Raw genomic sequence first — 72,089 nt, forward strand, 5'->3', positions numbered from 1 at the left:
AACCAATCCTTTAAATTGTTAGCCATCTGAGCAATGGCTTCAACTTGGGCACCAGCAAAAGTAGAGGAGGCACTGCCACCAGCATCGCCACCAAGAATCTCCCTAGGGCTAGAAACAGCCCCAGCGAGGAGGCCTTTGCAAGCTTCAGAGTTGAATCAGCCACCTTTACTAATAGAACCCCAAGGCATACAATTGGAATGGGGGACCTGGTGTAGGCCAAGTCAACCTCAATTACGTGAGCATTTTACTGTAAAAGGTTGCCCCATTCCTCTTTGAAGAGGGAGTCGGTATCTCCCTCAAAGGATGAGGCGTGGAAGGGAGGAAGAGAAAGGCCTTCGCCATTGTTAACTAGCGAAGGGGTAATTCCCTCAGAGACAGTGATTGGTGGGGTCTCTAGGGCAATTTTTGTTGGCCCCGCCTCATCACGGGCATCCTCGCGGCAATGGGGTGTGCGCCTGGTTGCATTGGCCTGATCTGCAGCCTTGTTGCCTAGGTCTTCAATATGGGCGAAAGCTCTGTCCACCCCATCGATGAGAAGGCACATTCCACCACTTTATGAACATCCCCAGTCGGGGAAGGTGGGCAAGCCCTTGCACCCGTGATAGAGTCTAGGTTAAGGGCGGCCACCACTTCAGCATCCAACTCACCTTTCCTCACCGAACCCTCTAAAACAGGAAATTCAAATACAGTATTAGACACCTAAGGGTACGCCTGCTGAGGGGGCACAACTCAAACGGTAGTAGCCAGATCAAAGAGGGCCATGATGGTTAAACCCTCAATGTCTCTTAGACTGGAGGAATGTGGCCGGGTGAAAGCCTTGCAAAAATCGGCCGGGTGAACGGTTGGGCCTGATCGCCCCCTGAGGCACAGGGAACATATTGGTGGCTGGCTACACGGGTATTTGAGTCTGGGTGCCCTCCAAGGGGGCCAAGATTTCCATACGCATCTAAGTCTAGGCACCCACCAAGGGCACCAAAGCTTCCATAGGTGATGACATGGGAAGCATGGCTGAGGATGGTAGGCGTTTGGGCACGACTGCAGTTAGAGTTTTCTTTTATGAAGGTGCCAGAGTTTTCTTTTGTGAAGGTAAAGAGGGAAAAGAGCTGTCAGAGTCAGTTCTTTTTCTCTGGCTTTCATTTTCATTCTTTTTCTTACTTCTTTTTTCCCTCCTCTCTTAATTTTCCTTCTCTTCAGACCGCCTCTTTTTCTCTTTCTTTTCTTGTATGGCATGGCTATGCCTCTTACATTTCTCAGAGGGTTTCGGTAAAGGAGGAGGAATTGTATCGAAAATCATGAACGAACGCTCTTGAACATAGGATTGGTTGGGGGACATTAGGAACCAATCAATATAAATGGGCGTCAACAAAAAGTTGATTCAAAGATCTTCAGGATGAGCTTTAGCCCAGGAACATATGGTTTGAATTCGGGCCAGCTCCCTACGCGACAAATGTTCCTTGGTAGCCCACAAGCTTTTATTGTCTGGTAGGAGGCGTCAGATTGCCCTAAATGGGAAATCTCTGAAAATATCTTCTTGGGTGTGGGAAACTCCCAGCCTTGGCTTGTAATAAAGAAAAGCTTGGTTGTCTAAGCTTTGGTGTTGAAGTACTGAGTCTCAAATCAAGCCAAGGTCTGCTCCCTATCTTTGTTGTGAAAGCTGGCGATGTTGTCCTTAGTAGCAACCCTCACATTATAAAAGGTCAAAAGTTTCAGAGCAATCAGATCGGGATAGGGATCGCCAAGAGGCTCCAGGACAGACAAAAAACAATGCAAGTACAAAGATAAGCCCTTAGTGCAAAGGGGTGTAGCTGAGCCGGTGCTAGACCAAGAAGGTCCAAGATGTCGCAAAGAGGATGACAGAGGGGGAGCCTCAACCCATGTAACAAAAGGGACACAATCACAGCAACTTTACCAGAAAAACCCTCTTCATCACAATATCCAGACGAGGGGGCCTCCATCACTATTGTTTCAGGGTTGCGATATTCCTCCCGAACCCCCAGTAAAAGTTTCTCTCGAAGGCCTGAACGCCACAAGTACCCGTCAAAGGTCGTGCCCTCTAGGACTTGAAAAGGTTATACGGAGTTGTCACCATGTTCGACCATAAAAAATGGAAGGGAGAAAAGAAGCAGGAAGACTAAGAAGACAAAACAGGCAAGAAACAAAAACAAGAAAGGATGCACAAGGAGGAAAAGCGAGCAGAGGAAAAGTAAAGGAGATAGGTAGGGGCATTTAAATAAGGGTGAATATGGAACACCAATAGCCATAGACATCACGGCTTGACATTGAAGCAGAAGAGTAATCGTTGCACGAAAGCCCCCCTCCCCTTTCGCCATGACAGCGGGAAATCTTGGGGGCAAGTGAAATAGCGCAGGAAGAAGAGTATGAAAGGTTGGAAAGTGCTCAATAGTTCATAGATGGGCAAGGCTTGTCCCAACAGCCATTTGCTTTCTGGGCGCCCAAGCCAAGGTAGGCCATTGAAAGACTTAGGGCTGGAAACAAAAAGGGGGCCCATAATGAGGTTCAAGATACCTATGAGGTAGCAAGATTAATCAACATAAATTTCCTATGCCTTGGGGCGAAAAGAATTAGTTGGGTAGCTGGAGGGCCTATTTTAGCCGAGGGCCCATTCCATCTTAAAAGCCCAATATGAAAGAAGCCTACTAGGAGAGGCCCTAGGCTGATTGAAGGGGATTAGAAAGTTCAAAGCTCAACAAATTTACACACATAGCATGCCATCTTTCACGAAAAGATAGATATTTCATGAAGATACGTGATCATTTCAGTTACCGGGTGATGATCCACACCTATAAACTCTAAACAAGATAAGAGTCACGTATGAGCCTATATATACCAGGTAACCCTTGATATTAAGGGATCGAACTCTCTTTTGAATTCTGAATCGTTTGATTACACTTTACTTACTTAAGCATTGGACTTTTTCCTAGGCGGATTACACCGGAGATTCTTGACATCACTTAGGTGAATGGTTGCAAAGGGGAAGTGGGACACATCTTTAACAGATTTGATACGGATGCATGGCCAATATTGCTGCTACGATTAATATGAAAAATGTTATGAAATGGAAGAAGGAATTTAGACCCATCGATCTCAATAGATCAAACTCTGACAACTTGCAGTGCGAGCTAGTCTTGATTCTTGCCTATCCTTGGCTCATATAAGTTAATTTATAGTGCTACATGGCTACAAAAGTCATCACTTTCATTCACTTTGAAAAAACTTAACCTCCCATGACATGTATAGTCAATCTCTCTCTCCATAGAATGTTTGACTAAAACCTTTTCATAAACTGATATAAATCAAGGATTAGATTGATAATATCAAAATTAAAAGGCACCATTCTAAAGCCTACAAATTTTTAGAACTATATTGAGATTAATAATTTTCATAAGTTTTCAATCTAGATACTACAGCTTTATACATTTGGGCATGTTTGGGTAACACCAAACATTATCAAAATTCTCAAAATTGCTCATAACTTCATTCCTAAATATTACTTAAACACAAAATACTTCTCTATTTTGAAATTTTAAACTTTTCATATAATCATTACTCAAACCCAAAAATCAATACAACTTTAATTATAAACTTTAATACAAAAATAATATTCAAACAATTTTTTAAAATTATCTATTCTTTTTTTGTTTTTTGAAAGGATCAAATGCATTTCATTAGAGTAAATGCTGGATACATGGAGGGTAATCCTCCAGAAGGATACAATCCTCTGAACAAGTCAGAGCATACTTTGCTAGAGTATGGGCAACTACATTTAACTCCCTAGGAATATGATGAATTGACCACTCTTGAACCCTTGACAACAAGGACTTGACATCTCTAATTACCATACCATCAGCGCTCCAATTTTCTTCTTCACTTTGGACAGCCTAAACTACATTGAGAGCATCACCTTCTAGGACAATATGAGTTAAACCCAGTTCAGCACACAAGGTAGTGGCTCTCAGGGCTGCTGCCGCTTCCCCAAGCAAAGGATTAGGATTTAGAGTAACTGAAGAACATAGAGAGGCCATGACTAAACCCTCTGAATCTCTTACAATCACACCAATCCCAACTTTAGAATTATCTTTATGAATGGCTGCATCCCAGTTGGCTTTGGAGAAAGCTGGTGGAGGAGCAGACCATTTAGAACTAGGTGCCACCTGGTGCTGAACCTGCTTTCCCCCACTTTCTAACCAAGAAACAAAGGCTACCATCTCAGCATGAACATGCTTTGACACCTGAGAAGGGGATTGAAACTTTTTCTCAAAGATCCAGGTATTCCTCCTCTGCCAAATAGCCTTAGCAGTTACTGCAACTTCTGTGAGTTCTCTCTTGGATAGCTGGTTCCATAATGGCATTATGATTGTTTTGAAGGAGCCATTTAGGATGTCCAGTTTCTGAACCCTTCTTGAGCTTTTTGACCACACATCTTGAGCTGCTGCACAGGTCCAGAGAGCATGTGAGACTGATTCAGGATACCTGAGACATATTGGGCATGATGGAGACTCCAACACCCTTCTCTTATGTAGATTCAAATTCGTAGCAAGGGACTCCTTAGCAGCCCTCCACAGGAATGCCCTGGTGGCTTAAGGAGCTTGGATGCCCCACATCTTGTTCTAGAAGCTTGAAGAGCACTATTTTTCTGAGGATTGGCCCTTGCTATCTTCTCTGATGGAGCCTTCTAAGTGATAAGTGCTTCTCACTGTGAATCTACCATTGTTTGAGCACCTTCAGGTCAATACATCTTGGGTCCTGCACGGGCTAAGGGTCATCTTGCAGATTGAACTTGCCTTAGTTTCTAAAAAAATAGCTTAGATGAGGGGTAGATCCCATTGCATTGTGTCTCAATTAATAAGTTCAGAAACTGTTGCATCAGCATTAAGGATGGTAACAGGAGATTGCACTCTGTAGGTGGAAGGGCACAGCAGCCACCTATCTTATCAAATCTTCACTTTCTGTCCATCTCCTAGTCTCCACATAAGTCCCTCCTTTAGAACAGTTATTGCTGAAAGGAAGATCCTCCAAACAAATGAATCACTAGCCTTTGGTTTGACTGAGCGGAACTTTGAATTCAGAAAGTACTTAGCCTTTAGGATTTGAGCTACAAGGGATGATGGATTTTGATAATCCTCCACCCTTGTTTGGCCAATAATGCAAGGTTAAAATACTCAAAATCTCTAAAGCCCAGACCCTCTTCTTTCTTTGGTTTTCCAAGGGCCTGCCAACTCAGCCAGTGTATTTTCAACCTGTTATCTTTCTTACCCCACCAAAAGGACTGCAACAACTGGTTAGGAAATCTTATAATAGACTTGGGAAGTTTAAAAATCCTCATGCTATAGGTTGGGATTGACTGCAATATAGATTTTAGCAAGGTCTCGTTCCCGCCTTTGGACAGCACACTAGTCTTCCAATTTTGCCATTTTAGACTTGACTCTATCCAGCAATGAACTGAAGGTTTTAGTTTTTTGTCTTCCAATATAGGATGGTAAACCCAAGTACTTATCAAACGGACCAGAGGCTTTAATCTTTGCTTGTTGGAAGATGGTTTGTTGCACCTCTATCTTGGTGTTGTTGCTGAAGAATATAGAGGTTTTGTCCAGGTTCAATCTTTGACCAGAGGCTTGTTCATACTTGCTAAGGACTTGTTGTAGCCTACTCCACTCAGCTGGGTTTGACTTGCAGAAAACCAGACTATCATCTGCAAATAGTAGGTGAGTAACATGCAGGCCCCCTCTAATAGCTGGGATACCAGAAACAAGGCCCTGCTTGATTCAGCTTGGTTCAGGCTAATGGCTTAGGAATTCCAAGCAAATTATAAAGAGGTGGGGAGATAGAGGATCTCCCTGCTTGATTCCTCTAGAAGGTGAGAAAGGTTCTTTAGGGCTTCCATTGACTAGCAGTGAGTAACTAACAGTAGATACACACTCCAACACTAAACTTATCCATCTGTCAGCAAACCCCATCTTCTCCATGATTCTTTGCAAAAAAATCCACTCCAAACGGTCATAGGCCTTACTCATGTCAAGTTTTAAGGCCATAAAACCATTCATTTTCCCTTTTAGTCTAGTTTGCATAGTGTGCAACAGTTCATATGCAACAACTACATTATCTGAGATTAATCTCCCTCGAACAAAAGCACTCTGAGTTGGGGAGATAATGTTGGGTAGGATGAGTTTGAGCCTATTAGCAATTGCTTTAGAGATGATCTTGTATAGAACATTGCATAGGCTGATGGGTTTATAATCTGTCACAGCTTGAGGGGATTTCTTTTTTGGGATCAAAGTTATATAGGTCTGATTGAGCTCACTAATACCCTTTCTGTGGTTGAGGGCTCCAAGAGCCGCTTCTGTAACCTTCTTACCAATAGTGTCCCAGTGATGTTGGTAAAAGGCAGCTGGGAAGCCATTTGGGCTAGGAGATCCCAGTGGGTTCATGCCTTTAATAGCTGTAATCACTTCCTTTTCTGTAAACTCCTGAGCTAATAAAGCATTCATTTCTTCACTGACTGAACGCTGGAAAGACTACAGAGCTGCTTCTATACTCGATGGTTTTGAGGTGGTAAAAAGGTTCTGGTAGAAGAGATGGAAAGTTTTGGCAACCTGTCCCTGATTATATGCTAACACACCTTCCTCACTGGCAACCTTCTTTATAAAGTTTACTTGTTTTCTTTGAGTAGCACATTTATGGAAAAATTTGGTATTCCATATCCATAACCTTCTTTAGAAGAGTGGAAAAATTATCTATTCAACTCTACTACAATACTTATTTTGAGAAATATTTTTATTAAAGATTTTTCTCTCATTTCCAAAAATCCAATAAAACATATTCACTTAAACCATTTTACTAATATTCACAAACGTTTGAGATATTTTAACCATCCAAATATGCATTTAATCTTTATGAATTATATTGTCTATGCAACATTGAATCTTAATGCAAGATTTACAAATTTTTTCTTTCTTTTTTTGAGTTATAAAAATATTGTCTAGGTCAATAAAGAAATTTCATATGATTCCAATGCAATTTTTGTGGCACCCTATTTCTTAGTAAAAGCCTGGCGAGGATCCGTAGTGTCTACCTGTCAGGGATGCCAGCTAGTCGACAACACCCCGATGTTACTATCTATTCTAGGTGTGTAATTATGGATCGAATACGCAATAAGTTGAATAAGTTACAATAAGTAAAGGTTTGGTCAAAGAGAAAATGCTAATTGTACTAGTGGTCTAAACCGATAAAAGGTTCATTCAATAATAATAATATCCACATGTCACTATTGTTTCCCAAATAATATTATACAACACCATTTGTTTACCACTGACGTCCAGGTACGATAAACCAAATGGTTTATCATTTGACTAAATAATACATCTTAACGAAATATAAAGAACAATGACAAATACAAGCCTCCATTCCTATAACTTGGGCATGATCGATCCTTCATCCCTAGGAAACTCTTCTTGGGCTACATCTGCATTAAGGTCTATGATCCCAATAAATGAAACCATAGGTAGGTTAATCACCTAAGACTATACTACTAATGAGAGACAATTTACATGAATATGCATGCATTGTTTCATGTAAATGATCTGTGAACACATATATCTATGCGTGGCGATAATTCACCATTAGGGCAAAAGTACATGTATTCATAGTTATGGTGAGGAAACATCATCTGAATAAAACACAATATATAAGCATGGAGATGAATCACCTCTGAGCAAAATCCCAAGCATATGTAATTATTATCGAGGCAAGGAAGCACCCACTTATTAAACACATAAAATTCATCCTATCTCATCATATAATACCAAGCAAGGAATCACTCCATCGTTCAACTCAGGGAATCACTCTACTTGGTCAACATGTGCTCTGATTCAACGGTTTCAAATCATCTAACATGGGAAATCACTCAAGCCGATCAACTCACTCGAAAAAAATACACATGATCAACCCAGAGAATCACTCTACCCGGTCAGTCAACTCGAAAAAACCATACATGATTAACCCGATGAGCTCTCTAACCATTTATCAAGTGAGGCTCATACGAAAACATTTCAACCTAAACATCACAAGGACTCTCTCTACCCGTATGAAACTCATGGCAACATGCCGTGGGAATAGCATTGGGACTCCTCAACCCGTCCATAATATGACTAACACACAGTAAGACTCACACATTCGAAAATCACAATCATCACCACCCACACCATTCAAACTCATTATCTTAAAATCACATTATAAAAGTGGTCCATGAACATAATGGAGAAGATATGTATTATTTTAATTTAGAAATTGGGGAAGTTACAGAATATAAAAAGCCTAATCTTACAACCATACTCATAAACATTTACCCCAAATTCCCAATAGTCTTAGGAGCTAACCTACCTGACCAATATTAAAATACTATCGAAGTCACTTTCTTTCTTTGAATATTCTGGCTTCAAAGAAAATCCAACAGTTAACGATCTCAAAAGTGGGATTTTGTCCCTTATGCAAAGCCTTTTATAGGATGGGAATGTCAGGTGTCTTTCTTATTACTGATATGCTTGAATAAGAGACCTTTGATCTTAGTCATCCATTCACCCTTTGAACTTGAAGATTTATTGAGGCAAAGTGACTGATGAGACAAGGCACGCACATTCCTACGACTTGCCTTGGGTCCAATCCCATAGTCCTTTCCCTAATAATGGTCTCCCACATGGCCTTAGACTATCCTCTAAGATTAGACAATATAGCTTACGGGTCCATAATCTTTTTTCTGCAGACTCACTGAAGACGTGAAGTCTTAGAGGGAGTATGAGCCTTTGCATACGACACCTACTGCCTTTAAGCATCTCCACAGTATTCCTTAAAACCCTCACATCCTTATCAGTCTTACCCATTACTGTTATCTTCCTTTTTTCATTACGCGCCTTCACCTGTAGCTCACCCTTTACTGCAGGTGGTCCTTTTCTAGAACTACCAACCTCTTTAGCTCTTCATTCTCGCCCGAGTATGGTCATCAAAGTCCTTGCTTCCCTATCACAGGGTGAAAAGTCCTTTATGACCTAGTGTTGGGAAGTGTATACCAAGCTTTCTACATAATGTTGCTCACCCTACTTTAGAATAGTTGGACTTTGCCTAATCATAGTCAAATGTTCCGTAGCAGCTTATCTGCAAGAAAGGGTCTATTCCCTTACTTATGTGAGGTCCTCACATCCTTCCCTCCTTAACAAGCAATTTCGTACTCCAAATTCGATGAGAATTATTCCTCAACATGTAGGGTCTCTCACTCTTGACCGCAACAAGGATGGGGTCATTGTCAAGATGCTTGAGGGCCAAACTCCCACTCCTTTACAGGGGAGGTTGGGATGGCCCGGAGCCAATCCTACCTGTTGACCCGTAAGAAGAGGGACTCTGTTTATGCAATTTGCTAATGGACCCACTCCCATCCATTGGCACCATAGGGAAGGTTAGGTAGGACTGAGTTGGGGCCAAGACCACTTCTAGTCATGATTGAACAGGGTATGTATAGGTTGCCTTAAGGCTGGACTAGCTCTCCTCCGTAGGGGAGGCGGTCTAACTCAGGGTTAGTTCTTCCAGTTGACCGATATGGGGAGGAAGTCTATTCAAGGAGTCCCTAACTAGACCCACTCTCGTTGGTCGACACCCATGATGAGGGTTGCCTCATGCATTGGCTGTTGCGAACAGGCCCTTCTCTGTTGTGGGAAAGAAATAACAGCCCTTTGGCATTACACCCGTTCCTTTAGTCCCCCATAGGGAGGTAAGTCGAGAGGCCTAGGGGCTCCCTGCTCTTCGGTGCAACGGGGATAAGGTCGTCGAGTTGCCTCAAGGCCAAACTCATACTCATTCGCAGGGGACGTCGAGATGGCCTAGAGCTAATCCTGCTTGTTGACCTGTATTAGGAGGGACTTTGTTCGGGCAGTTTGTGACTGGACCCACTCCCATCTGTTGGCACTACAGGGAAGGTCAGGTAGGACCTAGTTGGGGCCGCGTCCACTCCTCTTTATGACAGAATGGGGTATCTTCGGGTCACCTCAGGGCATGACCCACTCTCCTCCACAGAGGAGGTGGTCTAACTCGGTGATAGTTTCGCCTGTTGACCAATACGGGCAGGAAGCCTGTTCGGGTAGTCCCTGACTGGATCCACTCCCATTTATCAATGCCCAGAATGAGGGTCACCTCATGCATCAACTGTTAAGAACAGGCTACTCTCCATTGTGGGAGGGATCAAGCATCCATTTGGCATTACACCTGTCCCTTTGGTCCCTCACCAAGAGGTAGGTTGGAAGGCCTAAGGGCCCCTTGCCCTTCTATCTTCGGGGATGAGGTCAATGTTGAGTTGCCTTAGGGCCAAACTCTTGCTCCTTCGTAGGGTAGGTTAGGATAGCCTTGGGCCGACCCTACCTATTGACCCATATGAGGAGGGATTCTGTTTGAAGGAGGTTCGTCATTCCCTCAGGGGAGCCCTCGTTGCTTGACTAAGAGTTGTGGTCATTTGTAGTTTGGGACTAGTTTTGTAGGTTTCCTGAAAGAGATTCAGTATTTTTATTAATCTACCACAAGTTCATATTTATAAAGCAAGCAGACAAAAAAAAAAAGAAAGTAAAAATGTGAGAGAACGGGAAGGACCCCTACTGTCCTTTCTTTTCAGCATGCGCCCCTCCTCCTCACTCCTAGTCGAGATAGATTCCGTCTCGATGAGAACCTGTCATGAGTGCAATATTGGCGCATGCTCGCATTTCATGTCACTTCCCCCTTGGTGGACTTCAGCTCTTGCATATAGCATTCCCGCGCCAAGGATTGCACTCCCCGGATCTCACCGATTCCCTAAACCGTAGGGAACTTGATTTTCAAGTGGTAGGTAGAGGTGAAGGCTCACAGCTAGTTCAGTGTCAACCATAAAGGAGGCCATGCAGAGCAAGTTGCCCATCAAAACTGATAGGGCGATGGTCCCCGCTAGCTGGAACATTTCCCCCCAAAAAGCCTTCGAATGGCATTGGGCTTGGCTGGAGCCTTGCTGTGTCTATCCCCATGAGGATGAATGTGTCCCAAAATAAGATGTCAACCTAAACTACCGTTGTCAATGAGGATTCTTTTGGTTGTGAAATTGGCGATCTGCATGGTGACCACCAGTGTGTCGTCATGCGCGTAGAACACCCCTTCCTCATCAGCTTCCCCAAAGGAGATTACCGGAGTGGGCTAGGTTCGGGGGAGCTTCACCAGCCAATAGGAGGTTGAATAAACATCTCGGTATTGAGCCTTTCCTGGCATGGGCTTTTCTCCCGGACGAAGTTGCCCCTCTGCTAACGAAACCTCCCGCGATGATGGGAATCTTCTCTGTAGGGTGACAACCTAGTATGCCTATTGAGGGGATGAGGGTGGTTTGCACTGCGCATCTCTCCATCTCAGACTATCTCGCCTCCTCTGCTGGTACTCTAGGGCAGGACTCCTTTATCATGAGTGTCCCCTCCATGGTTGCTCCCTTCACTGGTAGGGTGGATATCATGGTGGAAGGTAACCCATTGGAGGTGAGCGATACTCCCCGGGTGTTGTGGGATGTGGTTCGATGTTGGGTGCAATAACGATGTTCCACCTAGGTGTGCTACTTCTTCTTCTTAGCGATGGTGAATGTCGAACGGTCGGACCTATATTGCATGCTTGTTGCTTGGGTTCCTTCTTTCTTGATTCCCACTATTTTCATTCCATCTTCTCCTAGGTGGAGCCTTTGGTCAAGATCTTTTCCTTTTTGCATGCTCCCTTCATCTCCTTCCCCTGGGGCTTAATCAGGGGGTGGAGGGTGAACTATGCGTTGATGAAGTTTTTGGCTTGATCTATGAACTCCCAGAGAGTGTCAGGGGTCTTCTTCACCAGTCTTGCCATGAACATTGATCAGGGCCAGACCTCTCCAAGAAACATCGCCAACATGATTTTCTCATCCTGGTCCTCTGCAGTCATCCGCTTCCTATTGAACCTGGCAAGGTAAGCCTTCAAGCTCTCATTTTCCCTCTGCTTGATAGTGAGAAGGTAAGCAACTTGGCATCTTTGTCTTTAGCTAGCCATGAAGTGAGCGAGGAATAGGTGGGCCAGCTTGTCAAAACTTTCTATGGACCCAGGCGCCAAGGAACGGAACACATTCTTGCATATCCCTTCATGGTCAGCGGGAAGGCACTGCATGCTACTTTCCTGGGGAACCTATGCAGTGTCATATGGGCCTTGAAGGTCTGAAAGTGCTTCACTGGGTGTCGAGTCCCATCATATGCTTCCATGGTTGGGACTCGAAACTTTGGTGGCAATGGGACCGCCATTACCTGTGCGCTATATGGCAGGCCTGTGCTGACCAGTAGTTGGTCTCTTGAGGACAAGCTTCCCATTTTCCTCAATACTTCTTCATACTTTCCCTGGAGGTTGCGTAGGTCCTATTGCATGCATTTTCTTTTGTCCTAGGCATTGTTGCCCCCTTCCTCTTTCCTCGAGTGGTGTTCGCTAACACTAGGCTCGTCCAAGTGTACTGAGTTGCAAAAGTTATCCCTGAGGGCCTGCTTTTCTTCCCGAAGGTCCTTTACTTTGTTATTGGGCCTCTCGATGAGTTGCTCCATAGCGGTCAACCTTGCGTCTGTGCCATTTGCCATGTCTTCGTCTTGCTCTCGAGCCAACTAAGAACAGGTCCTTGCATGCATATGAAAGACATGCTAGACTGTAAGATTAGTCGAATTCCACAGACAACGCCAAATATTAACGTCGTGTTGAGGTTTGCACTTGCGCTGGGCTGCTTAGTGGCGCAGCTTCACTCAGGGCGAATCTTGAGGTTAGAGAGGGGTGGCCTTACGGTGGCCTGGGGATACTCAGATGCCAAAGTTACTATAGAATAGAAAACAGAAAAACTCTTTAGAGAAGACAATAAACTTAAGTTCATCTCCTTTACCCACAGTTCTGGGCAAACTTTATACATGGTCTTTCAGGTTAGGAGGGTCATGCCTTGTGTCTTGGGGCAGTGGGATGCCTCTCCTTGGGGTCTCTACTGCCATACTGCATTTAATGCTACGCGGGTCTCTAGCAGAATTTCCTCTTGCTGTCTCTTCCCTTTTCCTGCATCATAGTTTCCTGCACCCTTCTATAACGTCTCATCTCATTGTTGATGATTACCTTTGTACTGCAAGAGTTAAGGGTCCACCCCAGGCCACTAGGGTGGCCTTTCCAAACTCGGATCGACATTATTGGCGCTCAAGGGGCCTGGCAAAGTTATGGGCCTGGGGTAGCATGATGGGCTTTAAGCCTTGACAAAAATACCCCCTAACAGATGCATATGTAATTTTAATTGTTATTATATAATTGTTATTATATATATTTTATTATAAAATATAACTTTTTTATTTCTTATTATTTATATTATAACTTAGTATAGTTGATTTATTTTAATTACTTATTAGTTATAATTAGTTATCATGTCTAAAATCTTTACTAATATTTATATACTTAATTCAGTGAGTTATTCATTTATATAGACAATAAGTATATATAAATTTATAATTAAGCATTTATTTGATCCTGAGTTATTTACTCTCTATTTTATATTAAATAGAGACTAATTTATTCCTTCTAATTCTCAACTTAATTATTTGGTGGGTTCAAGACTTCTTTTTTGAAGAGTATTTTACTTTTTTTTTTTTTATCTTTATATTATATTTAATAATATAATGATTTGGAAAGTCACAAGGGTAGGGATATTTATTGTGTTATTATTAATTATTGTTTTTATATGTATATTATACTTTATATATAGTTAAGTTATTTACTTTTAAGTTGCATAATAATCATATTCCAATTAAACTAGTATTCCTATATTATATATGCTTATTACATATTAAATATTTATTCCTATATTAAATTTATGTTAAATGTTAATATTTTAACTTTAGTGAATAATAAGTTTATCTTTAGTCTTAAATTAAGTTCATAAAGCTCATCTGGTTCCTAAGAAAGAACAAATTCAAAAAAAGGTCACAAATTTTTTCACAAACAAGAATCACAATAATTTCACTATATTCACAAACAATAATCACAACAATTTCATATATTCACAACATATTTAATAAATATTCACACATAATAATCACAATAATTTCACATATTCACAACATATTTAATAAATATTCACACACAATAATCACAACAATATAAACATATTCCCAACATATTCACAACAATATTCAATAAAATTTCACAAACAATAATCACAATATATAAACATGATATTCCTAACATATTCAATAAAAGTTCACATATTTATTCAGAATGATATCACATACTTGTGCATATATTAACATATTCACAAACAAATTCACAATAAACTCACAACAAATTTTAGAAATATACATACCTAGCCCAACAAATACTAGTATCAAATCAAATGTTTCAACAAACTTCATCAAATAATCCTTCAAAAAATATACAAACAAAATTAGTTATAATCTCACAACACATCCTTACAATAAAATAATTAACAAATAACACAAAAAATTTGAAAGTAAAAGTAATCTCACCTTATCCCTCTTGAAGTACAAACCAATTAATGCTAAGGAGCAATTACCTTCTAACTCTCTCTCACTCAAGCTCTCTCTCACTCTAATCCTCTCTCATCGAAACTCTCTCTCTCTAAATCACGAACCCCTCTCACCCTCTCTATCTCTCTTTCACGCACAAGATGAAGCAAAAATGACTTTGCTCTTTATCCCATGCATGTTTTCATTGAAAATACATTTCATTAGTTTTGACATTCGAACGTTTAACTTATACATTCGAATGCTTCATTAACGTTTGAACATTAAATTGGAATGTTTGGACATTTAATCTCATCACCCGGGTGAGGAAATGAGTGGAAAATTTTATAATTTCACATTCAAACGTTGATATTTTATAACTAATATTGTGATGTTAATATATTAATATTAATATGTTATAACCAATATATAATTAATATAATATATTATATTAAAATATTAAATGTATTATATTAATATATAAAAAATTAATATTAATATATAAAATATTATTATAATATTTACATTAATGGAAGGACAAGTGGTTGCATAGAGTTTCTACATGTATGATTTAGTCCCCTGTGTCTATACGTCCTGAGAATGTGGTTATAGCTGAACTTATTGATCTTCTTTCGAGATGGTGGAATGTGGATCTTCTCAAAGCAGTGTTTCATGATATCAAAGAGATTATGCAGTTGCCTGTTTGTACTTTCCCTACTCCTGATAAGCTTTTATGGAAAGGGAATGGTAATGGGCAATTCTCTGTGAGAAGTGCCTATCACTTGCACCAACAGATTCTTTCATGGTTTAAGTGTGAATCTTCATGTACTGGGGCCCGTCATTTGCTTTGGAAAAGACTTTGGTCCTTGCCAACAACAAATGTTATCAAACAGTTCATTTGGAATGCATGTACAGGTTCCTTACCTACTCGAGTTAATTTGTGGAAGAGGCGAGTTATTATTAATTCATCATGTCCCATTTGCCTACTTGAAGAGGAACCAGTAGCTCATATTTTATGGCACTGCCCATCTGCTCAAGATGTTTGGCTTTTGTGCTCTAAGTCAATTCAAAAGGCAACTTGTCTGGCACCTAACTTCATTTCTATCTTTCAGCAACTACTAGATAGATTATCAAGTCAGGACCTTGTGTTGTTTGCTACTCTAGCTCGTCTTATTTGGTTTAGAAGGAATTCCCCTATACATGATGGCCTCTTTTGACCACCCAAAGTGCTTTATGATAATGCTACCAAAGCTGTAGCAAATTACAATTATGCCAGAATTAAGTAAGTAGGTTCAACACCTCCACAAGCAATGATTGGTTCTCAATGGGAACCACCCCCTTCTTCTTGGGTGAAAGTGAATTGGGACGTGGTTGTTGAGATGCATCTAACAGAATTGGCATAGGTGTGATGATAAGGGATGCCAATGGTTATGTTTTAGCTAGTTTGATGCAGCCGAAGGTTTTCTGCACTGATCTTGTGTTAGCAGAGGCTAAAGGCTTAATAACTACTGCATCTTTTTGTCTTGAGTTAGGACTCGATTACTTAATTTATGAGGGTGATTCCAGCCAAGTGATTCAAGCTATTAAGGGTGGTGTTTCCCAAGCTGTGAAGCTACAATACTTAACTTTGATTTCTTCACACTTATTGGCCATACTCAGTGGACAATTCAGCATGTCAAGCGGGACTTGAGTGGTGTTGCCCATCAACTTGCCCAAAGTGCAGTGGATTTAGATGCTGAACTAGTGGATATTGATTGTGTACCTAATTGTGTTCAATCTCTTGTACTAGCTGAGTGCCATGTTTCAGCTTAATAAAATGACGCCTATGTTGTCTTTCATAAAAATAAAAAACATTAATAATTAATATTATTAACCATAAAATATATAACGTTCAGACGTTACATATTTTATAACTAATATTAATAATTATCTCTTGCTTAATTTGTATTATCTCTTGTGCAACAAGATAAACAAAGAAAATGGTGGCTTCCATCCTACTTTTTCAGGACCCATCCTCTCCTTCTCCATGCATACTATGTGTGGTTGTCAATGTTGGATTTTGTGGAGTAGTATATTATATAAGTATATATAAGTATCTAGTATATTATATAAGTTTATATGAGTATATATATAGTCTAATACTATTAGTATTAACATATATAGTCTATAATTATGCTAGTAAAGTATATAATTTATATTATATATATAGTCTAGTATTATATATTTCTATATATATAGTATATTATATAAGTTTCTATAAGTATATATATAGTCTAATACTATATAGTATAAACATATATAGTCAATAATTATACTAGTAAAGTATAGAATATATATTATATATATAGTCTAGTACTATATAACATATATAATATATAATAATTGTAATATTCAATCGCTAAACATTTAGACGTAATATTTTCTAACGTTCGAAGGTAATATTTCACGATGTTTCCCGTTTCTCTCCACCTTTAACGCCGCCACTAAACTGCCGCAGCCATCAAACTCTGCCACAACCATCACAAAAAGGTAGGAATCCTTCTTTTGTCCTTTTACATGTTTTTTTTTTAAGTTTTATGTTAAAAATGGAAATTAGACTAATTTAGTGGTGGCAGGATTTTCAACTCCATTTTCTGGCCACCACGGGTTGCCATTGGCCAAATGGATACCGTAGAAAGGTTTCTTGAAGTATATACTTCATTTTTCTGGTAACGTCTGGACATTTAGACCAAAATGTAGTGATTTTCAAGAATGGCAAAGTTGACTCATCCATTCTATGTTGTAACATTCGAATGTTTCAACAAAACTTTCGAACGTACGACGTTTCAAATGCAAAGCCGTTAGTATTTCACATTCGGACGTACATTTTAGTACATTTGAATGTTAGTTTTATTGGTATTTATGTTTGAACATTTAATATAAACATTCGAACGTAGTACTTTGAACGTTTATTCATCGTTTTGCCTTTTATGTTCAAATGTGTATATTTTATGTTCGCACGTAAATCTTTACGTTCGAGCATCCAAACTCATACGTTTGAATGTGGAAGGAATAACATTCGAATGCATACATTTCAAAATTTTTAGCCGTTATGAAATTAACTTTCAAACATATATGTTATATGTTCGAATGAATAGTAATTATGTTTCAATGTTAAACACATACGTCCGAACGTTCAATTTGAACGTTCGGACGTATATTATATTATGTTCAAATGTTAATGCAAAGTAGTTTAAAATTAATACTACTCTCCCATCAATAATGCTAATAATTTCTTTTTTCCTTTTCTTCTTTTAGGATATGGCTCATCCTTTGCATACCAGGAAATACGGGAGAGAAGTAGCCACTAAGGAAATTGTTCGGATCGGGGCTTGCACTATTATGGTGGAACGAGAGAAGGTGATTTATGAGGTCAATGAGCTCAGACGGGAGCAGACAAGCCTCAGAGATGTCTTCCTCAATAGAGGTTGGGGAAATATCTGCACATTGAGGGGGAAGGTATACCCCTCAATGGTTCGGGAGTTCTATATGGGGATGTGCTCCATGCCTCAGGACGCATTCTCTCACACTGTGACTGTACACAGTGTGTCATTTGAGATTTCAAGAGATGTCACCATGGACCTCCTCGGGATTCGTCGAGTAGTTAAGACATCGACTACAGCTAACTCTCATACTAGAACCACAGCCGTCATTCGCACATCTACATCTGCACACGGCACACTCAAGGTAGGTGAAGACACTTTTACTAGCCTAGTTGAGCCATCATTAGCAGGAGGTGCAAACCAGTCAAAGGCCGAGGGTACTGACCATGAGGCTTGGGATGATGGCTGAGACAAGGATTTTTGCATCCTCACTGGGAGAGACTGCACGCATATCGAGAGGAAGAACGCCTTCAAACAAATACATCTACTACCTTTCTTCCACATGTTGCAACTTATTGTTGCAACAAACATGGATCATGTGGCACATAAGACCACATTTAGTTGGACTCAAGCACAGTTTTTTATCCAAGTGGCACATGGAAATCGCCTCGATTTGCCATTGGGCATCTTTGAGAGGATCCGTTACGAGACGAGCATCGTCTCTACGGACAACCTCCCATACAGTGTCATCATCAACTGGCTAGTACTTGATCGAAGCATGCCACTCCAGCTAGGGGAGTGGATCACAGATTAGATGAGCCCCCTCAACCTGACCACTCATCGATGTAGCATTAGATAGGTGAGGGGGCATCCTCGACGTCAACCACTCCCTATAGCGAATCTAGTTCATCCAACGTGGCCTAGGCTAGATGTGGGGAGCAGTAGTCAGCAACCGATGAGTACATCTATGGGAGATGCGTAGCCTGCTTGGGTGGATGCGATGATCTCACAACTAACTGCACATATCGATTGATCGATCGTGGCTGTAGAGAAGTCTATCGCCATGATAGCCCATCGTGTAGATATCCTCAACGAGAAGGTTAAATCATTGACTGAGGGGATACGGAGTACGAGTTTCATGAACAACACGTCTGTCTGAGTGTTGTTTATGAAATTCTATCATATTTTGTATTTTGCTTTTAATATATGTAAGAAACAATATTATTTACTATATCTATTATTTTTTAATTTCAATTCTCAATCTTCTTTAATGTAAGATTTTCCAACTATAATACTAAATCATTGCACTTCAAATATACACTTCAAATATATATAAACATAAATATATATTTATATATAAATATATAATTATATTTTACAAATTGTGTATACATAAATATATATTACAATTTTTTTAGACTTGTTTACAAATGATGCACTATAAAAACTACATAATTTTTAAATTAGAGTCATATTTAACTTAAAGTTACAATTAACGTTCGAACGTTAATTACTAACGTTCTAATGTTGGCACCAAAACACTTCACAATCGCACGCCAGTAGCCTTAATGTTCAAACATACATGTAACGTTCAAACATATATGTAATGTTCGAACATAAATTTCATCTTCAATCGAATGTAAAAAAATCTCATCTATCTTTAGTGACAGTTTCCGGAAGCCGTCAAAGAAAATACATTTTAGTGACAGTTTGGGGACTGTCACAATTCCCCAACTGTCACTAAAAACTAAATATGTTGTAGTGCATGGTGAAATCCATCGTCAATGTAGAAATTAAGAAATTTTATCCATATATGATGCTAAAAATATGGGTCCCTCTATGGGGACTATGGTGTGCACCGATAGATGTATTTTATATATATTTTTTAAATATTAAAAAAATACACGAAATACACAATCTTTGTACGCCATCGGACCACTTAACTTAATTTTCCCTAAAACTAAGGTTGAAGTCTTCTTTGACTCTCGATTCAACAGCTTGATTCAATAGCTATGATTCATCTTATTTGCTTGCACCAAGAACCTAATTATATCCAACCAATTATATTGAACAAAGAATTACCAAGTCAAAATCACAAATCATTTTCTCTTGTAATGAAAAATAAATTTTCAAAGCATTAGTACTAGAAAGATGCCACGCATTGATCAAAATATTGATCCCGTCAAAACCTGAGACTACGGACTTATATTCTGAAATTACCTAAGAATTAACAATTTTTTATTTATCTCTTAGTACAAAAACAACTTACGCAAGGTAACATTTGAAGATCATTTGCTCAAGTATGATGCATGCCTATTCAAGTTATTTGAAGATCATTTGCTCAAGTATGATGCATGCCTATTCAAGTTACAATATCATGTCAATTGTTTTTGTTAAGGAAGTGCTGTCAATACTTTTATGATTTGGAAAAAACACGAATTAAGTACCTATCAATTGAACAAATATATAATTTCATGGTGACACTACAAATCGAGCATTAATATATGTATTGGATCATATAAGATATATATCTCGCTTAATTATTATCACTTACATCCACTAATACACTTATAAATCTATGGGAAACCCCAAATGAGAGGAGAATTACTGCCATTAGTACGGCCATGTGCAACGCGTCCAAAGATGACTACCAGAGACCCAAGGATCCCACAAACTGCCGTATCACTGCCATGTCCAGTTAAGTTTTTTTTTTTCCCCCTTGCCAGCCCCAATCCCTCTTTTCCCTTCCTCTCCCCCTCCCCCTCCCCATTCCTTCCCTGTCCCAAACCCACATTGTTGTCACCAACAAAGAGCCAGTGCGTTTGTCAAAGGCTATCTAGCAGGGGTCTTAGCATGTTGTTGAACCCTTCTACGTTGGGTGGGTGTAGTCGGTTATAAAAAGCAATCCTAGGCCGCTCTTCCATTACACAAAAATATAGATCTATTTGAGTATTGGATAGTTCAATCATCGGACAAATAGATTGCCTCCTTCTGCTTTGAATCTAAAAAATAAAAAAAAAAATTAAAAAAAAACTTTTTATTATAAAAATTGAGTTTTCAAGAAAGGAGTAAAAGTTAAAAGAAAAAAAAGAAAAGACTTTTGTTGGAGCGCTCTGAAATACGTGGGTTTCCTTTTTTGGTAGGGTTATGTCGTTTTTCATTAGGGGGTGCCTATGGCAGCGCCCACCCCCCCCCCCCCCCCCATGGCTACGTCATTGATGGGGATGACTATTGCGGGTGAAATGGGGAAGATCTCATACGTTCAAGTAGTGGTTACACATGCACTGCTCTCGTTCAAACTCCCAATGAGGTATCCTGTGGACATTGATGGTGAACCAGGTTTTGTGTTTAATGAGGTAGAGATGACTAAAGCGGCAAAGGATTTTCAATTTGCCCTCATTCTGAAGTTTTTGCGTTCCCGCCCTCCCATTGATCATATACATCTTTATATCGTCAAAACATGGGGTTTTCTTGAGGTTCCAACTATTAGTGTTATGGACGGGTATCATATTCTAGTGCAATTGAGGGATGAGCATGAACTAGTGCATGGATTGGCACGTGAAGGTCGTGTGATTGAAGGTTGTGTTTTTTTATCATTCTGATGTAACAAGGATTTTGATCTTATGAAGGAGTCACCGCTTGCATCTCAATGGATTTTCCTGCCTGGCCTGGCGTTACACATGTATCGCACTAATTGCCTTCAGATCTTGGCACCACGATTTGAACGGTCTTTGGGAACTATATTGCTACGATTAATAGAAGACGTGCGTCAGGGGCAAGAAGGTGTGTTGAGGTTGATCTATCTGTGGAACCAGTTCAAGGATTTCCCATTGTAGTTGTGCCTAAGAAGAAGATTTGGTAGGAGGCCAAATATGAAAGGCTGCGGTACTATTGTACAAAGTGCTATTGTCAAGGACACACTAGTGATGTCTGTCTGGCAGGGATGAAACCTCAGGAAGGAGGACAGGAGAAGACAAGGCCGAATGTGAAAAAGATATGGAGAGGAAAAAATCAAAAAGACAAGGAGGTTGATGTGGATCTTGTGTTGGAGAATGTTGAGACTGAGGGAATGGTTGATTAGCCATCAGTACAAGCGATTTAGTTAGCAGAGGGTCAACCATCAAAGATCAATACAGGGGAAGGTGGAGAGATGGTAGGGAAAAAGTGGAGGAAGAATTGGGGGTGGAGATGACACATGGGGATGCAATGTTGGGTATGGATGTGCAGACACATATGGAATATGAGAATGTTCGGTGTAGCGAAGGACCCCAGAATGATATGGCTGGACCGTCTAGTATGAGTGAGAAAGAATTTGACAATGTGCAATTTGCATAGAATGAAAAGGCCCTTGTGATTGAAGCTAACCCATTGAAAAAGATGTGCTAGGTCGACGTGTATAATGGCTAGTGGGATACAGAGTTACTGGAATTAGAGAGTAGGTCATAGCGTACCTATGTCACTAAGGAAGGTCAAACTGATGTCTTAACTGAATGTGTTTCAGATAAAGAGGATGAGGGTAGCCTTGCTGATTTAATCAAGGAAAAAGTGTATGAATCAGATTCAACATTGTTGCAAACAAAAGTTATTTCGAATACTAGAGTGCGTCAATCCTAGCAGGTGTCGAGCCGATCTTAAAAACTGAATCTATGATTGAAACAAACCTTGTATGGAACATTAGGGGGTTAGGCAAGTCTCGGAAAATGTTAAAGAGTCTGGTGAGGAAAAATCAGGTGGCAATAGTGGCAATCTTGGAACCATTTGCAGTGGAAAACCAAATGTTGAAGCTGGCAAGGTTTTTAGATTTAAGCATTTTTGTTGTAATGAAGCAATGAGGGGTCTGGGAGGATTTGGTTATTGAAATTCCCAATGTACCCCTGTAAAACCATGAAATTGTCTACCAATTTCCTTGAACAAATTTATTAGATCTCAATTATTAGGATTATATAACAAATCAGATACTTAAAATAAATGATCAAACTTGCAAGACACAACAATTGTTTATGAAGGGAAACCCTTTAAAAAACTCTTTAAAGGTAAAATCTTACGGGGTAGCCAAACTCAGGAAAGTCAATCTTATTGTTTAAAAATCAATTACAAGTAATTCTCAATTACAAAACTTTTGTAACATAACTCTCTTACTTGTCCAAAAAAATGACTCATTTGTCTTCTACTGCAGTAGCAGCCAGAATTTCTAACAATTTTCAAACTATTGACTTCCCTCTTGGAACTCCAGTGGTTGAAATCCAATCAACGATCCTTCACACTTGAAGCAATCACACTCAAAGAGAGATCACAAATATGAAAATTCACTAAGGAATTTTCTCACCAAAATATGCACTAGAAAGTGCTATAGAAAATATGTAGATCTGGATCTCTACATATCTTAACCAATAAGATCTCTTAAATAAACAATCTAAAAAGAGTTCCAATTGAAGTAGGATTTTGCTGACGGATAGAATCTGTCGCGAGAATGTCTCCTGACGAATTGCTGACATTTCGCAATAACACTCTTCTATAGTGACTGATCTCTATTCAACTTTCATTCTGGATAAATACAGATCCTTCTAGAATCAATTTTTACCTTAATGACTTATCTAAACAACCTCTAAGACTTCTAGATAGATCAACATTGTTTAGAGATAAATCAATAATTATTTTACATTTATCCAACAATTTCAAATATAATGATAATATAAGCCTTATCATATAGCCATCTAATCGTAACCAATTTTTGCCTCTACAGTTATTTTGGAGATAAGAAGTAAGCTTTGAGATGGTGAATATGTTTGACCAGTTTTTAACGGGCTAGTTTACTTTGGATAACAAAAGAGTACTTGTCACTTTTGTGTATGTCAAGTTGAGCATAAGGAGTTATGGAAAAATAGTGAAGAATCCTGAATTCAAGAAATGCCATGGTTAGTTGTTGGGGATTTTAATGCTGTCTAGGAGGATGGGGAAAGGATTGGAGGGAATCCTAGGCCTTTATTGGCAATGAAGGATTTTAATACATGCTTAAATACTTGTGGTTTGGTAGAGATGGCGTCCCAAGGGAGAAGCATTTCATGGTGCAATGGCCAAGAGGGACATTCTAGGAGCTGGGCACAACTGGATCAAGCAGTTAACAATGTGGACCAGGCACTTTGGTTACTAGGTAATCAGTTTCCACCTCATATGTATATTTCAGTGTATTGCCATTGGGCAATGATCTGAAGTTTTCCACACTAAAGTTGAACTAGGTGTATGGGAAAAGAGGGAGGAGATGCATTTGGCTCAAAAGGCAAAGAAGAAATGGTTACGAGAAGGGGATAATAACTCCAAATTCTTCCACGCGATAGTCAATCAAAGAGGAAAGGTGACTACCATTTCCTCCATGCAGCTGGAAGATGGGACGGTTTTGATTTCTCCTGAAGAAGTTCATCAAGGTGCGACAAACTATTTTCAAGAATTTTTGTTGAGCTCACCTAATATAGAACTAGCTGATTTATCACCTTTGGTGTAGAAAATGGTCACAGATGCTAAAAATACAATTCTTTGCCAAGTATCTACAAAGGCGGAAGTTAAGGAGATTGTCTTCTCAATACCAAAGATAGTGCTCCGGGTCTAGACGACTTCGGATTAGAATTCTATATGCATTGCTGTTAGTTGATAAAGGGAGATGTGGTAGAGGCAACTAGGGATTTTTTCAATGGTGCTTCTTTACCAAGATTTTATACCTCCTCTTTCATTGTACTTATTCCAAAAGTTAAAGATACAAGGAGTTTTGAAAAATTTTAACCAATTAGTCTTTGTTCAGTTGCCTATAAGATTTTCTCTAAAATATTGGTTAAGAGTGTGACCAAGATTCTCTCTTCCTTGATATCACCAGAATAAGGGGCTTTCATCCCTAGTAGTATTTTTGAAAATATCACGTTGGCACAAGAAATGGTGTATTCTTTAAATAGGAAAGCCATCGGGGGAAATGTGATGCTAAAAATTGACATGTCAAAGACGTATGATAGGGTGAATTGGGTTTTTCTTTTGAAAGTGCTAGATGGTTTTGGCTTTGTGCTGAAGTTTTGTAGTTTGGTGGCGGAGTGTGTGAAATCACCATGGTTTTTGGTCATGATGAATGGAACCTATAAGGGTTTTTTCCAACCATCCCGGGATTTACGGCAAGGGGATCCTTTATCCCCGTGTTTATTTATTGTGATGGACGAAATTTTATCTTGCCTTTTGAGAAGGTAGTTTGAAGAAAGGAAGATTGGCCAGTTTTATCATCCGAGGGGGGCCCCATTGATTTCTCACTTACTATACACAGATGAATTGTTGGTTTTTGCTAACGGAGGGAAAAGGTCTATGAAAATGTTGGGAATTTATGAAAAATGGTCTGGCCAAATTATTGGCAAAGAGAAGTCAGCGATTTTTCCTTCTAAGCATATTAGTTTGGCAAGGAAGCGTGGGCTTTTGAGACAATCGGCTTTTGTGGAAGGAAGTTTTCAGGTGATTTATTTGGGTGTGCATTTAGTAATTGGTAGACTCACTACTAATATTCTAGAGCCTCTTGTTGCAAAAGTTTGAAATAAAGTGGGGGGTTGGAAACACAAGCTATTATCACAAGGGGGTAGGCTCATCCTTTTGAAGCATGTCCTTAATTACTTGCATGTCTACTCACTTACTAGCAGTCCTTGATCTATTGAAGGTGATATTTAAGAAAGCAAATTCTCTCCTCTTCAATTTTTTTGGGGGCAACATAAATGGTCAGAGTAAAATGGAATGGTATGCTTGGTCAAAGATTTGTAAGCCTGTGCGAGTGGGAGGTTTGGGATTATGTGTCATTACTGAGATACAATGGGCTTTGCATATGAAATTTTCACGGTGTCTTATGTCGATTGATAACCTTTGAACGCGGTATTTCAGAGCTAAGTATGTGAAGAAAGGGCATCTCATGTTAGCTTCAATGTCAGCAGCGTTCTGTTTTGGAAGTCGATTATCAAGGTTTTTCCAAAAGTTTAGGACAACATGCAGTTGCATGTAAATGAGGGTAAAGCTTCTTTCTGGTATGATTGATGGTTGATGGAGGGTCGTCTTTGTAGCCAAGTCTACATTGTTCCTTTTCATTCTCTTCAGATTAGGGATTTTTGGATTGATAATGCATGGAACTATGATTTATTAGAGGAACTAGTGGGCATGAATATTGCAAAGGTTATCATACGAAAGATCAGTGTTGGGAGAGAGGGACCTGATGTGTTTATATGGAAAGCAACCACAAATGGACTCTTCTTCACGGCTAGTGCATGGGACCTCATTCAGGTTAAGGGTGATGTGCTTCAGGGGATGGACTAGCTTTGGCATCCAGTTTTGCCAAAGAAGATCATGGTTTGTATGTGGAAGGCAAGGTTTCGATGCTTACCTGTGGATAGCAGAGTGCAAGACCGTGGGATCCTCTTAGCGTCAAAATGTGATTGCTGTCAACAACCTCAGGTAGAAACAATGGACCATGTACTTAGCATGGGGGAGTTTGCCAAGAATGTTTGGTTGAAAGCGACGACAGCTCTGGGAGTTCCATGCATGTAGATTGGGGATGTGGTGGGCACATGTTCTAGACTGGCAAGCTTGTGCTAGGAAATCATCGAAACAGGGCATTATCATAGGCCTCATCCCATCCTTGATCGCATGGAGACTGTGGTATAGACGGTGCAAGGCTCACATGGAGGGACAAATGGAAACGGTAGAAGGAGTTTGGCTCTCCATTAAATTCTAGATTCAATGACTGGCAGAGGAGTTAAATAAAACAAAGAATGTGCTTTCAGTGGATGTGCAGTTCCTTCAAGAAATTCAAGTTCCTCTGATCTCAGCCAAAAGAGGATGTCACAAGCTTGTAAGGTGGGGCAAACCAGTGGAAGGATGGATGGAGCTTAATGTCGATGGTAGCTACCGAGGTAATCCAGGGAACTGTGGAGGCGGAGGACTGGTTCGGGATCATACTGGAAGTGTACAAGGGGCTTTCTCAAAATATGTTGGACATGACACTAACAATGAAGCTGAATTGAGAGCGCTTAAGGAGGGTGTGAGCTTGTGTAAGGAGATAGGAGTTAAGCATGTGATTATTGAGTGTGATTCGAAAGTAATATTTTATTGGTTAATCAACTACAAGTGTACGGTGTGGTATCTATGGGATTTTTGGGAGGAACTACTTCGAGAGCTTCAAGGTATTAATTTTCGAATAGTGCACCAATTTAGGGAAGGGAATCAAGCTAAAAAATTTTTGGCACACAGGGGAGAAGTGGGGGAAACTATTACATATATGTGGGTGGCGCTGCCTTGCCTCATCTATTGAGAGGTATTATTGGACTGGATAAATTGGGTTTGCCTTCTTTAAGGTCTTAACTTGGATGAATATATATTTGGGTGTTTATTGTTCGCAGTTCGTTTGTTATTGGTTATTTGCTATTTTAGAGATGGGAGTTTCATGGTGTATTTCTCTGCTATAAGTAAGAATTTTTTTTTAAAAAAATTAGGAAGGATCACTATTAAACATGTGACCTAATTTTCTCTCTTATTCAAAAAAAAAAAAAAATCTAAGCATGGACGCATTGGATTCAGCTGGTCCATGCAAAAAAAAACTGATGTACGTACGTAGGCTCATCCCATTGCTTGAAATTTTCAACATCGTGCACTTCCGGGCTTGAAATGCTAAAAGTTGCTTGAAATTTTCAACATCGTGCACTTCGGGGCTTGAAATGCTAAAAGTCATGCAGAAACAGGTACACTTTTCTCGTTCATCTTTCTCTAATAATCAAAGTTAGATTAAAATAGAATAAAATCAGATATACGTACGAGACGGTTAGATTTTAAAGTACTGAAAGGGGATTGTCTTTGGTTCCAGAGATCGAGAATATTGGAGGAGAATATATTTTATGGTACAACTGAGGGCACCAGTACTCAACACCTCATTTGAGATCTTTAATGACGCAAAGTAATTCACCACTCATCGTGTTAAGGTTTGGTTTGTATCCAGGTCAGTTGAAATGAAGCTTATCGATTAAAGTATACTCTACCTTAAAAAAATATTTTTTATTAATGAGATTTATTTTTTAAAAAGGGATTGCATGAAGTTTATTGATTTACAACTTGTACCTAGTATTACGCTAAATATATTAAGGTTATATTTTGTTACATAAATGAGATGAGATGAAAATTAAATATAAAATTATAAAAATATTATATAAGTTTGATAAAAGATCTTTTTATAAATTAAATTTATTTTTAATTAAATTATAAGATTATTTTGGTTGATTAAATTTATTTTCTTTTAGATTATGTAAGAATGTTATGTTTTGAAATTTTTAATCCAGATTTAAAGATCAGTGTAAAAAAAAAGAATAATTGTGTAGTGAAATATTAATAAAGAAAGAATAAGGATATCATTACCCTTATTAAAGTAATACTTTATAATGCATTTTTGTTTTATTTTCATCTCACTATATAAAATATTATATTTTTATCATCTTTAATTTATTTTTAATTAAAAAAACTTAAGATTAAAAGTTGATGGCTAATACCATTAGCATTTCATTAGATACGTTATTAGTTGGAAGGGTAATTACTAATGTCAATGAACGTGGTATGACCACAGACTTGGAAATTTCAACATCTAATTGCCCGCAGTGCACGTACGTATGTTACAAATACAGAAGCAACACGTACAAATTTCCAGATTGGTATCTTTAACGTACTGCGCAAGTCCATCCTTCCTATTCTTCATAAAACCTAATCATATAGGTTCCTTGATTTGCAGGCCAAAGAGAGACGCACAAAGAAGATCATGTGTTATTCAGAACGACTTTTATTGCTCGGTATCCTTCTGATCTTACTTCCTGTTGCTCCCACGGCTTGGCCCCAATGCTATGAAACTGGTAACTACTCCAGCAACAGTCCCTACAGGGCAAATCTCGTTGGCCTCCTGGCCTCCATGTCTTCCAACACGAAGATCGATTATGGATTTTATAATTTCACCGCCGGGGAAAATTCCAACAAAGTGAACGCGATTGCATTTTGTAGAGGGCACCTTACGCCGGATTTTTGTCGTGGTTGTATCAAATTTGGAAGTAATGACCTCTTACAGAATTGTCCCCACCAGAAGGAGGCAATCTATTGGTCCGCTGATTGTACTGTCCGATACTCAAACAGATCTATATTTGGCGTAATGGAAGAGTGGCCTACGACTGCTTTTTATAACCGACTAAACCCACCCGACGTAGAAGGGTTCAACAACGTGCTAAGACCCCTGCTAGATAGGCTAACACAACGCACCGCACTTGGAAATTCTACTCTCAAGTTCGCTGTCGGAAGCGTGGAAGCCCCATACTTCCAAAGAATCTATTCACTTTTGCAGTGTACTCCTGATTTGAACTCGCTAGACTGCAAAATCTGCCTGGAGGGGTTGGTTGGATATACGTCATATTGTTGTGATGGCCGAAAGGTGGGAGGAGTATTCTTAGCACCAAGTTGTTATTTAAGGTATGAGATATACAGTTTCTATCCCCTTGCAGAGCAGTCACCACCTCCGTCGTCTCTGCCACCGCCTATAGCGCAGCCAGTTCCCCCCCCACCACTACAATTGCCTCCACCAGCACAAGGTACGTATGGTGAGCGACCTTTCCGTTCGGTTTTGGTTCTACAAGGTATATAAATCCTACTGTGCCAATGTTTTATCATTTATGGGACCGTAAGGGATTTTGGAGAAGAATTATTTCATATAAATTAGAATTTCGATAGGAGATTAGACAATTAATTTTTGTAATAGTAGGTATATATATATCTTTAACTTTACCATATTCACCTCCCGAAATGATCTGTGTTTATGCACCACTGTATTTCTTGTCTAAATAAACTTTATTCCATAAAGAGAGAGGCATATTTCTGGGTGTTCCATGCACTTGCAAACGAATGGTCCCCTGGGCGGTGCCGTCTCGGCGTCTCCCCCAGCTGAAATTTTGAAACTATCTTTCATGTACCCTATAAGTGGGAACAGCAACGTATTGGTTTCTCTATTTACATCCTTAAAATTATATCTTTCGAAAAGGAATTTTGCATATCAAGGAAAACTCACACATTTGGATTATGCATCTTTGAAACAAATAATAAAAAAATATTATTATTTTATATTTTTTAATTTTTTTCTTAAAACTATTATTATTTTTTTTATATTTTATAATTAGCATCATGTATTTAAAAATACCAATTTCATATATCAAAATGATCAATTTTATCAATAAATATTAATATGTACTAAAAAATACTTTATATCATCAACTTAATACAAATTTCATATATTAAAATCATCTTAATATAAATTCTACAAAATTGATTTTAATGAATATGAAAAAGAAAAAAACATTAAAAATAAAATTTGGAGAGTAAAATTAATTATTCAAACTTGAAAAATCACTATTTATAATTGTACAAAAATTTAGAGATATATAATCAATATACATAAATTTAAAGATATTATTTAAATTTAAAGATAAAAATAAAGATAAATAAGTCAATATTATACTCTCAAGAAGTAAGCTCATGAAGTGACTCTTATAAAGTGCCTCTGGCATGCCGAGATGTCGTGTGGTCCACGTTTGGTCTGGTAGAAATATGCATATTGTTGGAATATAAAATCGATAGTCATACGCTGGTTACTCTTTTACCATTCATTTAATTTTACTAGTTACTACTTTCTTATCATCTATTTATTATTTTATAGTATATTTAAAATTTTTATTCTTTATTATTTTTTGAACATTTTTAATCATTAAAAAAAATTAAAAAAAATTTATAACTCATTGAAAGTCATTTCATTAATTATTAAGTAAATAAATTAAAAATATACTAAAATAGTAGTAAAAGGATAATAACTCTATTATTATTTATATAAAATTATAAAATTCAGTTCATCGATCTCTTTTTATTAATTTATTTTTAACACCACATTTCATCGTACTAAAATAAAATAAAATAAAATCATTTATAAAAATTTTTAGTTTAAGCCTCTGGTAAATCTTTTGAAAAATAGTAGAACTACTCAAATGCAAAAAAACAAATCTCTTTATTAGGGTAGTTAGTTTTATATGTATATATATATAGGATTTGCATCAAAATTGCATGCCTTGAACCTATATTTAATATTATTATTTAAGTATTGAACGCGCGCATTGCTTTAATAAATTAAATGAGAGTTTGATAAAAAATATTGAATCAGATCGTTACATGGAAATTATCCTTCTTTCTATGTGGTATCTAGAAAACGTATCAGACATAGATGGGTACACTCGATCAAGTGCTTAAGAACCAGTTAGATGGCATGATAAGGGAAACTGCATCAGGTCTTTCTATCAAGTTTGCCACGAGAACCTCCATTGCCCTCGACTTCGGCAGAATATATGTGCTCTCGCAAAATTGCCTTGATTGGCAGAATTTATGTGCTGTCCGTTACAAGTATGACACGGCAATTGGGAACGTTGTGGGATGTCCTACGTACGGAGTAGATTGGTTAATCCTTTTTATTCGAATTGTGATTTTCTTTATTAATTCTTATCAATCAAGTCCAGTCATATGTTTTCTTCTTTCATTTCTGCTTTGGAGTTATTTCTTTATTATGTTGTACGTGATAAGTTGTGATTTGTGAGACAAATTTGACTGTTTCAAGTTTTGTAGTTGGCTTGCCTTTTAAAAATAGCATGCTTTATTGGTTTTCACAGGAACTAAGAGAAACACAACTCGGACTGCCATCATCATTGTTGCACCCACTCTTGTTGGTATCATACTGGTCGTCAGTATTATTTATTCATTTTTAAGAGTGAGGAAGCGCAAGGATCATTTCGAAAGTAAGTACAAAATAGTTCTTGACATCTTGTATTTCTCGTTACTTTTGAGATTTTGAAGGCTATATTTGTATATTATATATATAACAGTTCCAAAAATTCATGACTTTCTTTTTGCATTTGGATAACTCGTACAAAGGGTTTTAGGAAAAAGAAAATGTTTTTTTCTTATAAATAGTTGCATTCTCTGTGATTAGTTACTAGGGATACGAATCCACAAATCAAAGTAGATGCCATACCTTGTTGTATGCTTTCATATTGAGCAAATTAATAAATCATTTGAGCATATATCAACCTAGCGGCCATTTCTTTTCTGAAGCCATGGATGAAATTGGAAACGTGGAATCCTTGCAATTCGATTTTGACATTATTAGAGCTGCCACATGTGACTTTTCTGATGCAAATAAGGTTGGAAAAGGTGGATTTGGGCCCGTTTATGAGGTATGAAAGATGTACGGTATTTCATACCATTGTATTAATTAGTTCCTGAAAATTGATTCGAATTCTTCTATTTGTGCCTTATTCTCTCACATATTCAGGGTAAGCTTCCCAATGGACAAGAGATAGCAGTAAAAAGACTATCGAGAAACTCTGGACAAGGAAATTTAGAATTCAAGAATGAGGTTGTATTAGTGGCCAAGCTCCAACACCGAAATCTAGTAAGGCTCCTTGGATTTTGCTTGGAAGGGAATGAACGACTTCTTGTGTATGAGTTCGTACCTAACAGCAGCCTTGATCACTACATATTTGGTACCATTGCATTCTATGTTTACATTGGGATGAAGATATTTTCATTCAATTCCTTAAAATGTTATAAATTTTAAATATTTGACTCAGTACATATGATTCAATGTATATGTAGATCCCCAGAAGAGAGCAAATCTAGATTGGGAAAGTAGATATAAAATTATAAAAGGCATTGCTCGAGGGCTTTTATACCTTCATGAGGATTCTCGACTTCGGATTATTCATCGTGATCTCAAAGCTGCTAACGTTCTATTAGATATAGAAATGAATCCTAAGATTTCAGATTTTGGCATGGCAAGGATGTGTGTACTGGATCAGACTGAAGGCCGTACAAACAGAATTGTGGGGACCTAGTAAGTATAGAAACATATCCAAATAGGCTAGAGCTAATGACTACAATTTTGCATTTTCTATATGATTGATTTATGTTGGTTATTTGCATCAAGAAAGGCACATGAAGAGATGGAAATCAAATCAACTAAAAATAATAATCAAAGCTCTACTGCCTTCAAATTGAAGTTAAGTTTATTAATATTGATATGCAGTGGATATATGGCACCGGAATATGCAATGCTTGGGGAATTCTCTGTCAAGTCAGATGTCTTTAGTTTTGGTGTGCTAATGTTGGAGATTATAAGTGGTCAAAAAATTACATCTTTCCCTGAAGGAGAGAATAGAGAGTACCTTCTAAGCTATGTGAGTGTATACATAAATTATTAGACCCCTATTCTTTGTTAACATGAAAATCAACAATATTCTACACTATTTTCTTTGATATGTATGCATGAATTAATGTATATCTTCAGGCTTGGAAAAACTGGAGAGAGGGGACAACTGCGAATCTCATAGATCTCACATTGAGGAGTGGTCCACCAAGCGAAATGATACGATGTATTCACATTGGATTGCTGTGTGTTCAAGCAAATGTTGCCGACAGACTAGACATGGCTTCAGTTGTCTTCATGCTTAATAGCAATTTCATTACTCTCCCTTTGCCCACACAACCAGCAAGTTTTATGCAAAATGGGGTCCCATTAGCCACATTAATGAAACTGGACACTGATTGCAGGCCAATGAGTCAGTACGAGGTTTCGATTACCGAGTTAGATCCTAGGTAGTGTTTTGTGGGTGTGGCCACGGTGTACATGTTTTTGTGCATATTTCATGGCTTACTTTTGTATATTATTCATTTGATGCTTTAAGGTTGTAGTCTTCTCTAACTCTTTATTCAATAGCTATGATTCATGTTACGTCGTTGCACCAAGAACCTAAATCCAACCAATATACAAAATTAACAAGTCAAAATCACAAATCATTTTCTCTTCCAACGAAAAGGAAATTTTCATAGCATTAGTACAAGAAAGACAGCGTGCACTGATCATGATGTTGATCCATATCAAAGCCTGGGACTACAGACTTTATACATTTTAAAAGGAAGTCATAGGCTGCTCTTCCATTATGCCAACTATAGACCTATTTGAGTATGGTACAGTACATTTTTTGGACCATCTGATTGCCTCCTATTGGTTGGGACAATACTGTAAGAGTTCTTGACTTGTCGAATTGATTCAACTATGACATGCATCCAGCATAACGTCTCGACCTCTACAAAATGCAATCGCGTTCACTTTGTCAGAATTTTCCCTGGTAGTGAAATTTTAAAACCCATAATCGATCTTCATGTTGGAAGACATGGAGGCTAGGAGGCGAATGAGGTTTGCCCTGTAGGTATTGTTGCTGGTGTAGTTACCAGTGTCATAACAGCAGTTCTCAGGTGTGGGACTAACAAAAAGTAAGAGAAGAATGCTGAGCAATAAAAGCCATTTTAAATAACGCATGTTCTAACGGCTGTAGTTCTCCTCTCATTTGAGGCTTCCCATACATGTATAAGTGGATGCAAGTGATAACAATTAAGTGAACTATATATCTTATATTTTCCTATACTTATATTCATGCTCGATTTGCAGTGTCACCATCAAATTATAAATTTGTTCGATCAATAGGTACTTTATTCGTGTTTTTCCCAAATCACAAAAGTACTGACAGCACTCCCTCCCTTCACAAAAACAATTGACATGATGTTGTAACTTGGATAGGTGTGTATCATACTGGAGCAAATGCTCTTCAAATATTACCTTGCATAATTTGTTTTCCTACTAAGAGATAGATAAAAGGTTGTTAATTACTAGGTAATTTCAACGTGCAAAACGTATCCAATGTAGAAGGGTTCAACAACGTGCTAAGTATAATTATAAGGGGTGTGATAATCAAATGGTGTACCCCTTTGAATGACACTCTTTCCATGGTGATGGTTCTCATGGGGGGTGTGGTTAAGGAAGTGTCAAAAGACACAAACTTTTAATTTAGTCAAAAGGTTGTGTCACTTATTTAGGGTTGTGTCATTTACCAACCATTGTATTACCAATGGTTGTGAGCCTTGCCAACTAGTGTCTCTTGGCCTAGGCCTATAAGTAGGGGTCATTGGTGCACATTGATGGGACTCAATTCCCTTTGTCCATCACCAACTTGTGGGATAAATACCCTAACGGAAGTGTCACCATATTGTCAATTTTATGTTCAATTTTCGTCCATTGTGTTCTTCATTTTTTTACGGTGGTATCAAGAGCTTGGTCATGATAGAGGGATTGATTTCGCACATTGAGAAGATGATCAATATGCAAGTGCTTGCTTTAGCAACCACACTTGTATATTACAATCATCTTTAGAAACTTTCGAATCCATGGGCAAAGCTTTTTCAAATCATAGTGGGTGGTCTAGAGTACACTAGGAATCTTCAAAATCTTGTACATTATTATTATTTTGAAGAAAATTATTGGCATGATTTTACACAAAGGGAGTGTCAGAGACACATTGGATTCTTGGTCATTGTCATCAAAGATGCCGGATGGAAGCCATGACCAGTCATTTATAGAGACTAGTTTTGGTCTGGGTGAGGAAGAAGAAGGTGGATGAAATGTCGAACCATCAAGAAATTTCAAATAATTCTTGGCTAAACGACATTGTCATTTTGGACTCTGCTGAGGAATCGATTCCTATAGAGAACGATGCGATTTCAAGCAAGGCACCAAATGACATCATTCCAAGGACTTTGGAAGTTGCCCGTAAGAAGTAACACGATATCATTTTGGATAAACTAAACGATACCGTTTCATTTGGATAGGGCACACTTCAAACAGCTTGCATACCGGCCAAGCCTCCAGCCTATTTTGCAAAAGCCCATAGGCTCATCAAAAGTTGGACCCAAGCCCAATGTGCTAGCCTGCAAGCCGATCCAACTCTTGCATACTCAAACCGAGCCACAAACCGATCTCTAAGCCAAGCCGCGAGCAAAGCCGCTAATCGCACCGTTGCCCAAGCTGTTGACCACCAATTTTCTTCTTCTGAACACGGTTTGAACTGATGGACTTGGCTTTCCAAACTAGTTCGGGCCAAATTTGGTACTTTGGGTCATTCAGGGTCATTTCAAGCCTGATTGGTTCATTCAAAAGCCATTGTGCTCCAAATTTCATGTCAAATCATTATAAAGCACCAGTTGGTTGAGATTATCGCCATAAATTCTTTGAAAAGGAGAAACATTAAGAAAAGTTCGTGGGAATACTTGATCGGGACAACACTTCCATTATTATCCTTATTTAACTAGGAGAATTTCAAGGTTGCCACCTTGGATTAAATCCAAGGATTATTACTACTCTTTAGTTTGTAATAATTTTAATTTTTCACAGCTGAACTATTGTATATAATTTATTTACAACAGAACACATTTATTATTTCTACATTTTATTTGTTGTTAATTTTGAAGGTTTAATATTTATGGCACTAAAGAAAAGTATTGATCCATCGAGGATAGAAAAACTGAATGGAAGAAATTTTCAAACCTGGAAAAGGCATATAACTTTTCTTTTAACCCATAAAAAAACCTTATATACATTAACAACACCAAAGCCATCATCAAGTGGAGTTTATTGCAAAAGAATTATATGATGCTGGTAGTTAACATCATGTTTCTTACGCCTTTGGGCCGGGTAGCTCAACGGTCCAGGCCTTCATTCAGTCTGTGTCCTGCAATGAGAAAGGGGTCACCAAGGGAACCTTCGATGTCAAAGTCAATCATTTTCGTATTCAAAATGTGTTAAGGAAATCACATAAAGTGAATAGCAGTTAGTTGAATTCTTTACCTCTCAATTTCGGGCGTCTTATAAACTTAGCCCTGTAGTCAGGAGGCCATACCTTGCATTCTGGGGAAACGGGAGGCCCCTCCATGAGTCTCATCCACCATACTGTCTTTAATGTGGTGTGGTCTTCTATTATCAGTCATTTAATGCGACGTGGCTGTCTGGCATAGTCATTTAATATGGCGTGGACCTCTGGCATTGCTGCTCAGTTCCGTCTCTTGCCCTTGGCTTGTTTCTCTCCCTTTCCATCTCGAACTGAATGCTGGAGGGCTCATGGGGCCAGGTAAGGTCATGGGACTGAGGACTGTCAACATGGTCTTTTGGCCCCTGACAAAATTTTTCCCTAACAGTTAGCCCATCAATTCTCATCAAGCTGACTCGATGGGAATTTCCACTATCTATTGTTTTCTACTATCAATCACCCGCCTCGCTTCTGAGTGGTGGCAGGGGTAGTCATTCGACATGTTTGATGCTAATTCCGCCATTACTATTCCCAGTGTGTTGATATGGTGCTCGTCGCTTTACATACCTAGCAAGGTAGGCTGTCAGAAGCTACCTCCCTTCTGTGACTGTCCGACCATGTTGTGCCTTTAAATCCAACTCCCCTTTTTCCACCTGTGACGCTGCCTCCCTTTCATCTTTGCATCATTGTTGTGCCTATAGTCTCCTTTCCTCTTAACTTCAAGTCTTCCTCGCTTAACTTAGTTCTTGTCGTGTCGATGGCTTTCCAGAAATCCACCTACTTTGCTAGCTCTAAGCGCAGCTCCGAGGCCAGCTTGTCAGTGCTCAGGTACGTTGGTCCCTTCTGGCACTCTGAGCCCACCCTGGCCTTCGTTTAGCCACTGGGACTGACCTACCACATTCTAGACTCGGTTACCTTGCAGGTTCCCTAGCCGCGTGAAGGGGCCATGGATGCTAATGGCTCAGTGGCATTGGTTGCCCTTTTTCCCAATGTGTTTTCCTGCAGGCTGAAATTATCCTTTCCCCGCCCTATCTGTGAAATTTTGTACCGCTTGGGACTGGCGCCCACACAGCTTCATCCTAACGCTTGGGATTTTGATGTGTTGCTGTGTACTATGGCAGCAAGCCTTGTCAAAGTCAGACCTAGAGAGAGGCGACATCACTTACTATGAGTTCCTCTTGACTCACAATGTGAAAAGGGGCATGAGAGAAATCTACAGTTTTAGGGGGATGGCCCTCACGTTGGTTATGTTGGAGCCGAGATACCACAAGGTCTTTGATTGGACCAGCAAATTCTTTTTCGTGGCCAATCGAGGGTGGGAATTCCCGGTGAGACAAATTTTTCAGGCTGAATTCCCAACAAAAGCATCCTTGGGAGTTGTGCCGAGTGACAAGACGGAGTGCCCCACTCCTAGTTCATTCTGAAGTCCTTCTTGGGGAAGATAGTTTGGTTGCTTTCCTTCCTCCGCTAGGCCTTATCACCCCATCTACCTGAGGTGTTGCCATCAGCCTGTCGCCATACTCTTCGATAAAGAGAGCTGTTGATTCCTCTCTCGAAGATAAAGGGAGGAGGACCTGTTCAGAGCCAAGGGGGGAAGTCCTGACATTTCCGAAGGCCTTGGCTCCTCAAACAGCAAGTGTGGTCCATCCCAGTTCTGATGAAATGGTTGGCCCTTCTTCTTCTCCTATAATGCCCAGCAAGTGTCGAGGGGTCGGGGAGTTGCTGGGCCCAAGTACAACCTCTACATCCCTTCCCCTTGCGGCCCCCGTGAAGGACCCTAGCTGTAAGGGCCCATGTATCTGGTGGAGGCATCTGACATCTTGCAGAGGGTGAATGTGGTCAATATACACTTTTGGGGTGCCCTTCTAGATAGGACATCTAGACAAACTCGGGTTATGGATCCCCCTTCGAAGCTAAATGTAGAGATGTCCCCTTCTCCATTGTCCACCACCCAATCCCTGGTGGAAGCTCTTGATCCTAGAGTAGTTTCGGGTCATCTCAGGGCCGATTCAAAGCCTACTAACTAATGCATCTCCGATCTGGGACGCATTGTTGTGAAGTGTGAGGGCCCCCTACTACCGTTCAGTTCGACCTAAAGGTCATTAAAGCCACTGACAGATCTGGAGAAGGAAAGTATGGGGGTCTGTGTGACTCCTTCACCCCGCAGTGCCTTGGATGTGGTGCGTCGGTTACGCGTTTAGCTCATACCCCACCGAGTCCTAGCACAGCAACAGCAAGAGCAGTAAGTCCTCTAGGGCGTGATGGTTGCAGACAAGGGGACAAGAGTGGCTCGTTCACTGCAGCTCGCCCCACCTTACCTGTGAGCGAGGGGATCTTTGCTTTCCCTAGTTGTGGATCTGGTGAGGACATGTTGGCTAGGTCCCAAGAGTGGAAATGCATTCTTTGGAGACTGTGAGTGAAGCTGTTGCTTTTGACCCATAGGGCAATACTTTGAAGGAGGATCCTGCTCCTCCTGCTATGGACTGCAAGGTGGAGTAGCTGCAGAAACTTCTTTATGAGGTCTTTCTTGCATCTCGCTTTTCCTTTCATATTTTCTTATTTTTTTCAAGTCTGCTATCTTCTTTTTCTATCCCCGAAGCCCTAAAGTGCTGGCTGAGCATGTTGCAGGGGTCAAGAGGCTGTGAAAGATGATATACGGGGTCCTCAGTTTGTGGTGGAGCAGGGGAGGGAAAAGTGAAGATGCGTAGAGGCAGAGCTGACCATAGCCCAGGATTGTGCTTTGAAGGCTCAAGAATTCCTGGGTAAGCTCCAAGAGTCGTAGGGCCTTTTCCATGCGGAGAACAAGGAATTGAAGGGCCTCTGCTAGTTCCACTCATGCCGGATCAAGATGCTGGAGGAGGAGTATTCTGCTTGTAGGCCATTGTGAAGAGGAAGTGCTGACTGACCTGGGTGCGGCCCACAAGAGGATTGCCAGTCAGGATGTGGCTATCTGGGGCTTGCACTGTGACCTGTCGAAGGTGCAAGAGGTGGCCACACAGTTGAGTCAGTAGTAGGGCAAGGCTCTCTATGTCCACGACAAAGCGTGGCCCCATGGGTACTTGGAGGGCCTAGAGAGGATGCGTGACTACGTCATCCTCAATCCTCAAAATAGTTCAGAATCGTTGGAGGTGCATCTGTAGGCTCTTAATTTCTAGAACCTCAAGTCTAATGCCGCGGAGCTTAACCACACTGATGAGCTGGGGCTAGAGATGATCCCAGATGCTTTCCTTCCGGAAGATGATGACCTTGCTGGTTTCCCTCCTAGGGGTGCTTCTACCACTGGCTTGAGGGGAGGGAGCTAGATTTTTCTATGACGTGTTCTTCTGACCCTGCAAAAGGGCCAAGAGTTTCCTGGTCCTGACCCCTTCGATGCTGTAGTTCTTTTCTTCGTTCCCTTTTCTTTTTTCTGGGCCGTGTTTGTAGCATTGAAGGACACCACGTGTCCCTTTATAAATTCTAAATGAATTAATCAATATATATTCTTTATGCCTTGATTACCTTTCAATGCTCTGAATTCTCCTCTCATACCATTTTGCCGCTGTTTGCTCATACTATTTTCTTTTCCAAGGGGACACTTGAATCCTGCTTTTTCTGTCATTACTGTTGTACCTATCATTTAGTCTTCCTGAGACAATGAGTTAATGACTAATGTCTCTTCTACGAATCCGGAAGGATTTGGGACAGTTATCCATTCACTGCTCGCCCGTTGGTTGTCCTGCCTTTTTGGCGTTGGCACCGCTTCCCCATGCGTGCTATGAAATCCGTGCGGGATTTTTCTACAAGATTTGCATCAAATCTAACAGTCTCAAAACATGCATGTACCATGAATTTTGGGAGGTGAACGATCATTCCTAGCCTATATATAGACCCCCCCGGTCTTTTCTTTTTGCCATCAATTCTCCCTTCCTGCTCTTCAAGCATTCTGAAATTATGTCTTCCTTTCTTCCCCACTATGCTCATGCTAGTCATTCTTGGCTTCAATGGGCACCTTGGCTCAGGGCCAGCCTTGTGATGCTAGACCCTACAGTAAACTCTTATGGAGATATGCACGTGACAATTTCTTCAAACCTCTAACGAATGCCCTTCCGAAAGTAATGTTGTTCTTCATTACTAGGAGAAGCTTTGAAAATATGGCTTGCCCCCAGCCTCATGGGTGAGCCGTTCAATGGGTTTCTCTACCTCAGAACTCCTTGTGCAGTTCACGGTTACTCATTACATCCTGGGTGGCCCCCACATCCAGGAAGAGACAGGGCTTCCTCCCCCGACCGGGTTATCTAAGGAGATTTCTAGCGCTATGTACATACCTGTCCCTCTTCATTCTTTTTCATTCTCCTTTTCTTTATTTATTTTTTCTAGTGATATGCGATCAACATGAATATTACACACGTGTACTCTAAATTTCTAATTTAATAAAGGAAACACCTAATAGATATTCTAATTAAACATTCCTCCATAAACAGACTCTCAGAGTCTGTCATACTTTCATAAAAACATAACTAATCTAGTTAGGAAGGCACTCCATCTTTACCATACATACAAAGAAAGCACTAAGCCAATGTATAAGGGCTTACCATCACCCCACCATAACGGTTACACCATACCAAAGGATACATGGTTTAAAGTCAAACCTGACAAAACGTGTAATAACCCGCTCTTTCTTTCTTCTATAATTACGGGCCTCGTTTTACTTGCCGAGCCTTGATGACGTGTTTTAAAAGATACCAAGCAGATTTTTTTAAAGTAAGCTCAGTATTTTAAAGCTTACGAATATTTTAAATATCCTAAAAATATTTTTAAGTGATATTGCTAGTGTTAGAGGATTAAGCTTGTTTTTAAATAACACAAATATAATATTTTGAAGAGCTCCAAAAATATTATAATTGTGAAAAATTATTTAATTTAAATGATTTCAATCATCTAAAAATATTACGAGATTTAAATTTATATTGGAAACTCTAAATTAATTTAAATGATTTTATTCTCTTCAAGTGATTAACAAGACTTCATCATTTTAATTAATGATGAATGAATATTATTTTATAAACTTTAGTTTATAAAATCATATTCTATCTTAATTCCTTTCAGTGTTCTAATTTAAATAAAACGCTTACGCATTTTCAAATCAGTGTTTTAAATCAACACCATTAGATCGTGTCGAGGATCCCGAGACGAAGGGCCTAGATTAAATACCCAATCCCTTACCTTTTCCCCTCTCTCTCTCTCTTTCTCTCTCTCTCTCCCAGCCCGACAGGAACTCTCCCTCTCTTCTCCACCGTGCAGCTTCTCTCCTTCAGCCAACAGCTTCTCCTCAAGCTGGTGAGCTCAACCCCACCAGTGGTGAGTCCCACCGGAAACCCACTCTCTCTCCTCCTCCCTCCAAATGGGTATGAAAACCCATTTATCTCCTTCTAGCGCCATCATACGGGGCCAACGTGGCCACCGAGCACTACCAATAGCTTCACCACCTCATTGGCTTCCCCTCCATAGCCTCCTCCTCCCCTAGCTCTCTCTCCTCCCTTGGATCGCCCCTCATAAAGCCCACAGCCAACCCACATGGGTTTGTCCCTGTGCGCCACCATCAGTAGCAGCCCAGGCTACCCGGCACCACCCATGAGCTCCCCTACCACCAGTGGACCTCCCCTACCAAAACCCAGCCTTTCCGCCCCTCTCTGTAGCACACATGCACATGACCAATAAATGGGTCTCCTACACAGTGTCACGACCACCAATGGCCTTAGCGTCGCCGTGCGTGGGTTCTAGCCCCACCAACGGTCTCCCCTGACCACCATGGCTCCTCCTTGAGCTCCTTCTTGCCAACCGAAATCCCCACCTCTCTCACGCACCCTCACACTCTTGGATGCATTGTTCATACCGAGATCTATCGTGCTCTGCCCTCACCACCATTTTCGAGACCAACATGAGGCCTTCCAAGACCATCCCTAGCTATACCTAAGCCCAAACCACCACCTTATGTGGTGGATAGCCACCATGCAAGGAGGATAGCCACCGTACGAGGTGTCAACCGCCACATACGACTCCTCTGACGCCTTTGATCATGACAGGTAGCGAGTGATGCATGGGTTATCCCGTCGAGGACTGTACTATTAATATTGTGGAGTTCGCTGCGTAGTTGTGAAGTGAAGTGTGGCTATGTAGTAAAGTATTGGGCTTGACTGTGTAGTGTGCTGTGAAGTATGGGTGTGAAGTACATGCCGTAGTTGTGATATGGCATAGTGTGAAGGGAGTACACGGGGCGTGTACTCCATGTCGTGTAGCGACGCACTGTGTGGTTTGCATCGTGGTAATACATGATGTAGCGGAGGGAGTACACCTGGTGCATACTCCATGTAGTGCGGCAATGCACCGTGTGGCACACGTCATAGTGATGCATGGCATAGTGTGGATGGAAGAGAGTTCGGGTGAAATGTACATAGTTGAGGAGCATAGAGCGTATTGTGTAGCATCAGGAACTGTGGAACGGTGTCCCAAAATAGCTGTGACGTGGCTTGTAGTCCTAGGTGATGGGTGACACCTTGAAGTTGACTTATGGGTAAGAGTACGTGTGAAGTGACGAAAAAGCTGACTTATGGCTACATGTGAACTCACCTTGTGTAGTGTCGTGACGTAACTCGAGGTTAATCTCGAGCTATGTGACGTGATAGAAATGCATTTGTAGATGCAGTCCTGTCATGTCAAGTGTTGGGATGAACTTGTAAAAGGGTCGGGAGGTAGGAATGTCCTACTGACCGGGTTTGAATAGAGTTGGTATTGGAGTATAGTGCTTGTTCATATAAGCAAGCAACCAACAGACTGTATGTCAGTCTTAGGTGTTAAAGGGGTAAGATACATTTGCCTCTGGTGAGACACATTTGTAGATGTAGTCCTGTCATGTCAGTCTTGGGATGCGTGACCTGGTCGGTCTGAGTCATGCATCGGAATGTGATTAATAGAAGATGAAGGTCTTAATGTCTTAGTCCTAAGGTGAATCACAAAGGTTTTAGCATAGCAAGTATCCCATAAGGACATGGGATAGAAGGAGAGTGTTCCAAGTGAAGTATAGTTCTATTTCTAGTTTAGTTGCTTATGTACTATATAGAAAATGATGTTAAGGTTATGTGTATACATGTAGCTTGCCATCTAACACGCACATGAATGGATTGCATAAAATGAGTATGGCATGGAGTCCAGGTAAGTATTACGTTCATACGCTTCTAGAGTTTTCAAAATAAATGAAAATGAAAATGAAATGCTTTTCCATTATGATGATTTATGAAAGGACACGAAACACATTTTAAGAAAGAATGTAACTTTTAGTTTTCAAGTATAAGTATGTAATGGCCCCTCCTTGGCAGCCCCTTTTTATGCACCCAAAGTATGTAAGTGCATGCATGTGAATGGATGTCTATATGAGGTATGTATTGTATGTATTTTAACGAAATGAAATGTGAGGCTTCGACCCTATGCTTTAAATGACACGAAGAAAATGTTTTAAATGCCCCTATGAATAGATGATGATTTAAAGGATGCACAAACTGATGTTTTAAATGATGCCATGAAAGATGTTTAAGCTTATGCTTTTTAAATGACTTTTATGAATGAACAAACTGAAGAACTATAAAGAACTGAAAGGACTAAATGGACTAAAAAGGAACGAAATGACTGAAATGGAATGAAATGATTGAAATGACTGAATATTTAATGTACGAAAATACGTAATGGCCACATGAATGAAAAGGGTACTAAAGGACTAGACTGGGCAGATTGCAATATCGAGTAAGTAGTACTGGTAGTTCACCTAGTGCTGTACCCTATTGAAAATGAATTCCTAACCCATGGCCAAGGGTAGAATCGAGGTCCAAAAGACCACTAATCCCAGCACACGGGGCGTAACAGTGTGCCACGGCCAATGAAAGTGATAAAAAAGAATGTATGCATGTTAAGAAAGAATGCATGTATGTATCAAAAGATATATGCACGAAAATACTCTTTAAAAAATGAAGGCAGTGAGGCGTGAGGAACTGTTTTACGAAATAAAACATTTTTAAAGAAAAATCCCACCTCGCAACATTTTAAAAACGAATTGAATGTCTATGTATGATATGTATAGAGTGATTATTGCATGACTAAAAACCTTTGTTATTATATTTTAACTGTATGAAGTAATGCTTATGAGTTTTTAACTCATTTTAGTTTTTATGTATGCCCTCGCTGGGACAAGAAGGACGTAGGCGTCAGGACGGGCACGGCCTAAAGGGAAGAGCACGAAAGCCTAGGCATGCTATTTTGTACGAGAGACTTTAATTATAAAGTTTAACGTTTACCACTGTAACCTTTTAATTTAAGAAATATGTTTTATTTATAAATATAGATTCTTTTATATCCTGGCACAAAAGGAAAAGAAATTTGAAAATGATCCATAATTCCTGTCTATTTTCTCAAAATCATTCTCTAAAGGACCCACCACAAGGAAGAGTGTTACAAAACATCCCGATAAAACGTCCCGACAACGGACCCATCCCAACATAAAACCAACATCCATAAACATAACCCATCATCCATTTAAGGTCGAACCAACAAAACACTAAACATCTTCCTCTCCTCTGCAGTAATGTCCTACTCCCCAGCCTTTTCATCATTACCTAGATGTTTAAAACATAAACACAAAGTGAGTTTAATACTCAGTAAGTAGTACAACATGTTGTTAACTGATTAGTCATCTAATCCTTTTCTTTTGAAAACATGCATACATAAACCTGTGCTAATTTTTTACTATGTTTTCATGCATAAACAATTTAAGGAATAAGCCATATTTTCATGCATAAGCATTTAAGGAATAAATAGTACTTTCATGCATAAACATTTTAAGAAATAACAATACTTTCGTGTTTCACATTCCTTTGGCCGGTACACACTATTATGTCTCGTGTGTTGGGGTTAGCGGTCTTTTGGACCTAATTCCGCCCGTGGCCGTGGGTTAGGAATCCATTTTGTCAGGTGGCAGCACTGGTTGCACTGCTAGTACTACTTACCTGGCATTACAATCTGTCCACTCCTTTGGTACCATTATTCATTTATCAGTCATGGCCATTAAGTAGTTTCATGCATTAAAACATTCATGTCCTTTTAGTCATTTCTTCCTTTCATTCAGTCATTTTCATTTAACAGTTTATTCATGAAAAAACGTAATTTAAAAGAATGAGCTTAAACATCATCTTTCATGTTACCTATTTTCATACCTTAACCTTCTTTTCATTTCTTTCATTTCTTTGCAATCAAACATTTTCATTATCTTTTCTTAGTCTAATGCATATGCGTTTATTTTTTAAAAAGAGTATTTCATGTCATACTACGTATAAATAAGACATTAGTTATATGAGAGAGCATGTATGAAAATCCCATAACTTAGAATCTACATGCATGCATTACCTTATACACATACAAACTATTATAATCCATAGGGTGCTTAACTGGGGCATTCTTTATATATAAATTTACTCTTTTTTTATAAGAACATTTGCAATAAGAGAGACATTCTTTCATAAATAGAACTTGTTGTAAAAAGCATGGTCATAGCTATTTACCTCTATGCTCCTCAATACTTCCAATATCAATATAGGTCCTATTCCAATAAATAGCATAAGCGTGTTAATACACATACAATATTCTTTAGCCCTACTTTTAAAAGAGAAAACCACATTTTTACAATCTAACGTCCCTTCTATGCTTAGCATTATGACTGTTCCTCATCTTAACTTACAAGAACAATAATTGAAATATTAAGACATGCTAGCTGTCCATGGAAGGCTATTTGAAAGCTTACATGAAAATTAGTTAAGAATTCATAGGCTTCAAGCAAGGTCTCTTTGATTCAAGCTCACTTTGGGTTACGGGCATTAAGAGATAAAATCTGGAAATTCTCAACAATAGGCTTTAAAATAGATTTAGGCATCTCAAGTAGGCTAAACAAGCTTATTAGACCTGCTTTTTAAATCAACTTGTGGTCCCTCATTAGAAAAGGTTAGCTTATCAATATTTTGGAATCTTGGGTTAGGTAGAATTTAGCCAAAAGAGGGACAATGTAAATGGGCTGTTTTTAAATCAAAATGTGGCATGACATGAGCTTAGGAATACTTGGACAGCTTTGCATATCATAATATATTATGCACAATTAATCTCCTATACTTAAACCAACTATGCTATAATCTAATCAAATAAGCAATATTTAAATAGTTTAGACAACATATCCAATTAAAATTAGAGTATCATTAAATGTATCAAAATTACTCATTAAGCAACATTAAAACCTTTAAACACTCAAGCTTATGCTTTACCCATTTATTGCCCATGAGATGAGATGAGATGAGTTGTTTTAAATAGTAATAAATAAAATATTGTTATAATATAATTTTTGAATATTAATTTTGTATTGGGATTTGAAAAAGTTAGATTATTTATTATATTTTGTATTGGGATTTGAAAAAGTTAGATTGTTTATTATATTTTGTATTGGGATTTGAAAAAGGTGTAATGATGAGTTAAGATGAGATGAGATGAGATTTTTGGTTTTGGTTAACCAAACTCAAGTTACAAAATTTACAAGAAACCAAGCCAAATATCAACACAAAACACATGGCATCAACATATATATATATATATATATATATCAAAAGATCAACTAACATCACTTATGACTAATCAAGTTGATTAGCAAAAATACCCTTTTCGAATCATAGGAAAATACATATCGAAACTACCTCAGTATTTTAGCAACATAGCATTTTCGGATATACAGGAAATACATAGCAAAACTCCCTTAATAAATTTCGTTTTGGCCAAAACAGAACATATATAATTAATTGCAACATAGAGATTTAACTACAAGCAAGATACAAGCTAAAAACAGTTTAGTTATCCTCCAAAAATAAAGCTAAAACCAAGGGTCGAGCTAGGGTTTTCTTACCTTTGATGAAGAGAAGAGGCGATTTCGGCTTAGGGGACTAGAGAGAACACTAACCCTTGGCTAGAAACCCAAAACTGAAACATAGACGTGAGATAAATCATGAAATTCGAAACTCACATGTAAATCATACTAGAAAATGAAGCAAGGGCCTCTTACCTTCAAGATTTCATCTTTTAGAAGATGAAAATAAGCTTTGAATTTCAAAGCTATGAACAACACAAAAATGGGTATGGTAGGAGAGGTATGGCATGGCTTGGGGAGGAAAAAAGATTGTTTCTTTCTTTCCTTGAGGTTGCACGGCTTGAAGACAAGAAGAGAAAAACTTTGGTTTCCTTGAGCTTGAAGATGAAAGGAAGAAGAAGAGAAATGGAGAAATGGGTATCAGCTTGGAGAAGAAGGAAGAAGACTTGTTCTTTTGTTTTGGCTAGGTGACCAATGGATTGAAGGGAGATAAAGGATTAAATCACTTTTAGTCAAAGCTTGCCTTGGAAGCCAACAGATTCAAGGAATAAGGACTAAATCACCTTTATGTCAAAGTCTTGTTTCACAAGTTTGGAAAGTGACCAATGCATAAAGGGAAGGAAAAGGGACTTAAATCTTGGTCAAATCTTACATTGAAAGCTTAAGAAAATGGACAACTTAGATTAAATGTAGAAAGATATTTACCTCACCAACCAATCTAATGGTGAAAATCAATTGGGCTATTCTTAAATAATGAGAATTAGAGGGCTTAATAGAAAAATATTGTAAACTCTTAAAATCATCATACCCTTAATTTATTTTAATAAATCACATTTTAAAATAAAGCATACTCATCTTAAAATAAAATAATTACAAATATTTATTTTAAAATGCATAAAAGAATATTTCTCTTAAAAGAATAATTAAAAAAATGACGTAAGAATCTATGCAACGGGACTTGGGTATTACAACCGAGGCCCCCCCTCGAGCCGATTCCTATCCTGCTTCCCTGCCTCCCTTCTACTGTTCTGTGATGGTGCCTCTCTGGAGTTTCTATCTGAACCCTAGAAGCAGTTGTCTTTGTTTGCCAATGGTACGGTACCCCACCAAGCCCTACGTACCCCACCGAGCCCTACTTCCAATGGTGTAGTAGCCCGTGAGACCTGACTTGGACTTTCGAGCTGTCTTTTTTTTTCTTTTTTACTCTTGTTTCTCTTTGCACAGTTTCTCATTGTTATGCTGTAGCCCCTCCGTTGCAATCGTTCTGGCAGTTGATGAATAAAATACTCTTCTTTTCTATTTTCCCTAGTCCATGGTCTTTTCTTGTGATGCTTGCTTATATTATGTGCACCTTTCATGAGAAGTGATGTACTGGCCGCTTACTGATACTGTGGCGAGTTTATACTTGTTCTGATGACACCCCGCTGAGTACAACTGACTCTTTACACTTAGTGATACACGAGACCCTTTATGGTGTAGCTGGCCTGCGATCTTGTACTCAAGTCCCTCCTTTTGCTTGAGCATGCCACATAGTCAAAGCTGCGACATAAATTCCTTTGGTATACAGAATTGGCAAGGCTTAGCCGATCTTGCCATTCTATGGAAGTGGCCGAGTGACGCACAAGCCAAACTTGCCCAAACCCTTAGTATATCTCCTGCAAAATCAGAACCTGGATACGTGTATTTTACTCGATAATTACCAACATTCCTCGTTGATTTGATATGGTGGTATTCCGAGGCCTTTGCAGGCTTGGATCGATCTTGGTACTGCCCGCATTCTACTGAGGGAGAGGTTCATTCATTCCCTTAGGGGAACTTTCCCACGCGAGGCAATTTCCTCTAGGAGGTTCATCATTCCCTCAATGGAGCATTCCCTAAGGGGAGCTTTCCCATGCGAGTTGTTCTTCCTCGGGGGAGGTTCGTCATTCCCTCAGGGGAGCTTTCCTGTGCAAGGTGATTTCCTTGGGGGAGGTTCATAATTTCATCAGAGGAGCATTCTTGCACAAGATGATTTCCTCGAGGGTGGTTTGTCATACCCTCAGGGGAGCATTCCCTCAGGGGAGCTTTCCCATGCAAGGTGATTTCCTCGGGGGAGGTTGGTTCGTTGATGGAGACTTGTAGTGATTTGTAGTTGTTTCAACAAGATGACAAACAATCACTGGAGTTTGGCCCGTGGCTTAGCACACAACCAATGAACACCTCTCTATTTGATAGTAAAAAATATGTAGGTAACACAGACCATGAAAAATAGAGAGGACAAGGACCTAAAGGAAAAGAGGGATGTGGCAGTGAAAGGACTTATCAATAGAAGGAGAGGAAGGAGGAGACTACCACTGAGGTGGAGGAGGGGTTAGAGCGAGAAGCTGAACACACAGAGTGCACTAGAGAAGCAAGATGCATTTCTATTACAAAAAAATCAGATTGTGGGGTCACTACTGATCAAGACCTTTTTAACCCCATTTGTAACCAAAACGTTATTACAAAGAGACAAAATCTGGGTGGAGATATAGACATGATCAATAATGAGGACAACCAACCCATCCATGAGACAGTTATGAATGGTCCAAAAGTTCCTAACTATTTGATGGGCTTAGACTCAAATAATGCCAGGGGAGTTAGCTTATCCTTCACAGTAGTGATTCCAATAATTGGTGGGCCTCGAGCTACTAGTCAAAGGGAGAAGGGGCAGCACACTGAGGTTATGACTAACCCCTCCAAAGGCCAAGACCTTTTGCCCAAACAGAGTCCCCACCCCACTTGGATGGCCCCAAAACCCTCCATTAATGAGCAATGTGAAAGCAACAAGAGTGGTAGATGGAAAAGAAAGACTAGAGGAAAGGTTAGCACCAGGAGCACTTTTAATGATATCACAAACCTCCAAGAATAAGCAAGTTTCAAGAGGAAAGGATTGAGAGGTGGAAAGGAGGTGGCTACCTTTTCAAAAAAGACCAACATAAATGATGGAGGATTTGAGAACCAATAACCTTTGGTAATGGCTGGTCTCCAACAATGCCACTCCAAATGAGTCTCCTAATGTGGAATTGTCAGGCAGTTGGAAACCATCGAACAATTCGAATCTTTAGGAGGTTGACTAAGAAAAACTATCCCTATTTAGCTTTCATTGTGGAAACTAAATGTAATAAAACCATAATGGATGAAGTGAGGAGAAATATAAAGTTTGATAGCTAATTTGTTGTGGAATGTGTGGGCCAAAGTGGCGGAATATCACTACTATGGAAATGTGGGTGGAAGGTCAAAGTAACCATTTACACCTCTCTTCCTGACTCTTCAAAAATTCAGTGGATCCCTTCAGGAGGCTTGGGTTCGTGGACCTCAGAAGCTTCAATCTAGCTATGCTTGCTAAGCAAAGCTGGAGGATGATACAAGACCCTTCCTCCCTAGTCACAAGAGTGATCAAACAGAAGTTTTTCCCTTAAGAGGATTTATTGAATGCCAAGCTAGGCACGAGTCCCAAATATGCATGGAGAAGTATCTATACAGGGTTATCTTTACTTAAAACAGGCCTATTGTAGAGGGTGAGTAATGAATATAGCATCAGCCTGTGGTCTAAGAAATGGATACCCTCCCTACCATCCATCAAAGTCCTCTCCCCCAGACCTACTGATTACTTGTGTCAAACGGTGAGTGATATAATTGATCCTAGGCTGAGAAGCTAGAAAGAGGAACTTCTACTGGAAATGTTCTTAGAACCAGAGATTAAGGCCATAAAATTGATCCCTATCAGCTTTGGAGTTAGGGAAGACAAATTGATTTGGTAATTCACTACAAATGGGTAATATACAGTAAAAAGTGGATACCATCATCAGAGGTAGTTAGAGGTTGAAGTAGAAGGTGAGTTCTTGAGCAGACATATGGACTTAGCAATTTGGAAGAGACTAGCTCTTGCAGTCAACCTATGTCTTATGGGGTTGTACAGCTGCTAAGGATGTGTGGAACCAGGGATGCATCAAGGTGCAGAAAATGTCCTTCTATAGTGATATGTTTTTCAAAATCTGGTCTATGCTAGTTCAAAAATTGGATCACAGTGAGCTTGAGGAAGAAGCAGTAACTTTGAGGGGGCTATGGTCTAGGAGGAATGTTGTGTTACATGGCAAAGAGATTAAGCACCCCTCCCTTCTATCACAAAGACCCAAAACATAAATGCTATCTTTCAAAGAAGCTAATATGTCTCCTAAGGTCTCCCAACAACAAGCAAACCAGAGGGGGCAAACATGGCTTAAACTAGTAGAAGGAACCTACAAAGCTAATTAGGATGTGGCCTTAAGGGTAGACATAGGTAGAATTGGGGTGGGTGTCTTAGTTAGAGATCACCAAGGTCATGTCATTCGAGCACTAAGGGCATCCAGACCATTAACAAGGATCATGTTTTATGCAGAAGCACATAGGCTCTTGTTGAAAGCAATCTTCAGTAAGGAGCTGGGCCTACGGAATGTATTTCTTGAAGGGGACTCCAAGTAAGTAATCATCCAGCTTCATGGGTAGGATACATACTGGAGCTTGGGAGGTTTGTTAATTGAAGATGCAAAGCAAATTTTGGCAAGCATAGGTAGCTGGGAAGCATCATATGTCTATCAAGAGGCTAACAATGCTACCCATCTATTAGTTAAATTTGTTGTTTTATTATTAGAGGATGTTTATGACATTGAAGAATGCCTTTATTGCATTCAGTCTATTGTAATCTTTGAGTCGTTATAAGCTCGATTAATGAAATTAGTTCCCTTTTTTAAAAAAAAAAAAAAGTAGATAAAGTGAAAGGGGATGATCCAAGGAGAAAATATATTTTGGTACTGAGAGCACCAGTAGTACTCATCACCTTATTTGAGATCTTTAACAATGCAAAGTACTTCATCACTCACGATCTTCCTTTGTTTCAAAATTTCACACATATATGAGTAGTTTTAACCAAGTATTCAGCAAAGGTGTACATATTTTTCGTATTCTTTGTAACAAATGGAATGCTCCCTCATCATGCAATATATATCAAAACTAATCTTACCTATATAGAAAAAAGGAAAAAAGAAACGTAATCGTATAAGTGCACTTTTTAACGTTGGGTTTGGTTTTTGAATCAATCAAACGCAATCCATCTCACCTCATTTCAAACCAATCATTGATAAATGATGAAACCAACAATTTTTTCAACTTTCCATAAAAAAGTTAAACTTATCTCAACCTAATTCATACATTTCAACCTAAAAAGTTAGAGACATTTCAATTTAAAAAAATTAAACTCATCTCAATGGGACCCATAAAATACTACTATTCACAACTCAATTTAATTTATCTCAACATCCAAACGTAGACTTGAGGTTGTTTGCCTCATACTAAGATGTTATTCCTCAATAACGCCGACATGAGTAACAGACGTATTAATTGTTCATCTTCTCTGTTAACAAATATTGGTGCTTTGAGGTTGAAAATGCTAGATTTTAAATGATTCACTTGGATCACAAAGTTGATTCAAGATTCTACATGTAAGGGGAATTTTCCCCTTAGGCCAAAGGCCCAGAAGACAAACCCAAGAATTGGGAGCCCGGTCTAGCTGGGTGGCCCATCTATTCCTCATGTAGTTTATGGCAAGAAGAAGAAAAAAGCACCCTGGTGCATACATCCCCACCATCAAACAATGAGAAGATGAGAGCCTAAAAGCGTACTTGTCTAGGTTCAATAAGAAGCGCATGACGAGAGGTGACCAGGATGAGAAGATAACTCTAGCAGCGCTCCTAAGAGAAGTATGGACCCACTCCCAGTTCATGACAGAGCTGGCAAGGAGAACTCCTACCGAGCTGGCAAGGAGAACCATGACAGAGCTAACAGAGCTATGGGAGTTCATGGATCAAGCCGACAACTCATCAATGTCAAGGACAAGGTCTATGCCCTAACCGAGCCCAGGAGGAAGGAGCTGGAGCTTGTAGACAAGAAAAGGAAGGCCCCAACCAAAGGCAAGGCTCACAAGAAGGAGGAGAGACACTGCCTAACTCTAGGGATAGACGCTGCTTGACTCTAGCCAGCTACCATGCCACTAAAGGGTTTCTCTAGGCAAATGGTCCAACTAGTTGAGACCATCACGCTGTCCATCTAAGTGGACAGCGCCCCCTGCACAGCTTCTATCATGGTCAACTTCTTGGTTGTAAAAGCCCTATCATCTTAGAATGCATAATTGGCCGACCAACTCTCAATAGCCTGAGAGTACTGACATCCACATACCACTTGTAGATGAAGTTCCCAACCTCTGAGGGAGTTGGAGAAATCCGAGGAGAATAGCTTTGGGCATGATAGTGCTATGTGAGGGAACTGAAGCTAAGGCTAGCGGGGTATGCATGATCTGCCCCTCGGCTGCTTAAGAAAGTGAAGCCAATGAGCCACAAGAAGTGATCCCTTCGAGCCTAAGCCACCAGAATGAGGTCAAGTATGTGCGTCACATAAAGCATCGGCAAGTCTTCGTCGATGACTCCTCATGTCGCCCTGAAAGGGGAGTGGGGGGGGTGCATATCACTACAGACGAAGGAAAGCTCAGCCCTCAATGGAGAAGCCCCTATGTGATCACCACCAACAAGCTCTACCCTTCCATTTTACAATTTGGTTTCTACTTGTTGTCCACCAAGTGTTTGATGTTTCGCCTCAACCAAATTGTTTCATGCATTTGTTAATTTATTAGATGCATTCATGTTCATTCATCATTTTACTCTCATTGCATTGTAGAGTTGAGATTCTTCATAGTTGTTAGAGGTTCTTTATCATTGTGGAAGGGTCTTCTCAAGAGTTTTATTCTCATATTCCCACATGGTAGTCAACATGAGTCTAATTCTGCTGACGAGGAGGTTTAAGCCTTGTCAGATTAGTGACAAAAAGGGAGAGTTAGAGGAGCATTGGAGGAGTAGATTGATTTTTTGTTATTATGAAATTTAGGGGGTGTTGAACTAAGTGTGTTGCTGAGGGAGAGTTGAATGAATTTTTTGTGTAGTTAGCCTAACAGGTACACACAACATTTCTAATCTATTTTGCCTCAACCAGTTAGAGATGGCAACGATGAACAGCTAGGTGAACTAGAATGCAAATGGTAGTATCGATGCCAAAAAGTTTGGGACGAAAGCAACAAATTTTACTGGCTTCCAAACACTGTACATCATTCAACAGTGCATTCTAAACATATCCAACTCTAATTGCGGTACGCGTCTTTAGAAAGCAATAGCATTGCTCCCATAGCTGCATAATTAAGTACAAGATTTTCTCATTTTATAGTAGGTTTACTCAGGCGATGCCAACAACGCCACTGCAAGCAATTCCTCCTCAACCTGCAAGCTGGTCACAGAGAGTCGGGGTCAATAGATATATTCTCACATCTAAATGATAATTTCTAAGATATATCGTTACTCCATTGTTGCGAGGTGCTGCTATTTATTGTGGGCTTCTGTTTCATAAGGAGAGCACGCAAGGATGTACAAGATCAAACTAGTACGGAACAACTTGACTACTTGACCTAAGGTTCATTTGGATTGAGATCCTGCGCTTTACTCTTGATGTGTAATCTGTTATTCTTACTCTTCTATTAAGCATGCGGTTGCGAACAATGTTTCAATTACATCATAGATGACTGTTGAGTCCTTGAAATTTGATTTTACTACAATTAAAGCTACCACAAAAGAGTTATCAAAATGTAACAAGCTAGGTATAGGTGGATTCAGTGAGGTTTACAAGGTATTATATTAGTGTTCCTTCACTCCCCAAAAATAGTTTCCATTCTAATCAATGAATGCAAAGCACATCATCAAGGCATAGTTCTAACTGGACAAGAAATTGCTATGGGGGGATTCAATGATTTCATTAATGAGGTGGGTTTGGTTGAAGTGAATTCTGAAGGTAATATGATGTCATGGTGTAATGGATAGCAAGATAGAGCTCGAAGTTGGGCAAAATTGGATTGTACTTTGGTAAATTCTAATTTTTTGCTAGAATTTAAAGGGATTTTGCTTACCTACTTACCTAGACAAAGTTCGGCTCATTCACCTTTGGTGATTACTATGGAGCAAAGAGACCAGCCATATGGGTTTAGTCCTTTTAAGTTCTAGTACATGTGGACTTCTCATGAGTTATTTCATGGTTGTGTGCATGATGCTTGGGGTAAGGACCAGTCTGGTCATGGTACGGTTAGGCTGGCTCAAAAATTGAAGTTTTTAAAAGGGGTTGAGGAGATGGAATAAAGAAGTGTTCAGTTGGACAAGCTCTCATATTCAACGGCTTGAGGAGAGGATCTCTAATTTGGAAGACAAACTGTAGGTTGGGTTCTCTAAAGATGTTGAACTGAATTTGATGGCTTTGAAGGCTGAGTTGCATGGTTAGGAGGGAAGAAACTTGTCCTGCTCAACAAGCCAAACAAAAATGGCTAGATAAGGGGGAAGGAAATTCTCAATTTTTTCGTGCTTTGTCTTCTAAAAATCATAGGGTGGTAAGAGAGATGAAAATAGGTGAAGATAGGTGGCTGAAATCCCCGAAAGAGATTCATTTTGGAGCTATTGAATATTTTCAGAATTTTTTGGTAGTTTCTCCATCTCTGACCGTACCTGATTTATCTTATATGGTTAATAAGGTAGTGAGTTCTTCGAACAATTGGCAAATTCTTGAACTTTCTTCAATCCAAGAGATAAAAGCAGCTGTTTTTTCCATTCCTATTGATAGTATTCTAGGTCCAGATGGATTTAGCTAGGGATTCTTTAAATCTTGTTGGGAGATTGTCGTTGCAGATGTGGTAACTATTGTTAACGATTTCTGTAGAGGAAACCCTCTTCCTCTTATTTGGTATTGATTCCGAAGGTTGAGAACCCGAAAGGTTTTGATAAATTCCGACCCATAAGCCTTTGCTCAATTTTTTATAAAATTTGTACCAAGATTTTAGTGGGTCGGTTATCCTCTTTGATTCCTCGGTTTGTTTCTCAAGAACAAGGAGCTTTTATTCTTGGGCAAAGTATCTTTGAGAATGTGACATCCCAGGTTTTAATAAGAGACCCCATTCGTATTTCTTTTGGATATTATCTGCTTATGGGTTATTTGGCTAAGTGTGAGAGGATTTCTTGTAAAACATTCTCTATTCTTATTTGTTGAAGTGGATCTTGGAGTTCTGAGTTAAAGAACCCACAAGAAAAAATAGAAGATTTAGGTCCATGTAATTAAGCCCTTAAGGATTTTGGCCTTAGAAGGTGCAAGTTGACCAATTGGATAAGGAAGAGGCATGGAGTGTATTACACAAGTACCCTTGGAGAATAATCACTCGCTTAAGAAAAGGGAAGACCTTAGAATTTAGTTTGTGCAACTTGAGCCCAAGTGAAGCTCGCCCTTGAAAGCCTAATGAATTTCGGACCCTATAAGGAAACCTATGCCCATGACCCAAAACGTTGCCACTAGTGCCATGTGTCATACATGTGAGGCACTATGTATCTAGTCTTGATGGTGGACAAAGGGGGAGAGAGAAGTGTAAGGAAGTAAAGGGATGGCTTACACACCTCCACCTAATCTTTTGTCTAAAATTCAAGTTCCAAGGTAGATGCTCTTGGAAAGGGAGACTAGGGAAGATAAGAGTGGGTTTTCTAGGCGATTTGCATGGGGAAACTGAAGGGGCACAAGGGGATTTCAAAAATTTGGCCTACACTCAAGATATCTTCAGTTTTTGCCATGTGTCAACCATACAATGAGCTTCTAGAAGAAAAGATGAAAAGACTTTTGCACAAAGGACTAATCTTCCCTTATAATTTCGGACACCACTATTCCAAGCATAACCGTCACTTGCCACTTGTAACTTAGATTACCAAATGGACCAATGGTACATGAAAGTCCCCTTGGGATGAAGCAAGAGGAAAGGTTCTAGAAGGGAGTGGAAGAGGCAATGCACTAAAATTACCCTTATACCCCTAGGGTTTCGGCCACCACTTGCCACATGCCATGTTTTGAGTTTTTTGAGATGCATAAGGAAGTGGGAGAGTCACCTAGGGAACATGTATAGAAAGAAGAAGCTTCTTGCTTAGGAAAGAGTTAAAGAGACACATGGGAAAAAAGAATGATGCATGGGAAACACGTCACTTGCTACTTGGCAAGCATGCACAAGTCTACAAGGATCAAGCCTAGGGTTAGGTTTATCAAATGACAACTTTGCCCTAGAAATACATTGAATCTGGACCCTATGGAGGAGCATGCCCAAGGAGCCTCTTAGGATTTCAACTTTTGACAAGAAAGCCATGCCACTTGTCCCACATGCACCACCTCACACCACTTGTCTCACATGCACCACTTACCCCCTTTCGAGCCAATTCATGTCCTGCTTCCCAAGCTCCCTCCTGCAGCTCTATGATGGTGCCTTTCTAGAGTTGTTGTTTGAACCCTAGAAGACGCTGTCCTTTTCTATGGACAATATCACACCCTGTCATGCCCTACAAAACACTTCCGAGCTGTTATTTTGACTTGTTTCTCTTAGCATGGTTTATCATTATTATGCTGTAGCCCCTCAATTGTAATTGTTTTGGCAGCTGATGAATAAAATAATCTTCTTTATGTTTTCTTGTTCCATTGTCCTTATCTGTGATGGTTTCACATTATGCATGCCTTTTTGGGGCAACGATGCGCTTTTCGCTCGCCTATACCATGGCAAGTTGATAGTCATTCTGCCGGCACCCTGTCGAGTATAACTGACCCTTTGCCATCATCGATACACAAGACCTCTTATAGTGTAACTGGCCCGAGATCTTGTACGCAAGGTCCCCATCTTTCCCGAACATGCCACATAGTAGAAGCCACGATAGAAATCTACTAGATATGCAGAACTGGCTAGGCTTAGTTGATCTTGGCACGATTAGCCTTGTTGATTTGGAGTGGTGGGATTCCAAGGCCTTTGTGGGCTTGAACTAGTCTTGGGGCTGCACGCATTCCATTGAGGGAGAGGCTCGTTCACTCCCTCGAGGAGCTTTCCCACGTAAGGGAGCATTCCAGCGAGAGGTGATTTCCTCGGGGGAGGTTCGTCATTCCCTCAGGGGAGCATTCTGTTAGGGGAGCATTCCCCACAAGGGAGGATCGTCATCCACTCAGGGGAGCTTTCCTATGCCCGGAAACATTCCCACACGAGGAGCAGTTCCTCGGGGGATATTTGTTCATTCCCTCAAGGGAGTTTTCCCATGCAAGGAGCATTGCCTCGGTAGAGGTTTATCATTCCCTCAGAGGAGCATTCCCTCATGGGAGCTTTCCAATGCGAGGAACGTCACCTCCGGTGAGGTTCATCATTTCCTCATGGGAGCTTTGTCACTCAAGGAACATCACCTTGGGGAAGGTTTATTGTTCCCTCAGGGGACCATTCCAGTGTGAGGTGATTCCTTGATGGAGGTTAGTCCATTGATGAAGAATCGTAGTGCTTTGCAGTTGGGGACTGGTTTTGCAAATTTCCTGAAACAAATTCAACATTTTTATTAATTGACAAGAAATTTATGTTTACGAAAAGAACAAAAAATAAAAACTTGAGAAAAAGTGAACGGCCCCGGTTGTTTCTTTCTTCTTAACGTGTGCCCCTCCTCCTTCCTCCTAGTTGGGATAGCTTACATTTTGACGGGAGCCTATCTCGGCTTCATGTTGGCGCATGCCCACATTGAGTGTCACTTCTCCCCTGGGCTTTAACTCCTGCATGTAGCATTCCCATGCCGAGACCTACTCCCCCCAGATCTCACTGATTCCCTAGTCCATGGGGAACTTGACCCTAGGTGGTAGGTAGAGGTGATGGCCTGTAGCCTGTTGAGTGTCGGGTGGCTGATGATGTCATTGTAGGAGGAGGGAGCCTTCACTACTAGAAAGTCTACCATAGCTAAGGCGATGCAGGGTGGGTTTCCCACAAAAATTGACAAGGCGATTGTTCTTACCGGTTGGACTATTTCCTCCGAGAAGCCTTTGAGCGACATTGGGGCTGGTTAAATCTGAGTCGTGTCTAACCCAATGCGGACGAATGCCTCCCAGAACAAGATGTCTACTAGACTGCCATTGTCGATGAGGATTCTTCTGGTTGTGAAGTTGGTGATCTGCATGGTGACTACCAGTGCGTCATCATGCAGATAAAACACCCCTTCTCATCAACTTCCCCAAAGGAGATCACGGAAGCAGGTGCTTCGTGGGCTGGTGGGAGGCTAAATAGACTTCTCGGTATTGGGCTTCTCTGGCATGGGCCTTTCCTCTGGCTGAAGTTACCCCTCCACTGATGAATCCTCCCGTGATGATGCTAATCTCCCTTGTAGGGGGAACCGCCTGGTGCCCCTATTAAAGGGGTGGGCACAGTGGTTGGCACTCAGTGTTCCTCCACCTTGAGCTCTCCCATCTCCCCTGTTGGTACTCCAGGCTAGGGCTCCTCCTCCGAGGTGGGCCGCTTCTCCTCCCTTACGATGGTGAATGTCGAGTAGTCAAGCCTGTGCAGTACTCCTCTTGTGGAGAGCTCTTCCTTCCTCGGTTCCCGTTGTTTACTCTCCATCTTCTCCCGAGTGTGGCCTTTGGTTAAGGCCTTTTCCTTCTTGTGCGCTCCATCTATCTCCCGTTGTTGGGGCTCAATCAGGGTGTGAAGGGTATCCTTGGCATTGATGAAGTTGTCAGCTTAATCCATGAATTCTCAGAGAGTAGCAGGGGTCTTCTTTGCTAGCTCTGCCATGAACATCAATCGGAGCCAGACTCCTCTAAGTAACACTGCCAGCGTAATCTTCTCGTCTTGGTCTTTCGCGGTCATCCCTCCTTATTTAACCTAGCTAGATAAGTTTATAGGCTCTCGTCCTCCTCTTCATCTCCGGCTAGCCATGAAGTGAGTGAGGAACAAGTGGAATAGTTCATCAAAGTTCTCAATAGATTCAGGTGCTAATGAGCCAAACCATGTTCTCACAAGTCCCTTCAACGTCAGTGGGAAGGTTATGCACACATTAGCTTGTTAAGCTTCTCAAACAGCACAATATTTTCCGTAGCAGAAGCTCTCCTTTCTTATGTGGAATACAAAGTATAATGATCCTCATATATCTCTGATTACGTCCAAAGAATAATATGGTAATTATAACACAGCTTTAGGGTGTCAATTTCACATGAAGACAAATTAAAAGAATAGTAGAAGGAATAAAGAAACTAGAGAAAAATATTAAATGATTAATGGAAAATAAAAATTAACTTTAAATGTAAATTAAAGTGAAGAAAAGTGACTAATGGAATAAATACTCAAATTTGACAAACAGTGGTGTCGGGAATCCAGTATTTTAATTATTTTTAACTCATTAAAAAACTCAATTTCTGAAATTTCCAATTAGAAGGTATAGATTTATAAACCAAATGTAATTTTTTGAAAAATCATTCACCACTTTCAAAATATGTAAATTATTATCCTTATTGAGAAAATCAAACGACGACAATATACTCAATAAGCAATATTGCAGAAAAGAACTAAATCAATATAGATAAATAATTGATCTAAATATAATCAAAGAAACAATCCATTTAATAGAAAAAGTACGACTGAATCTATAAATAGAATAAATTTTATAATTATTCAGAGAAGAGAACATCAACAATAAATTGAGAATGATAAAATAAAATAGTTTTAATAATTGAAAATCAAATACATAAATTAAAAATATTATCTAATATATAAATTGATCTTTAATTTTATTTGAAATTTTAATTATCTATTATAATAACAAAAATTTCAAGAGAGAGAGAGCAAGCAAACGGCGTTCATGGAGTTCTTCAGTTCGTCTCTCCCGTCCACACACACGGCGCTACTGAACAAAACTTTTTTTTTGTTCAAAAAATCTCTGATGCCCTATATTCCTCTAGACCGACTGTCTTTCTTTGCCTTTAGTTCTATGGCCCCATGTCAACTCCTTTCTAAAAGCAAAAACCCAAAAAGTGACATGCTCCTCCTATGTCTCAAAGCCCACAAAAGACCCTGTACGTCTAAAAAAAACCCCCAAGTAAAAGGCTCCTTTGCCTTCAAAAGCAAAAGAAAATGATAATGATTGATGGTCCCACTTCCTTCTTCTTTTCAAATCTGGTTCCGTAGCCATCATTTCCTCCATGCTTCTGTCCAAACAATAAAATAAGATAATGATGACGAGTCCTTAGTGCGAATGAAAACGGCCCATTAGCATTTCAGTGTTGCATGCCTCCAAAATCCCAAGAGCCCCAACGTCCTATGTATAAAAAACCTGGTGCGTTTTTGTTCAAAATAAACAAATAGATAATATGATGAGTCCCAGTTGTAAGTTATGTTTCCCCAATTAATAATAAAATATTTGATATGTAAAATATTATAAAATAATGCTAAAATATATCTTAGTGCGAATAGATATTAAATTCAATAATATAAATTATATCTTATTATTTCTATTCACATTTTAATATTTTAATCAAATAATAAGATATTTAAAATGTTCCACGCACTCATCACACCTCTCAACTTACTCATTATTAGTCCTTAACAATTTTCATACTAAAACAACGAAAGAGACTAAAGAAAATTACATACAAAGGTCACTAAGTCACACTTTCAGATTTATATGTCAATACAATCTTAAGAATTCCATAACCCTACCACAAGTAATCCACCTATAGTCAACTACAGAGTGTGAGTGTGTTCCAAACTATATCCACATGAAAGTGTTTTGTGTGAGACTTCCACCACTCTTTGCAAAAGCTTACTTAGGATAAGAATGATCAACAAAAATTATTGTAACATGGCTTGGGTTCGGCCAATATTAAAAAAAAAAAAAAGGATGAAAACGATTCAAAAACTTTCAAGTACATACAAAGAGAATCTTATTAAATATCTCAGTAGACCACACTTCTCATTTGATGTACTCTTCAACTTTTGAGATCATCAAATAATATTACTTTTTCTTCTTCTTCCTCTTCTCTTTTTCTTCTTCCTCTTCTCTTCTTCTTCTTTTTTTTTTAATACAATTTTCTCTCTCTTTTCTTTTTTAACAATTTGATGAACAAACACACGCCATTTTGGTATTCTCGTCATTTCTATCCAACCTTGACTTTTTTTCTTTTTGTTTTTGAAGCTCACTTAATTGAACACTTTGCAACTTGTACACTTCTCTTCTTTTCTTTTTTTCTTTTTTAATTAAAAATGATAAAATAACATAAAGAAAATACAAATTCCACACCTAGTATACACTTAGAAGTAAAAATGGTAGAAATATTAGTGTATAGGTTATACTCCAATGTGGACAGGCATGGATGATATGGGCATATAAAAAGAAAAAGCTATATGTGTTTATTGGCTCAAAGTTTGCTACTAGGGATCTATGATGGAAATGGTTAGCTTGAAAGGCTTAACGTTGATCCTAAATTGACCTTCATCATATCCCAAGTGTATCTACCATTTAACAACAAACCATGTAATAATATTCTTAAAAGAAGTGTCCAATTCAACATATCAATGAACACTTATTATAATTTACTGCAATTATAGGCTCTCAATTCTCTCCAAACTTATATGAATACTTAAGCAAAAGAGTTCTTTAGTTACATGTGTCAAACCACCATCTTACCACAAAATTTGGATGAGTGTATTAGGGGTTCTGTGAATGCTTCGGTAAAAAATCATTATGGTGAGTTTGGTGAAGTCATGAAGATGACTATGAATAAGAATGAGTATACATGTAAAAATGATACACGTGTGATGCAAATTTTTTTTAAAAAAAAATTGACACATGAAAATATGCCACAGAGTCCAACAAGTATTTTAAATAATGAATTTGCACCACTAACTACCCCCAACTTAAATGAAACATTGTTTTCAATATTTAAGACTCAAAATTGAATGAGGAGTGACTAAAAATGGTAGAATATACCTGATGAATGACGTGGGTAGCTTGCTGAGTACCAAAGATGGTAAAATGAAATGACAAAATTAAAACTAACCTCCAAACAAAAATAAAGAAAACGGCAACAAACAAAACAGAAAATAAAGAAAATAAGTGAAAATAAAAATAAAACAAAACAAATAAAGAAAAACATACATGTGTGGTGTGGTCAAGGTTGATAGATCGGATTCACAAGTGAAATGTCTTCCACTTCCGGAACTTACCTATCAATTAATACTTTAAGGCGTTGACCATTTACTTTAAAAATCTGACCATCATTTGGATTCTCTATTTCTACCGCCCCATTCGCAAAAACATTATTCACTATAAAAGGGCCGGTCCACCTAGATTGAAGTTCTCATGGGTGCTTATGGGGTTCATAATCATATAAGTATACTTGTTCATTAGGCTCAAACCTCTTCCTATGAATATTTTTACTGTAAAATGTTTTCATTTTAACCTTATAGATTTTAGACTTAGACAAATGTTTCAATTTAACTCTTGATGCTTTCATACTTACAGGAATATGTTTTTCACCTTTCTTAAACAACTCTTCGAATTTCTGTTGTTAAGCCTGTGTGCCATAAAAAAACACAAATATCAACAACATCAGATGAATCAATAACAGTATCAAACTCAGAATTAACAAGGGAATATTCAATAGGATCAAAATCATGAGTTGTATGAATTTCCTTATCTATGAGTATGTCAATCATGTAAGTTTGGTGGCACTCGCCATCCTCTATTGGTTGTTTTTCAATATAGAAAATATTCAACTTGAGAGTCATATTTCCAAAAGGCTTCATTAGACCATTCCTGTAATTAATAAGAGTATTAACAGTAGTAAGGAAATGTCTACCTAAAATTAAGGGGATTTTAGAATTAGAATCAACAACAAAACTAGTGTCAAGGATTAAGAAACTAACAGAATAATAAAATTTGTCAATTTGGATTAAAATATCCTCAACCATTCCTCTTGATTTCTTAACTGAATGGCAGTCAATTGAAGCACAACCAATCAGCCAATTTGCTTAATTTTACCCAAACTAATCAGCAAATAAATGGAATAAGGAATCAAATTAACGGAAGTTGGCATTGACCCCTTTCAAATTTACTTGCACAACTGGGGTGTGGATTGAGCTTCAGAAGGAAACTTGCCATGCTCATTCACACTCAAGGAGCTCATTATCTTTGATATATGACTCTTTATCTCTTTGTTTTCTTCAACAACCTGCGTAATTAAAGAGTCATACTGGAATCCTTTACAGTGTGGCTATGCATGGAGGGTGGAGGTAATCCTAAAAGGTCCTAGTGGGTTGATCTCCATGTTTACTCATTTCTTCAGAATTAAAAAAATTATCAAACAAATTATTAGAAAAATTAGACTCTAACTCTGACTCTAACATAGGTCTACAAGTAAACCGACTCAAGGTGTCTCTATACCTGTGCATGCAAGGTAGAGAACAACGCGACACTTAAAAAACTACAAAAAGAAAAAGAAAATAAATAAAGATGCAGTAATCTAAAAGAATGAACGAAGTTATCGCCTTGACAAACTGTTGAAAAAAAAACTATCTCGCAATTCTTCTACTGTCTCCCTGTCAGCGATGCCAAAATTTGATTACGCCTAAAGAATAATGTGATAGTTGTAGCACAGCTTTGGGGTGTCAATTCCACAATGAGACAAATTAAAAGAATAGAAGAAAGAATAAAAAAACTAAAGAAAAATATTAAATGATTAATAGAGAACAAAGATTAATTTTAAATGCAAATTAAAGTGAAGTAAAGTAACTAACGGAAGAAATACTCAAATTTGACGAACAGTAAAGTATCGGGAATCCCTTGCACATATCCAGTATTTTAATTATTCTTAACTCATTGAATAACATAATTAGGAACTCAATTCTCAAAATTCTCAATCAGAATGTATAGATTTATAAATCAAAATTAAACCAAATGTAATCCTTTGAAAAATCATTCACCACTTTTAAAATACGTAAATTATTATCCTGATTAAAAAATCTAACGACGACAATATATTCAGGGAGTAATATTGCAGCAAAGAACTAAATCAATATAGATAAATAATTGATTTAAACATAACTAAAGAACCAATCTATTCAATAGAAAAAGCCTGACCGAATCTATAAATTGAATAAATTTAATTATTATTTAGAGAAGAAAACATCAACAATTAATTGATAATGATAAAATAAAAGAATTTTAATAATTAAAAATCAAATAAATAAATTAAAAATACTATTTAATGCACAAGTTATTCCCAATCTTATTTAAAAATTTAGTTATTATATTTTAACAAAAATCTCAAGAGAGAGAGAGCAAGCAAACGGCGCTCATGGAGTTCTTCAGTTCGTCTCTCCCGCCCACACACACACACACGGCGCTGCTGGTTCCCAGCCGAACAAGAACCTATTTTTTTTTATCAAAATCTCTGATGCCCTATATTCCTCCAGATCGACTGGCTTTCATTCCCTTTAATTCTATGGCCCACGTCAGCTCCTTTCTAAAAGCAAAAACTCAAAAGTGACATACTCCTCCTATGTCTCAAAGCCCACAAAAGACCCTGTACGTCTAAGGAAAAAAACCCCGAGTAAAAGAGACTCTTTGCCTTCAAAAGCAAAAGAAATGATAACGATTGATGGGTCCCACTTGCTTTTTCTTCTTCTAAAATCCGTTTTTTTTGTTTTTTTTAAGCAAGCATATATTGATTGAGGTGAAAGTCCTTAAAGTACAAGAGTAGTGTTCAAAGGTTAATTATACAATATCGGAGGATTATTATAGAGAAATACTTTTTGTAGTCGAGAAATACAGTCGGCGTGCAGTCGTGGAGAAAAAAGTGAATTAATACAGGATCTATATGAAAAAAAAAATTATTTTATAACTTTTTTTTATTCATGTAAGTCCCCCTGAATATAAAATAATTTTTTTATAATTTCTTTTTATTCATTCCATACAGCCGACTGTATGCCGACTGTATTTCCTGACTGTATCTAGCAAAACCCTTCTTTCTAATCTAAAAACTAAGCAAGAAAAGAGGGATCCAGTTCAAGAGTATTGCTCCAAATAAAAGTTTTGAAGCAGTCCATTAATTGCATAAAGTTATCACGTGTATATCAATTTTGAGATCGATGTATTTTAATAACTTTCCATTCATGAAAATTGCAGAGCAAGTATTTGATGTCTTCTTTTCAAATCTGGTTCGGTAGTCTTCATTTCCTCCATGCTTTTGTTCAGATAATAAAATAAGATAACGATGATGAGTCCTTAGTGCAAATGAAAAGGGCCCATTAGCATTTCTATGTTGCATGCCTCCAAAATCCCAACAGCCCCAACGTCCTAAGTATTAAAAACCTGGGGCCTTTTTGTTCAAAATAAAATAATAATAAAAATAGAAAATTAGATAATATGATGAGTCTTAATTGTAAGTTATCTCTTCCTAACTAACAATGCAATATATGAGATTTAAAATATTATAAAATCATGCTCAAATATATTTCAATATGAATAGATATTAAATTTAATAATATAAATTATATATTATTATTTATATTCATATTTTAATATTTTAATCAAATAATAAGATATTTATAATGCACTCTCGCACCCATCAATCTCACATGATGAAACCATAATTAATATTTTTGTTGTGCTCAGCGTACATAGATGCCGTCCGTTATGAGTATGACACGAAAATGGGGAATGTTGCGGGATGTCCTACGTACAGAGTAGATTGCAGTTAATCTTTTTTTGTTTTTCAAATTGGGATTTTCTTTCATAATAATTCTTATCAATCAAATCCAGTCGTATCTATTCTTTTTTTCGTTTCTGTTTTGGAGTTATTTCTTTCTCATGTTGTATGTGATAAGTTGTGATTTGTAAGACAAATGTGACTGTCTCAAGTTAATTTGTAGTTGGCTTCCCTTTCTAAGACAACGATGCTTTTGGTTTTTGCAGAAATTAAGAGAAACACTACAATTTGAACTGCCGTCTTCGTTGTTGTGCCCACTCTTGTTGTTATCATATTTGTCGTCAATATTATTTATTTATTTTTACGATTGAGGAAGCGTAAGGATTATTTTGAAAGTAAGTACAACATAGATAATTTATTTCCCGTTATTTTTGAGATTTTGAAGGCTATTTTTAAAAACGGGTGAATAGTCGGCCTATTTTCAACAGCAAATGTTACTCAAGTCATGATCAAGATATAAGCTGTATTTATATCTAGATGCTTTCATCAGTCATGCAATAAGATATGGTCGCATCGGATTCAGCTGGTCCACAAAAAAACATGGATGTACGTATAAGGCGGTTCATCCCACTGTTTGGAATTTGCAACATCGTGCACTTCGGGATTTGAAATACTCAAGTCATGCAGAAATAGGTACACTTTCCTCGTTCATCTTTCACTAATCAAAGTTACATTAAAAAAATAATCAGAAATACGAGATGAATAGATAAAGTGAAAGGTGGTTGTCTTTAATTGGTTTTTGAGAGGATCGGAAGAGACACTACAACAAATATGACTTTTAGTGACAGATTATAAATAGTGACGGTTTCCAAACTGTGACTAAAACGTATTTACTGTGACGGTTTGTGAGAACTGTCACTAAATGTTGGGCAAGAATTTCAAAACGTTCGGACGTTTCCCATAATACGTTCGAACGTCATAGTAACGTTCGAATGTTATGTATATTTACGTGCGAACGTAAAAAAATTAGCGCGAACGTTCGAACGTTTTAAATATTTACGTGCGAACGTGAATATATTAGCGCCAATGTTCGAACGTTAATGTGATAAAGTTCGAACGTTATATGTAAAATTACATAAATTAACCATAATATATATTTTTTTTAATAGTAAGGTTGAGTAACGTTATATTAAAAAAAATTAAGAGTAGAAATTAAGCTACACAATACATACATTAAATATTTGTGTCCATTACATATGTCGAAAATAAAAAACGTTCGAATGATAAATTTTTACAAATCACTTTCAGAACTGCTGGTTTACAAAAGATCGAAACTCCTCAGTCAATGTCTCAACCTTATTGTTTAGCACATCTACATGATGTGCAATCTGTCTATCGATCTGTCGGTCTATATGCGCCTTCATATCTGTCATCATTGTATCAACCCAAGCAGGTCGCACATCCCCAGCAGATGTAACTCCCGGCTGCTGACTAGTACTCGCCGACGGGCGAGCAACATCGGCCCCAGACTCAGTCGGGGGAACAAGATCTGGCATAGGACCAGACTGACGCCGAGCTGAGCCTCTCCCCTGTCCAATGCTCCGGCGGTGTGTGGTTATGTCGATAGGGCTTATCTGGTTTATCACCATCTCCTCCGCCTGGAGTGGCACTCCCCGGGCTAGTAATAAGCGGCTGATGATGACTCCGTATGGGAGATTATCCGTGGTAACGATGCTGGCCTCGTAACGGATCCGCTCAAATATAACAAGGGGCAAGTCAATGGACTCACCACGTGCCAAGCCAATCAGGAACTGTGCACGAGCCCGACTGAATGTGCTCTTATGTGCCACCGGGTCTACATTTGTTGCAACAAAAATGTGCAACATGCGAAAGAAAGGCAGCAGCTGATTCTGGCTGAAGGAGTTCGGCCTATCGAGCTTTGTGCGGTCCGTGCCAGTGAGGATGTAGAAATCCTGGTCCTGCTCATCGTCACCAACCTCAGCAGCAATAGGATTGCCCTCGGGTCGATCTTCTTCATGACTGGGCATAAACTCAACAGGGCCCGAAGATGAAGCAGAAGCAGCTGGATCTGCCTCGAATATGCCCGGGGAAAATGCAGCTGCTATGTCATCAGCCTGAGCAGCTGTCGACTCAGGTAGCATACGCGGAATCTGGAGCAAGTCGGCGAGAACATCCGCCGAGAACTGAAACTGTACACCGCGTACACTGAGAGTATGGGATGATGCATCGTTAGGCATGGTGGCCATCCCAATGTAAAACTCTCGAACCATTGTGGGGTAAATCTTTCCCCTCAATGTGCATATGGGGCCCCAGCCTCTGGTGACGAAGACGTCTCTCAGCGTCTTTTGCTCCCAGCTGAGCTCATCAAACTCATTAATGAGGATTTCTCGTTCCCCCATAACAGTTCGTGCCCCCAGTCGAGCGATGTCCGGATTGCCTCCATCCCTCCCTCGCTTCCTTGTCGTCATATACTGAGCTATATCCTGAAAATAAAAAAAAATATATAAGTTATAACATTTTAAAAAAATGATTATAATCACAGATACATACGTATTATGACATATATGGATTATACTAAAAATTAAAATATCATCCTTATAAATTTACATAATTTTGCGAGTAAAACTTTTAAAGAAACTCACTTTTTCAATATATAAAATAATAATACCTAAAAGAAACAATATAAAAAAATTTTATATTGTAAACGTTCGAACGTTAATACAATGTACGTTCGCACGTTAAAATACGTCCGAATATACAAAGATGAAACGTTCGGACGTTTTTATCGAACGTTTCATTCAAACGTTCGATAAAAACGTGCGAATAAGTTCATTACGTCCGAACGTATTACCTAAACGTTCGGACGTAATGAATTTGAATCGTCATACGTTAGGACGTTCTTACTAGCCGAAGAAGACCAACGGATTACGTTCGAACGTTTTATCCAACGTTACGTTAAAGCGTTGGATAAAAACGTTCGCACGTAAAACTAATACGTTCGCACGTAACAATATAACGTGCGAACGTATTGAATACAAAAGGTCACACGTTCGGACGTTGTGTCGTGACGTCCGAACGTTACGACACGGAATCGCTGAGTCGACTCAGCCATTACCGAAAGCTTCGAAACGCATGTTTCGAAGCCACAAACAACCAAAATATGAATTTCAAAAGATGGGAAATGTTTCTACGGTCCTATTCTATCATTTTACTGCGAATGGTGGCCGGAAATGCAAGTTTTATAACCGGGCTACGGTGGGTTTCGAATTTTTGAAACCCACCAATTAAAAGCAAGGAAATAGAAGAGGGAGAGGGCACATTACCTTTTAGTGACGGTTGCGGTGGCGGATGGCGACGGTTGCGGCGGCGTGCGTGGCGGAGAGGATGAGAGAGTTTGAGTTTCCGGACCGGTTTCGTACAAGTTATGGCCTGGAAACCGTCGTGTTTGGCCTTATATACAGTTAACGTCCGAACGTTAATTAATTAACGTTCGGACGTTAACTCCACATGCGAACGTTATGTATATCACGTTCGGACTTAAAATCATACGTGCGAACGTATAACTTTTACGTTCGGACGTTGTGTTAACATGCGAACGTGCGTCTATTATGTTCGGACGTCAATCAAAACGTCCGAACGTTTTGGTTATAACATTCGAACGTTGTTACACTATATATTATATTATATATATTATATAATATATATAATGTAATATATATTATATTACCTATATATTACTATATAATATGATATATAATATATAATATTATATATTATATAATGTATAATATTATATACGTATAATATACGTATATTATATACTATATAGTGTTATAGTGTATGTAGTTTTAATACGTATATAGTGTTATATACGTATTATTGAAACCGTTATTATATAGTATATATTATATAGTAGTATATAATGTTAATATATATAGTATATATTATATAGTAGTATTATATAGTTATTTATATATCCAATACTATAGTGTATATACTATAGTATCTATATAATAACTATAGTATATTATATAGTAATTATATAGTCTATAATATATATATAGTATATACATATAAAGTATATGTATAGTATACTAAGTATTACACTATATTTGTAGTATATATACTATATTATATACAAGTAGTATATATAACATAGTACTAGTACTATATTATATCTATAATATATTTACTATATAATATATTATACGATATTATATAGTTATTATATATAGATAACATACTATATAATACTTATACTATATTATAGACTATAATATAGATAATATAGTATATAATACTTATACTATATTATAGACTATAATATAGATAATATATTATATAATATTTATACTACATTAGTATATAACTATATTACTTTAATATAGTTATTAGATATACTGTATTAAAGTATACTATACTAGGATAATATACAATTTTTCCAATATAATATATTATAATATACTTGTTATAACTATAATATATAATAAGTATATTATATATTATAGTTATAATATAATATATATTTTATATATATTATATTTATATAAAGTTATAATATATAAATATAATACATTCTTATATAATATTTATGTTATATATTATATAATTGGTACAAATTATATATTAATTAATATTGTATAATTTATAATTTAATAAATAAGTATATTATGAGGAATATACTAAATATATAATATGTAAATAATAATATTAACGTTCGAACTTAAATTCGGACGTTCGGACGTTATAATAAATTCGGAGGGAAATTTCCCGCTTAAACCAAATTTGCACAGTACGTTCTAACGTACTATATTAACGTTCGAACGTTACTGACGAATACGTTGGATGGACGTACATACGTGCGAACGTACTGTATAATTATAGG

General features: G+C 38.7%; 1 protein-coding gene across 1 annotated transcript; it reads left to right on the top strand.

Moving 5' to 3' along the window:
- Window positions 1–28,624: 28,624 nt before the first annotated feature.
- LOC122295805 (putative receptor-like protein kinase At4g00960) lies at window positions 28,625–33,726 on the top strand. Its single transcript, XM_043105060.1, has 7 exons — window positions 28,625–29,532; window positions 31,645–31,770; window positions 32,087–32,208; window positions 32,307–32,517; window positions 32,630–32,867; window positions 33,060–33,210; window positions 33,321–33,726. Exons 1-7 carry the CDS (start codon window positions 28,719–28,721, stop codon window positions 33,630–33,632), a joined length of 1,974 nt encoding a protein of 657 aa, XP_042960994.1. The 5' UTR covers window positions 28,625–28,718; the 3' UTR covers window positions 33,633–33,726.
- The last annotated feature ends 38,363 nt before the right edge of the window (window positions 33,727–72,089 follow it).

The sequence above is a fragment of the Carya illinoinensis genome, chromosome 15 (genome assembly GCF_018687715.1).
Source record: "Carya illinoinensis cultivar Pawnee chromosome 15, C.illinoinensisPawnee_v1, whole genome shotgun sequence".
NCBI lineage: Eukaryota > Viridiplantae > Streptophyta > Magnoliopsida > Fagales > Juglandaceae > Carya > Carya illinoinensis.

Coding starts and splice junctions, on each gene's coding strand:
- LOC122295805 (XM_043105060.1), top strand. CDS start 28,719: ATGTGTTATTCAGAACGACTTTTATTGCTCGGTATCCTTCTGATCTTA. Junction 31,771..32,086: donor GCGCAAGGATCATTTCGAAA/GTAAGTACAAAA, acceptor TCTTTTCTGAAG/CCATGGATGAAATTGGAAAC. Junction 32,518..32,629: donor CCTTGATCACTACATATTTG/GTACCATTGCAT, acceptor ATGTATATGTAG/ATCCCCAGAAGAGAGCAAAT.